Below are 72,089 nucleotides of genomic sequence, written 5' to 3'. Positions count from 1 at the left end.
GCTTGACCAGGAGTTTGCCAAGGAATTGACTAAGGCCACATGCTCCAGGTCCATGGTTGTCATGAGAGACTTCAACTACCCAGACATCTCATGGGAAGAGCACTCGGCTAAATCTGAGTAGTTGCAAAGCTTCCTCTCCTGCGTGGATGACCTCTATCTGGCACAAGAGGTGTACAGGCCAACAAGAGGTAAAGCACTGCTCGACCTGGTACTGGCAACTGCGTATGACCTAATTAGTGACCTTATGATCAAAGGGAAGCTGGGTGACAGCGACCATGACCTGATCACCTTCACCATCTGCCGTAAAGCTGGCAAGTCAGTCAGCAATACAGAAGTCCTTGACTTCAGGAAAGCTGACTTTGACAAGATCAGGACGCTTGGCAGTGAGGCCCTAAGGGACCACAACCCCAAGGGGAGGGGATCTCAGGAAGAGTGGTTGCTCCTCTAGGGAGCAATCGTCGATGCACAAGCTAATGCTATTCCGTCTCAGAGGAAAGGCACCAAAAGGGCACAGCAACTTGGCTCTCCAGGGAGCTAGCGGACCGCCTGTGGCTAAAAAGAAAGGCCTACAAAGGATGGAGGATGGGATCCACCTCCAAGGAGGATTATTCCACACTGGTCCGGTCCTGCAGGGAGTGAACCAGGAAAGCCAAGGCTGCGACGGAACTCCAACTAGCTACAAGTATCAAGGGCAATAAAAAGTCCTTTTTTAGATATGTGGGGAGCCAGAGGAAAAGCAAGGGCAACATTGGACTCTTGCTAAACCAAATGGGAAAAAGCCAACCTATTAAATGGTACTTTGCATTGGTCTTTCATCAGTCCCATGGGATGCCCCTGCCCACTACGGGACAGGGGGGCCTGGGTGAGGGAGGCCTGGGTGAGGGAGATTCCCTGCCCTCCATCAACGCTTACCTTGTGAAGGAACACCTTGAGAGGCTGGACACCTTCAAGTCAGCTGGCCCTGACAATCTACACCCCAGGGTACTCAAGGAGCTGACTATCATCATAGCCCAGCCACTGGCATGGATCTTTGAGAACACCTGGTGCTCTGGTGAAGTGCCTGAAGATTAGAAGAAGGCCAATGTGGTGCCTATCTTCAAGAAAGGGAGGAAAGTGGATCTGGCAAACTACAGACCCATCAGCCTGACCTCTATCCTGGGGAAGGTCTTAGAAAAAAATTATTAAAGAGGCCATTCTCCACAGACTGGCCAATTGCAACTTCCTAAGGGATAGCTAGCACAGGTTTGTTGTGGGTAGGTCTTGCTTGACCAATCTTATCTCATTTTATGATCAGGTGACCTATCACCTGGACAAGGCAGAGAAGATTGATGTCATATATCTTGACTTCAAAAAAATCCTTTCATCTGGTATTCCATGATCACCTCTTGGTAAAACTGGCCAACTGAGGCCTTGGGTCCACCATGATCTGCTGGCTGGGGAATTGGCTCCATGGCTGGACCCAGAAGGTGGTGGTTGAAGGAAATCAATTGTCATGATGCCCTGTGACCAGTGGGGTCCCCCAAGGCTCTCTCCTTGGACCTATATTGTTCAACATCTTCATTAATGATGTGGACATTGGAGTCAGAAGTGGACTGGCCAAGTTCACCAATGATACCAAACTCTGGGGTAAAGCATCCATACCTGAGGACAGGAGAGCAATCCAGGCTGACCTTGAGAGGCTCAAGAAATGGGCAGATGAGACCCTTATGGTGTTTAACAGTGAAAAATGCAAGGTTCTCCACTTTGGGAGGAAAAACCTGCAGCATCCTTATAGGCTCGGCAGTGATACACTGCTTAGCACTTCGGATGAAAGGGACTTGGGGGTCATGATTGACCACAAGGTGAATATGAGCCTTCAGTGTGATGCTGCAGTCAGTAAAGCAAGCAAAATACTGGCTTGAATCCATAGATGCTTCTCAAGCAAACCCCAGAATGTCTTTCTCCCATTATACTTGGCCTTGGTGAGGCCACAGCTGGAGGACTGCATCCAGTTTTGGGCTTCTCAATTCAAAAAGGATGTGGAGAAGCTTGAGAGAGTCCAGAGCAGAGCCACACACATGATCAGAGGTCATGAAAACAGACCTTACGATGACAGGCTGAGAGCTATGGGACTCTTTAGCCTGGAAAAATGCAGGCTTAGGGGCCATCTGATGGTCACCTATAAGTTTATCAGGGGTGTTCACCAGTATCTGGGGGAATGATTGTTCACCAGAGCTCCCCAAGGGATGACAAGGTCAAACAGTTATAAACTCCAGCAAGACTGTTTCTGGCTGGACATAAGGAAGAATTTCTTCACTGTCCAAGCCCCCAGTAGGGGGTGGAATAGCCTGCCACCGAAGGTGGTTCATGGACCTACATTGAACACCCTTAAGAGAAATTTGGATGCTTATCTTTCTGGGATCCTATGACCCCAGCTGACTTCCTGCCCCTTGGGCAGGGGGCTGGACTTGATGATCTTCCAAGGTCCCTTCCAGCCCTAATGTCTATGAAATCTATGAAGGAAGGGTTAAACTGCCTGCCTGGCCCCAGCCGCTGCTCCTGTTCTCTGGGCCAGAGGAGCAGCAGCTCAGCAGCAGTATTGGCCCAGGAAGCCCCAGGGGCAGAGAGCAAGGGGGGGACCTGGAATGAAGTGGGGTGGGGATTCTTACCTTTCAGTCCTCCAGGCCTCTCATAGTTTCATAGTTGATAGGGTCAGAAGGGACCTGAGCAGATCATCAAGTCCGACCCCCATCAAGTCTGGCCTGAAATGTGACTGCTCCAAACTGGAGCTAGCACTAATAGCTATTACCATTTGTGTGGTTCACAATGTAACGTGGACCAAGGCTCTAATATTATATATTATAATATAATATATAATATTATATAGATGGTTTTAACACTGAGGGTGACTAACAATTAGAATAAATTACTATAGGAAATGGTAAATTCTTCATCTTGATGTTTTCAGATAAAGACTGGGTACATTTTTAGACAACACAAGACATGCTTTAGTCAAAGGAAGATTATTTGATTCAGTACAAAGATAACTGACCTTTGATATGAAGGTTACAAACTAAATGTTCTAATGGTAATTTTTTGTTTTATATTCTAGGCAGAAGCTACTTGTGTGGACAAAAGTTAGTATATTATATTATGAGTGCTACAATATCTGATTGATCTAATCTAAGGGTAGGTTTGAACTCTTTCTTAAATATAAAAGTTATCATACCCTTTCTCACTGACCAGGGAATATAGTAAATTAAGAACACACCTATGGTTCAGACCCATAAAAAAGGACAAATAGCATCTGTATGTGAATCTTATGTGAGAAAAATAATCTAGAAATACTTTCATCCTTGGTTGTTTTGGAATGAACATATTATCACCAGAATAATGAAAAGGTCAGACTTAGATTTTAATACATTAAAGAAGTCTCAGCCAATTCTCAGCATCACAATTGCATGCATTTTATAATTACCACCCTTTTTTTTTTAAGTAATCCTGTGACATTCATAGTCCAATTAAGCTCAGTGAAAGTACCAAGTTGGTTTCATCTTTATCAGATGATAGAATTAAACAGTGCTGGGTGTGGGAAATGACAACAACATATCTTTGCCTCAAAGTATCCAAAACAAATATCAAGAAAAGCAAACAGAAAAAGGAAAGAATCATCTTTATAAAGGAAGCCTGAAGCAGTCCACTGATAACAATAAATAAAATGAAGGTCAGATTTATGCTGCCTGGTCTCCTTTCCTTGGGCTGACATAAAAGCGCTACCCTTTTTGAATCTTCGGACAAGAAATAAAGTAAGTAATAACTTTATAAGTAAATATTAAATATTAAATTTAAAAAGTTAAATATGTTGTTTCAATACTTTCCCTTTGAAATATCATTGAAATTTGCATAGTCCCACATTGAAATTTCAATTTTGATGAAACTGTATTTTCCAACAGAAAACTATTCACTGATTCTCCCCTCCCAGGCCACCCCCAATAATAATCAGCTCTACATTTAAACCTTCGAATGAGCTAGAGTTATGATAGCAAAACAAAATCTCAAGCTCAGGTACATTTCTTTGAAAAAAGCCTTCAATAAAAAGGTTAATTTCAAGAAAATATTTCTCTTGCAAAAATACTTTTCAGTCTCTTAAATAGGAAAGAATGCTTTTTTGGTGAAGGAGCTCAGTTAAAAAGAAAAAACCCCAGGACATACCAAGAAAATGTAAACAATTTCTAGACACTTCGATACAGCAACTAATCAATTCCATAGGATGAAAACAGTGAACAGGACTTAATCAGATAGTTTGGCTGGGTAGGACAATCACTCACAGGTAATATAAGGAAAGAAGAGCCAAATAAGTATTTATTTAACAGAAACCATATTCTGGATTAAAATCAAGTATAATAAAATAAAAACAAACATTTTGGATGGATTAAAATCAGAGTTTAAAATCTCTGCTTTTGGCAAGCAGTTGTTAGGGACGTATGGTTCTTTCATGAGAGAGAGAAACCTGGGACTTGGAGGGCATTTCTACGTGAGATGTTTACTGCCTAATTAGTTCCATAGTAAAGCCTCCACATCTACATGCCCAGCCCTGGTAGGCTGCAGTAAATGAATAAACATGGCTGTAGATTAGTATTTATAAATACAAGTACTATCCTGCAGTGGTATTATTTACTGTGCAGCAGCAATGCGTGCGTAGACACTGATAGGCCTGGCTGGGGCATGAGGGTGCTTCAGTGCAGGGCTGCCTGCCAGCTACCCCTTCACTGAAGCATCCTCATGTCCCAACCAGCCCCACTGCTGCACAATGAGCTGGCAGGGAGCAGCCCTGGGCTGGCAGGCTGACACGTTGGGCCCTCTGCCAGGTGGGGCTGCTTCAACCCAGGTCAACATGCTTTGGCCCCAGGCACATATGTAAATGCAGTGCCCAGGAGCAATAAACTCTGGTGCAATATGCTCTAGAGTTTATTGCATCACATTTATTTCATGTGTAGACATGCTGGAAAAAGGTGATCTTCTCTCTGTACCTCCAACCTGTGATCAGGGCTATGGAAGCCTATTTAAACTCAAAATGCTTTATGCCTCTTATAACTTGTACTCTGGACATATCAGAAATTGGTCACTCTTTTCTATCAACTTGCATGTCATTCACATAATGATGTCATGATATTTCACAATTACTAGACAAATTGCAAAGCACCCAGATATAATTAAGTGAAAGAATCCTAGGTGGCCTGTTGGTTGGAATCCTTCAGGTAATTTGGGATTAGATAACCAGAAGGAATGGCAGCTAGGATTTAAAGTGCCAGGTAAAATTAGATGGAACACAAGAGTTTTTCTTTTTAATGACATATTTCAAGATTTCAGTTAATTTTCATTCTACTCGGTGATAAAACTGCAAAAAATCAATATGAATAAGAGCACCCTAGACTGGTCAGTATCACTGGTGAGAACCCTCTGGTGGGATATGGAAGAGGCCAAGATTCAAATCTCTTCTTTGCCTGATTTAGTCTTCCCATGTGTCACCTGAGTACCCTAACCACTGGAGTATTGAATATTCTGGAGTCTCTTCCATTCTAACCAAAAAAAATCCAGAGCAAGCCTAAGGAACTTTTTGTTGAAGCAGATACATTCTGCCAAAAAGTCTTAGTTTTGTCATTGCAATTTTCAATGGAAATGCAAAGAATCAATCATTAGCACATTTTTTTCATTAGTGTATATGCCTGAATATTACATGTTAGTTGCCCACTGCTGTTACTGTTGTTATTCTGCTGTTCCAAGTAGTTACAATTTCATTTTAAAGAAGAGGTGAAAAATCAACCTGGTTTAATGTGAACCATTTTTCAAAACTGAAAGGGTTCACTAGAATTCTTGAGAAATGTATTCCACACATAACATTTTACCATTACAATTATTTTAATAGCTAAATTCCTTGAGTTGTATACTGTGATTCATTACCAGGAACAATGAAATTGTGCCCTGTAACAGGGAACCCTAGCCCTGTCACCAAAAGACAGGTCAGCCCCTTTAGGGCCAGAACTTTCTGGGCACAGAGGGCCAGTAAGGAGGGGGTTAAATGCTGAGCCTGGCTAGCTATTCAGCTGACTGGAAGGGGCAGGCCAGGACTATAAAATCCCTGGGCAGAGTGGCAGTAGGGGCCAGCAGCCAAAGGGGGAAGGAGTGTGTCCTAGAGCTCCATGGAGAGGCTTGGTGAGTGGTCCAAAGGCAGGAGAAGGGAAACTATGAAGGACCCTGGAGGGACAGCAGCAACCCCAGAAGAAAGACTGTAGCTGATGGTGGGGAGCTGAAGCATGAACCCTGCGTAAATATAAGCTGGCATGCTGCCTTCTCTAATCACCTTTTTTGGGTGGCAGTTATTGTATGTGTACAGGACTGTTCATATCCCCCTCCCCCTTTTTTTTTTTAACTGAATAACACTGGTGGTTTGGGTGAGGCTGTTAGAGAAAGGAGGAGGCCTCATTTTGGGGTCCACTACAGAGTGGGGACCCTGGTGCCAGTGGGGGTGTGGCTTTTAGGGAGGCATAGACTCTGCTACCTGAAAGTGCAATCTTAAAAGACCAGGGAGCTCTGGTGCACCTAAGGTGCAATTTTATTTACCTTTTTCTTTGGACTGAGAGAACACCAGTTCAAAGCTGTTTCCTTGGCTTTAAACTGGTGACCCCCTGGCTGTGGAACTGGTGGTCAGGCCTCTGGGCCAGGGGGGCTGGGCTCCAGATTAAAGCAGGAAAGGGGGCCATGAGCCTCAAGACACTGGAAAAGGCTAGAACCTTGGAGTCAAACCTCATTTGGTGGGTTTAGATGGGGAGGCCTAGCTAGAGAATGACTGGGGTCAAGGCCCATGGAGGCGAAAGGCCCCAGCATACGAAATACAATAGGCAGTCTCCAGCTTACAAGAACATCAACATAATAGTTTCCATCAAGACATGCCAGACAAGTGGAGAGCGGGACATAAGAAGCTTAAAGAGGACTTCAAGAGGCCCCACGTAAGGCGCAGATTAACAGGGAAGATGGCTGGGGAGGGCAACCTGTTTACATTCCCATTTCTTGCTGACCATAACACCCAAGAAAAGCAGACACATGATTTGAAAAAAAATTTATGAAAGGTGAGAAACAGTTTTAGCTCATGAGAGATTCATCAAAGATGCCTAAATCAGCAGGGTACAATGCAGCTCTGGTAATAAAGTTAAACAAATCTCAGAGAATTTAGTGAAGCACTCTAGTGCATAGGGCTAATGCCAGGTAAACATGAATGGTAACATTCACAAACCAACAGAAATTAGGAAATTGAAGCCTGCAGAGCTACCAAAGTATCAAAACCCTCAGATTTATCTTTAAGGTAAATCCTTCCTTTATTTTATTTTTTGCTCAAGTGTTTCTTCGGGAAGAAGTTCTGCCATTGTTTCATGTACCAGGTTAAAAGCTGTAGCACACAAGTAAACAACACTGTTGGAATGAAGATGGAAGGATAATATGGGTGCAAATCTTCATGAACTAACTCTACAGATTGCCTGAATATTACTATGCTGAGCACTACAACATTACATTTTAGGAGCCAGGCCATCTAGCAAACTCCATAAGCCTGAAATAGGCAGCTAGATTCTAAAGCTATATAAAGGTTTGAGTGCTGATTCAATTTGGAGGAGATTCAGCCCAATTCAGTAGCCAAATCTCCAAGTCCAAATCAAATTAGGAGACCAATAAAAAGGTCCAAATAGATCTGAACCTTCCAAATTGATTCAGAGAGCACTGGAGATTTGGGGAGTCCCCGCCTGCTGCCACCGGGAGCTGGACCCAGATTCTGTGCTGGTAAGTAGAGGGTGGGAGAGGAGGAGCTGAAGTGGGAACCATGGGGGGACCCTTGCCAGGCCTGTTCCCTGACTGGTCCCCCTGCCCCCCTCTTCCCAGGTCTGCCCCACCCGGCCCCAGCTCCTGGCTCCCAAAAATAAAATAAAGCCCCACTCGCCAGCTGTTGTAGTGGACTCGGGTCTTTTAGGGGCTCATGGCAGAGCCTCCCCCCCCCCCCACAGCATGGGGCAGCAGGGTGCAGCAGGGATTGCCCCCTCCCCACTTGGCAGGAGCTGGTGACCCCAGGGCTTCTCAAAAACCCCAACAGAATAAAAAAAAAGCGAGACAGGCAACTGGAGGCTGGGTCCTAACAGATGCACTCTGGCTGCCAGAGTGCATCTTATGTTTATCCCTCACCCTGGTGCTGAAGCTTGCCAGCAGCAGGGAGTTGGACCCAAGCTCCACTGCCAAAAAGTAAGGGGTCAGGGTGCTGGAGAATTCATAGATTCATAGATGTTAGGGTTGGAAGGGACCTCAATAGATCATCGAGTCCGACCCCCTGCATAAGCAGGAAAGAGTGCTGGGTCTAGATGACCCCAGCTAGATACTCATCTAACCTCCTCTTGAAGACCCCCAGGGTAGGGGAGAGCACCACCTCCCTTGGGAGCCCGTTCCAGACCTTGGCCACTCGAACTGTAAAGAAGTTCTTCCTAATGTCCAATCTAAATCTGCTCTCTGCTAGCTTGTGGCCATTATTTCTTGTAACCCCCGGGGGCGCCTTGGTGAATAAATACTCACCAATTCCCTTCTGTGCCCCCGTGATGAACTTAAAGGCAGCCACAAGGTCGCCTCTCAACCTTCTCTTGCGGAGGCTGAAAAGATCCAGTTTCTCTAGTCTCTCCTCGTAGGGCTTGGTCTGCAGGCCCTTGACCATACGAGTTGCCCTTCTCTGGACCCTCTCCAGGTTATCCGCATCCTTCTTGAAGTGTGGCGCCCAGAATTGCACGCAGTACTCCAACTGCGGTCTGACCAGCGCCCGATAGAGGGGAAGTATCACCTCCTTAGACCTATTCGTCATGCATCTGCTGATGCACGATAAAGTGCCATTGGCTTTTCTGATGGCTTCATCACACTGCCGGCTCATGTTCATCTTGGAGTCCACTAGGACTCCAAGATCCCTTTCCACCTCTGTGCCACCCAGCAGGTCATTCCCTAGGCTGTAGGTGTGCTGGACATTTTTCCTCCTTAGATGCAGCACTTTGCATTTCTCCTTGTTGAACTGCATCCTGTTGTTTTCTGCCCACTTGTCCAACCTATCCAGGTCTGCCTGCAGCTGTTCTCTGCCCTCCGGCGTGTCCACTTCTCCCCATAGCTTTGTGTCATCTGCAAACTTGGACAGAGTATATTTGACTCCCTCGTCCAAGTCACTGATGAAGACATTAAAGAGTATCGGTCCAAGGACCGAGCCCTGCGGGACCCCACTGCCCATACCCTTCCAGGTCGAGACCGACCCATCCACCACGACTCTCTGGGTGCGGCCCTCTAGCCAATTCGCCATCCACCGGACTGTGTAGTCATCCACGTCACAGCCTCTTAACTTGTTCAGCAGTATGGGGTGGGATACCGTATCGAAGGCCTTCCTGAAGTCTAAGTATACGACATCCACCCCTCCTCCTGTGTCCAGGCGTTTCGTAACCTGGTCATAGAAAGAGACTAGATTGGTCAGGCATGATCTGCCCTCCACAAACCTGTGCTGGTTTCCCCTCAGCATAACTTGCCCAGCCGGGCTCTCGCAAATGTGAGCCTTGATAATTTTTTCAAAGACTTTACCAAGGATGGAGGTGAGACTGACTGGCCTATAGTTGCCTGGGTCCTCCTTCCTCCCCTTCTTGAAAATGGGGACCATGTTAGCCCTTTTCCAATCCTTTGGGACTTAGCCCGTGCGCCACGAGCGTTCGAATATTCCTGCCAGTGGCTCTGCAGTGATGTCGGCCAGTGCCTTCAGCACCCTCGGATGGAGCTCATCCGGGCCTGCCGACTTAAAGGCATCCAGTTCTTCCAAGTGACTCTGCACCATCTCAGGGTCTACACATGGTAGTCTGGCACCTTGCTGCTGCCTCTCTACAACCCCAGTGAGAGACATGTCATGCCCCTCGCTTAGGAATACTGAGGCAAAGAACTCGTTGAGGAGTTCAGCCTTGTCCCCCCTGTCCGTCACCAATTGTTTCTGCCCATTTAGCAGGGGTCCTATTCCTCCCTGGGCCTTCCTTTTACTCCCAATATATCTAAAAAACAATTTCTTGTTGTCTTTTACTTGGGTTGCCATCCTCAGCTCCATGGTAGCTTTGGCCCATCTAACTGCCTCCCTACAAGCATGAGCAGAGGAGGTATATTCATCTTTAGTGATCTCACCTTGTTTCCACTTTTTATGTGCTCCTCTTTTGGCCCTTAGGCTGCCCTGGATTTCTCTGGTCAGCCATGGAAGCCTCCTGGCCCCTTTCCCTCTTTTGCCTTGCTCGGGGATCATCTTGCTTTGTGCCTGAAGGATCGTTTCCTTAAGGCACAGCCACCCTTCTTGGGCTCCCATCCCTTCAAAAGAGGGAAAAGGAGAAGGGGGCAGGGGACCATGGGGTGGACCCCTGCTGACCCTGCCTGCTCTCCCAGCCCCCCCGATCCCTGCCCCACCTGGCCCCACATCCTGCCTGCCTCCTGAAGCCCCCCCCAATCCCTTTCCCACCCAGCCCCAGCCCCCACATCAACCCAAGCTCCCCCGATCCCTGCCCCCTAGCATCTGGGGGGGAACCCCCCAAACCCTGGCACTTACTGGCAGTTCTATCTGCTGTCTGGGTCACTGGGTCCCTGCCCCCACAGTGCAGGGCTGGGTAATATCCCCAGCAGCCCCAGCCCTATGGCCCCCCACTGCCCTGTGCTGCCTTGGGGAGGGCTCTGCCAGGATGCCCCGGAGCCCCCAGAGGTCATGCTTGGTAAGTAAAGGCTTATTTTTTTATTATTTTTTTTTTATGTGCCAGAAGTTGGGGTTGGGGGGGGGGGTGAGGCAGCCATCAGGGCTGTGAGTGCAAGTGAGGAATGGTGTTGGGTGGGGCAGCCATTGCAGGGGCTGCAGGAGCCAGTGGATGGGGCCAGGTGGGGAAGCAATCCAGGGGGCTTGGAGAGCAAGAGGGGTGAGGCAGGGCATGTGGGCCCTGCAGAGAGGGTAGCCCTGTGGGGGGCCTGTATCCCGTAGGGGAAGCCATGGACCTGAGGAGGGCCATAGCTCCTGTAAGGGACAGCAAAACATATTCATGTATTAATGAATTCATGAGACATGTATTCACTCTATTATTATGATAGACATACTGGTAGTTTTCCAAATTGCTTTAACAGTGGAGATATATCAATAAAACATTGCTTAAATGATCGCTGTCTCTCTCTCTAGTGGTCTTTTGTTTTAATTGTGGAGGAATATAGATTTCAGGGTATTTTACATAGTAACTTTGGGATTTTTTTATCAGGGATTTTTTTTTTTTTCAGTTTTCCAATAGCAGGAATTCTGGTGTTCCCTAGCGGGGCCAGTGGAAGGACCCTGCTTGCTCAGAGCTTGCACCTTGGACACAGCTGGCTATGGCTAACCTTCTGGCCAGTTGGGGCCAGGAGGACATGCTTTGACAGTTCAAAGCAGGCCACCACACCCAGAACATCTTCCAGGTTATAGCTGCCCAGATGGCAGGGCATGGGCACACATGGTAGTAGTGTGCACAAAGGCCTAGTCTGCAGCCACAGCCCACTGGCAGCTGGCCCACAGGGGCAGCTGCCTCACCTGGGTCTGGCAGGTGTGCAACAGGTCACAGCCAGGCAGGAACCCCCACTGCCAAACTGCTGTTGTGGGTGCAGGGAACTCTCAGGGCTGCTTCAGCAGTCGGGCTGACATAAGGGGTAGTGTCACCAGCTATGAATCTGCTGAGCCTGAGGAGCTCCTGAGAGTGAGTAGCCCTGAGCTACTTGACAGGGCAGCTTTTTGTACTGATGGGTCCAGGACAGGGCAGATTTTTATACTGAAAGGGACAGCACGGGTGCTGGTCCTGAGCTCTAGCTCCCCCTGGCTGCAGATCTGAGAGGACCCAGGCAGGGTTATTTTGCCCCAAGTGGCACAGAGTGCATGTCCTAGCACATGTGCTGAGGCAAAAAGCCCTGGCTCAAATTTGCACCACTTCTATTTGAGCTGCTGCAAGCGCACATGCTGCATTTGTGGACGTGCGCTGCTGGTTAAACACTTCAGCTCAACTTTACTTTAAGCTACTTCAAACTAAACTAGGAGTGATATGTTCAAGTGTTCACCACTGCTGAGCTCAGTGGAAGTGGGAGGAAGGGTGTCTGCAGGAGTGACTGTCTGGTCCAGGGAACTTGGTAATCAGAGGACTAAAAATTGCCTGGTCAGAGTCCAGGGGTGTGGGTAGGAACAACACAGCCTCAGGGCTAGAGTGAATGGCTGGGCTTCTCCAGCCCCCGGGGTGTGTTGTAAATGCATGCAGTCATTCACTAGACCAAGTTAACCCAGGTCAATCTAAAGTTAGCTCACCTCTGAGTTGATGTGAACCTTGTGAACACCTGCATGCCTAGCCATCTAGATCCAACTCGCCTTGCTTAGGTTGATCTAAATTTAAGGCTTATGCATACCCTTAGAGTCCTCCAAAACCATAGCTCACCTCAACTAATCTTTTCAGAGTCTACTTTAATATGTCTGGGAATGGCATTCTCTTTATAAAAAAGCCTTTAAAAGCTAGTCTCCAAATGTTGTTGAAACAGGTATATTTTCATGGTGAGTTTTGGTTTCAATACATCAGGGTTTTCCAAAGATTGTATTTTACTAAGAATACCAATTCACTTTCATATTAGCATCTATGTTAAGGAGCAGTATACATCTTCCACCATTAAGGTGGGGGTGGAGGAGGGGAGCACCGAGGCATTGTGGGTCAGGATCCAGGGGGGGGGCAGTGGAAAAGGACTTGGTTGTGGGGGTCTACTATAGGCCTCCTCATCAGCATCAAGAGCTAGACAATGTATTCTCCGGGCAGTTAGCAGATGCCACATAGGAGAGGGAGGTGGTGGTCATGGGTGATCTGAACTACCTAGATATCTGCTGGGAGGAGCAGATAGCCAAAACAAGCTGCTCATGGAGGTTCTTACACTGTGTGCAGGACCTTCACCTAACCCAGGTGGTGTCTAGTCCCACCAGGGGTAGCACCTTGCTTGACCTGGTCTTAGCAACAGAGGATGATCTCGTGGGGAACATGTGAGTACATGGTAGCCTGGGAGATGGTGACCATCACTTGGTTGAGTTCACTATCCAGCGAAGGGTGGGTAAAGTAACTAGTGGGGCTAAGGTCTTGGACTTCAGAAGGGCCAACTTTAGCAAACTTAGAAGACTATTTAGTGAGGGGATGCAACTCAAGAACATAGAGCAAAGGGGGGTCCAGGAGGGTTGGAGGTATCTCAAGGGAGTGATCCTTGGGGCTCAAAAGGAGTCTATCCCATTACGTAGGAAGGGAGTAAGGGGGCAAAAAAGCCCCCTTGGCTGAACAGGAAACTCCAGGAGAGTATGGGGGCAAAGAAAGAGATGTATAGGCAATGGAAACAGGGAGCAGCCACCAAGGAGGAATATATCTCCCTGGCACGATATTGCAGAGAATCAGTTAGACAGTTAGACAGCAGGGCTTGAACTCAAGCTGGCTTCAACAATCAAGAACAATAAAAAGTCCTTCTTCAGGTATATAGCAAGCAAACGAAAAGCTCAGAGCAACATAGGGCCCCTGCAGGACAAATCAGGACAGTTGGTGGTTGACACGGGGGGGGGGGGGGGAGAAGGAGAGCTCTTCAGCGAGTTCTTTGCTTCAGTATTTCTATGTACCGACCAAGCCAATTCCCCCACCTTGATCACTGACGAATGTCCACATGGCACCGGTCTGCCTACGGTTAGATCTGAAATAGTTAAGGAGCTCCTAGAAGAGCTGGATGGGTACAAGTCAGCAGGCCCGGATGACCTCCATCCATGGCTGCTGAAAGAATTAGCCTGTGTCATAGCTGAGCCGCTGGCATAGCTGTTCAAGCACTCATGGTGCTCCAGCCAGGTCCCTGAGGACTGGAGAAGGGCCAATGTGGTGCCCATTTTCAAGAAAGGGACAAGGGATGAGCTGGGTAACTTCAGGCCAGTCAGTCTTACCTCTATCCCTGGGAAAATGCTAGAGAAAATAATCAAAGAACACATTTGTGCAGGCCCAGCAGGGCAAACGATGCTATGGGGAAACCAGCACGGGTCTGTCACAAGTAGATCCTGCCTGACAAACCTTGCAGCCTTCTATGACCAGGTCACACACTGCCTGGATGCGGGAGCGGAGGCTGATGTCATCTTCCTGGACTTTAGGAAGGCCTTCAACACAGTCTCACACCCTATCCTCATTGGGAAGCTAGCAGACTGGAGTGGATGCCTACAAGGTCAGGTGGGTGGCCAACTGGCTTAGAGACCGCACCCAGAGAGTGGTGGTGGATGGTGCCTTCTCGGCCTGGAGGGAGGTGGGCAGTGGGGTCCCACAGGATTCAGTCCTCGGACCGATATTCAATATCTTCTTCAGTGATTTGGATGAGGGCGTGGAGAGCACCCTCTCCAAGTTAGCTGATGATACCAAGTTATGGAGCAAAGCTAGCACACTGGAGGGCAGGGAGCAGATTTAGTCTGACTTGGCCAGGTTGGATCAATGGGCAGAGAGAAATGGGATGCAATTTAATAAAGATAAATGTAAGGTACTCCAACTGGGAAGGAGGAACCCTCAGCACACCTATAGGTTGGGAAGTGTCCTTCTCAGCAGCTTGGAGGCAGAGGGGGATCTTGGAGTCATAACTGACTCCAAGATGAACATGAGCCGGCAGTGTAATGAGGCCATCAACAAGGCCAATCACACCTTGTCGTGCATTAGCAGATGCATGACTAATAGATCAAAGGAGGTGATGCTCCCCCTCTATGCGGCACTGGTCAGGCCGCAGTTGAAGTACTGTCCAGTTTTGGGTGCCACACTTCAAGAGGGACGCGGGGAATATCGAGAGGGTCCAGAGGAGGGCCACTCGCATGATTAGTGGCCTTCAGGAAAGACCCTACGGGGGGAGGTTGAGAGAGCTGAATCTCTTTAGCCTTCACAAGAGACAGCTGAGGGGAGATCTTGTGGCCGCCTATAAATTTATTAGGGGAGGTCAATGGGGAATAGGGGAAGCACTGTTTACTAGGGCGCCCCAGGGAGTGACTAGGAATAACAGGTGTAAACTAGTTGAGAGTGGATCTAGGTTAGATATTAAGAAGAAATTTTTCACTGTAAGGGTGGCCAGGATCTGGAATGGGCTTCCAAGAGAGGCGGTGCTTTCACCTAGCTTGGAGGTCTTCAAGAAGAGGCTAGATAGTCACCTGGCTGGACTCATCTGATCTCGGTACTCTTTCCTGCCAGGGGCAGGGAGTCGGACACGATGATCCATTGTGGTCCCTTCTGACTCTACAATCTATGAATCTTACAGGGTACTGTTTACATTGTTTATGTTGCACCTTGTTAGTACAGGGCTGTTAAGATAAACCAGTGGCGCCTAGATCAGAAATTGTTTTAAGGGCACAATAGATGAGCTTTTAGTGGTGAGCAGTATAGATTTAAGTCTGAAATCTATTTAGTTCCTGAGTAGATGGAACTAAGGAGCCAATTTTGCCAACATGGGACACCAAAAAACAGAAGTTATACAAACTCTTTGCTGTAGTGCTGCTTTTCTTCCTTCCATCTCTGCCTCATGGTGAAAAGCTCCACAAAGAAAGCCTTTCCTAGAATTGCCTCCTTAAAGCTCTAGAGTTTACTTTTTCTGGGTTAGGTTTCACTCCACTGTATTTCCAAAATACCCTGAACTTGAACTTCATTTTTAGTAGCAATTGCCTACTTAAACAACACTGTTCCAGAAAATGATTCTTTGAAAAAGCACCTTTTGAAGGATTCTGCCAAGCAGATGAAGCTTCTGAGAGAGAGAGAGAGAGAGAGAGAGTAAACTCAGGGACCAAATGATGCACGTTATAAATGATCAATCAGAATTCAAAACCAAGCACAGGAGATGGATACATGAAAATAAAAGGAGATGAATGCATCTAGGAAGCTGTGTTAACATTCATTACTTGATTTTAAATCCCCTTCATTTTTTTTTTAATAGTTGTATAATTTTTCTAAAATGAAAGATGAGTTTGGAAAGGCAGGTCCCTCATTTTCAAATTCCCCTCAATTAAAAGCAGCAGAGAGATTAAATCCACTAATTTTAATTAGGAGAGACTATGTCCTAAAGTAGGAAAGGCCAGCCGACTTCTCTTAAAGCTGTTATATCTTTCACCAGTAGCTTTGTTTAATGGTTAACAGAGTGATTTCCTGTTGAGGGTGTGTACATTTAAATCTCCTTTCATGTGAAGCTCCCACATGAATTGCATCCCATAAGTCTAATCATTTTCACCACCCTTTCCTGAACTGTTAATGTTGTCAGAGTTCTCATTCATTGTCAGGTGATCAGATTTCTATTATGAGATGTATTCTGCAAGTTTGAAATATTAAACTGCCTTTATTACAGCCACAAATAGATACAAGAGCTCATTTATCATCCCTCCTAGTTCTTTCCAGTTTAAATTACACTAGATAAAATAGAAATATGTTTACGATCATTATTCCAATAGGAGGATTTTATATTTTGTGTTGTGAGTAAACAGTAGAAGACCCCTTAAAATTTTAAATACATAAGACATGCACTTTTACAATTGTGAACACATTTTGCTGTGAAACTAAAACATTTAATTCACCTGCTGGTATATACAACAGAAACTTAAACATGGGGCTTTGTGTCAAAGCTTACAGCTGGCTTTATACTTTGTTGGTTTCAACTTTATTAATTTTCCTTCTTAATTAGTCATACAAACCATAAATGGTATCTATTAGGTCATTTTGTATAAAAAGCAAATGGTTATTGAGGTAGTAAAATAATAAATTGTAAAAATTGCTTTTTTTGAAAGTGTTTCCTTTATTGTGCCTGTACAGATCATTTTCAAGAAAAATCTAGCAATTAAACAATCCTCACTAGTTAACTGGAACCATTAAGATATATATTTTAAGAGAAAATGAATTTAGTAAGGTAATTAAGTGCATCTTACACATTTTCCAGTTCAAACCATGCCCAGTGTTGGTTTCTAATGGTCCTGTCCAAAAAAATAAAAAATGAAGGATCACATAAAAACAGGGAAGGCTTATTGTCCTTTCAGAAAAGGACAGTATTTCTATTTTTATTGTGCTTTTTTCTGTAGCAGTCATCTGACATTTTCCATTATGCCTTATTCAAAATATTGGAATTTTTACACCTTGAAATACATTGGTGTGATAGTCAAGGAAAGATAAAGCCTGTGAACATAGGTGGCTTACTTTTTGGGGACAGATGGTCACGCTGCAGTGCTTTCATCCCTTATGCCCTGATTTTTCTCTTATGTGACATTACCATGCTGAGGTGAGTGGATAATTTGTTACCCAGTCACTGATTTCAACTCTTTAAGACCATGCATTTGAAATGTCTACTTAGCATGCCATAACAAAACTTTCAGATACATAAAAAAGCAATAATGAAAAAACCCTCTAAACTTTGGTGTCTAAAATACAAACCAGGATCAGAACTAGGTTCTTTGCAATAGTTGTTCATTTTACAATTAATCAAACCAAAATTCAGTAAGTGATTACTACCTGCACGGCTTTTCTTGGGATGCATGTCTAAAGTTTGAGGTTAAAGCCCAGGAACACTGTTGGCTCATACACATTACGTACTCCTATACACATTCAACCCTACTAGGTTTAGAACTTTTTGGTAATTCACATCTCTGAAACCCCACTTTACATTATTATAGTTACAAATCAAATGATTATTTTACACCTTTCCTTCTCCTATGTGCTACACAAGAAAGAAGGAAATGTAAATTTCCCAGATTTCAAGTACTGATACTCTATAATATATACATGTAGCCCCAAGGAAAACAATTCTAATTAGATACAGTACTTTTCTGTAATGTCTCTGTGCCTAATTTATCCATCCTTAAAAAGGGAATAATAATCTCCTACTTTGTCATGAGTATTAATAGCCATGGAGGAGGGGGCTTTGCTTCTGGAACAGATAGGGCTCTGCTGCTGCCACTGTGGCGACAGAAGGGCTCTAGTGTAGAGGGAGGGCTTTGACCACAGTGATCCCAAGGCTCTGGCCATGGAAAGCCAAGAGGATCCCACCACAGTTTGAGGATCTGAAGCCCTGCTGAGGGGAGTATCTTCCCCCTGTGCAGAACTTAAAGCCAACACCAGCAGCCCCATACATAGCCCACATATTGCTGAAGGCACAGGGCTCTGAGGTGGGCAGGGAGCGGGAGGTGTGTGGCCAGACATTACCCCGTGTGGCATTTCAAACCAGCCCCCGCAGCTTGCACATGGAGCTGCAGAAACAGGGTTCTGAAGTGCTGCGGGGGAGAGGGTAGATTTGCCCTTCTGTGGCACTTGAAAGCGCTGTGCCTGCAGCCCCATCCAGGTGCCAGCTTTGATGTGCCCCATGGTAGGTCAGGGTGGGGGGGATGCTGATGGAGTACTGGTGAGTGGTTTTTCCCTGTCTGCTCAAGATCAAAAGAGCAAACAGTTGGAGAGCCCTGGAGCTCTGGAGAGGGAATGGGCTTTCCAAACTGGCAGGGGGAGGGGGTTGGTCTGCCAATCAGCCAGAGCAGTGGAGTCTGGCCAAATCAGAGTCACTCTCTGGGAGGGGTGGGAAGCGGTGAACACTGGGATGCCTGGTGGACAGTGCAGCAAACAGCTCTCACTTCTTAAGTGAACAAGTGTTCGTTAAACCTAACTAATCCCTATTATCAGTCTAGACTTGGACCTTTTCATGCAAGGTATAACTTTTTGCACCGGTACACCATTCTCAGACCAGATTAAGCATTGTGAATGCTTGCATACTGAGCATTTCCACTGGACTAAACTGGATTTTGTAGATCTAAATGTTATGTTTGTACACGCCCTCTGTCACTAAAGGAAAATTGTAGCAGGAAATTTACATCAAGCACATCCTATTGATTTCAGATAAGCTAATGATGGTATACAGCATTAGCCAATGTAAGGTTATCGTCATCTGGCCCTGATAGTTGATATTTACACATTATTTTATTCAAGGATATGAAAGAATTAGAATTTTTCCCTAATTTCTTAGAGATGTTCTTCAATGACTGGCTTGAGTAAAAATGATGTAGAGACTTTTTTCTAGTTCCACTGTCCTTCTGTTGAAATTCTGTCAGCAAAATGCATCTACAAAGCTATTTCAGTCAGAGCAGCCAGGTTATTACTTAGCCAGGTTCACAGAGTGACTAGTATTTCCCCTGTTGTAGCACCATTTTTTCTTCCATTGAACTTTCTTCATATTATTTGAAAAAAGGATACTGAATCTTCGTTTTAGAAGATAACTGTGCTTTTTTGCTTCTAGCTCCTGCAATGAATAAAATGAGCCTTTCCATTAACGGGCACCAAAATGATTCTGTTTCCAGTTACACTGGTAGAAAGTCAGATCAACTTCACTGACTACATTTGGTTTACTTTGGATTTACCATGCTGTAACTGATAGGAGAATTTGGCCCGGACTTTTAAATACCAGACATCAGAAATTATTGAAAATCTGCAACTGAAGCTTGATTATTAGAAAATATATATTGAATTTCTGTATGCCTGATCCCACTACTTAATCCCAGCAATAACTATGGTGACCACTGTACAGTAATGCACACAGAGGTCAAATTTAATAAAACCTGTGGTGGCATAAATCCCTGACTAATTTAACTTTTCTCAAACTGCTTGCTGCTGTTTCCCATGAATTAAACATAGAATGGGTACAGGTATTTATACCCCATTCTATTATGTCTCATACAGTGCACAAATGAGTTTGAAATATTCTGTATGAACCTGAAATTGTTTTTTATGATAGCATAGATCTTCATACCACTTATCCAGCATATATTATGCATGCTGTGTCCCCATACAGTATGCATTACCAGCTAAAGGGGTTTGGTATGGTTTAATCCCCAATAAAATTATTTACCAATGTCTCCTGTCCTATTAATCCAAGCTATTCACATTCAACTCGGATGTCTCTTCACAAAGCAGCAGAGTCTGCCTGTCTAAAGGGTTTAAGCTTATGTGCAATAAAATGATATTATGTTTCCCTCTGATTGGAAAGCTGTGCTATCTAGGGGATTATGGTGGTATTGCAAGTGGCACCAATCATATTGTAAGGCCCTGAGGGGGCAGGGAGAGATCTGTCAAATTTAAAATGACTTCTTTTTGTATGAATATAAAGTTTAAAAAAAAACAAAACAAAACCCTGCTCCTCCCCCCAACTTTGTCTTTCACAAGCTCTAATCCTCTCTTGGGTTTTTTCCAACTGCTTTATGGGCCACTGTATGAAACATGCTGTCATACTGATCATTGCAAGATGACACTTAAAAAAAATAAATCCAGAGAGAGCTTGATAACCTTCATTGTCAAATGGAAGGCAAAAAGGTGGCAAATGCACTTGAGTGATGATTTTATTTTGGTTTCTTTCTTTCTTTCTTTTTTTTTTTTTTAAACTAAGTAGGAAGGTGATAGAAAGACAGAAGAGCTTGTCAAGTCTGGGCTATGTTTGGTAGCTGCTCTGAGTAAAAGAACAAGATTGTTGATAATAGTTTTATCAATTCTTCTCAGAATTTAAAATACTGCCATTGAAAAGAATGTTGCCTCAAAAGGAAATCCATAGATTTTCAATAAAAATGTTTTTGTTTTTTAGCAAACAATAACCAAGGGAGAATAAATTAAACCAGGTTAGGCTATTATTATCCACCATCACCATTTTGGGAGTACAGCTTGAGCTATGGCAGCAAATCTCAGGCTGTTAATGAATCCTGCTCAATGAGGGACACAATATGAAAATTCATTAACACTTGTGGAGGGGGAAAAGCATACGAGTGCACCATATTCTCTTTTTGTGCATACTGGCCTAAAGCAAAAGTTACATTGTCATTGTTGAAACATAAAGGAAGAACTGGCTCATAATTTATAAACATCAAACCATGTTTATGTGTGCTGCAAAAATGCCAAAAACTAATGGAAAGTACACATCAGTCTTCATGAAACTAATCCAATTTACTTAATTTTCTCAGAGGTTTGTTTTGTTTCCTTTCTTCTTTTCGTCAGTTTGGACCCTCTAGGCCAGTTATATATAATATTTAATGGGATCTTTGTTAATGCTAATTGTTTTCAAACCAACTGTGATCTTTAAAGTGATTTGCTTTCTATTGCCTGTTTTATTAGTTTAGTATGAATTAATTCTACTTTTGGGTGTTCCTCATAAACTACATAATCCTCAGATGAATGAAACAATGTTTTTCAGAGTTGAAAATCCACCCCCGAGGAGAGAAGGGAACTAATTTTTAATTGCAGTTGTGTAGGTGATTTTTGTCCCAGCTCATGCATGGAGGTGTGTGCAAGTGTACTCATGTGTGTGCATGTAAGAGAGGAGGTCTGAAGATCAAGCAGTCTAAAACCTAAAACAACTTCCAATAATTTACCCCTCATCTTGAACAGCCAAACTGAAGTATCCTTATGTTGTATACTGTGGTTAAAAGAGCTATGCTTTTGGTATCTCTGAGCATAGATTCTTAAAGATTAACATGATAAGATCTCTCTTCCAGCAAGAGGCAATTAGCACTGACATGAACTAAATGTATCATAAGGTGATCCTAAGCTGCTTCCTCCAGCAATACAGCTCTGCCACTGTAGGTGAAACTTGGTTGTGAGTTCCTAGACAAGCAGACAGCCACAGGTCATGCTGCTGGGGTCCCTGAGTTGTTTTTTTTTTCATCCTTCTCTTTGGCAAGGATCACCTGTTAGAATCACCAGGGCCTAATCAAATCCCTGCCCCTGCAGATGTTCCAGGCACTGGTACCATCCTGGTCCTCCCTCTTCTCTGCCTGTGGCATACAATGGCTTAGTGCCCTGAAATATTTTTATTCTAACCCCAATTATTCTGCTCATAGCTGGGGTAACCAGCTGAAAAGTAATGGCCAGCAAGACAAGGGTTCTAGAGGCCCCTTCTGGCCTTAAACTCTGCACAAGTATTAAACTGTGAAACACAAAGAGACAGAAATGAAATGCCAAATTATGACCAAAATCATGTTGGAAACCACCACTTATAGTCTCATTGCTGCATGCTTCCTCTTGTATTTTGAAATGGTAAGTGTTGTGTTAAGGCTATTATAAACCCCCTATCTTTAAAATCGTATCAATTAGCTTTTTAGAACTTCTCAGCTTTAACTAACCCTGGAAGGATCTTGATAATTTCTTCCACACACACTACCAATCAAATTAATTACAGAATGGTGTGGTGAGGTACTGAAATTAAATCTGAAGACTGAAATTTCCAGTTTACTTTGCAAGACTGAAGCAAAAAAACTACTAAGGAAATGATACACATAAAATAATTTGTAAAACTGCGGGGGTAAATAGCTCTTCTCACTATTACTGATTCAGTATCTCATCTACAAATTGCTGCCCTATAGCTTAACAATTCATCTTCACCGATTCAGTTCTGCACTGTAAGAATACCTGACACTTAAAAGAAGTGAATAATGAAAGCAGGGGTTTTTCATGTCAGAGCTAGTTTTACCATGAGCTGTAGCTCTGCAAATAAAACAATAATATAATATATGCTTTTGATTTATTTCTTTTTAAATATGTATTCTTTTTTTCTGAAAGAAATCTAATCCTTTTGTAGAGTAGAAAATGTACATAGCTCACACCAGCTGAAGAGTAGATCTGTCCCTAGGGTCTGAAATATCAGCACTTAATATGGGTTGAATTCTTAACAGAGTAGTGTCCCTAATGCAGGGGTGGGTGAAGTCCAGCCCACAGGCCAAAGTCAGCTCCAGCACCCCTGCCCACATCACTGCAGTTGGTTTCCATGAAGACCCCAGGAAAGGTGGGGTCCTGAGAGTGCACGGCCAGGGTTTCCATAGAGACTAGCCCCAGCAGTGCTGGCAGGGTGCATGGCTGGGTGAGGAACTTCTCTGGAGCTGGGGCTAGGATTTTGCAGAGGTGACAGCATGGTCCAGAGCTTGGGCAGAGCCACAATCCGCTGCCTGCACACCCTTGTCATTCACTGCCTCAAAATCCCGGTCCCCGCCCTGGAGCAGCTCCCTGCCCAGCTGCACACCCTGCCAGTGATGCTGGAGCCAGTCTTTATGGAAACCCTGGCTCCCCACAGTCAGGACCCTGCCCCTCCTAGGGTCTCTATGGAAACTGGATGCAGAAAAATGGGCAGGGGCTGCTGGGAAATGGAGTCTAGCTGCATCTGCCATTTTGCCCACCCCTGTGCCCTAATGCCATTCAACTAAGGCAAGAAGGGCTGGGCTGAAGGTTGTTTCTGAATGCTGATCAAAATGAGCAGTAGTGTCCTGCCACTAGATCCAGGTAAAATGCTTTAAAAATGCCCAGACACCTGATAATCTGAACCCTTATTGATGAGAGTTCAGATGAAAATGGTGCAAAGTGGAGTGACTTTATTAATGTCTGTCAGCACAGCCAGGAGCAGGGCAGGGCTGTATGCTGTCTTTAGGATGGGAGGAGGGGAAAGCAGAGGAGAGCTGTGGATTCCCCAAACAGTGCTAGCAGGTGGGGCAGGTGGATTGGAACCTCCTCTGAGGTGGGGGGCTCCAATCCACCTCCCCACACTCCAGCATGGCTGGGGAAACTCCAGACCAAACTCACTCACCTGCCTTTAACCTTTCCCATCCTGAGACAGCAGGGGAGCTTGGAGAGGGGACAGATACTGCAGACATGCAGCCTCCCAAAGGGGAACTGGATCACACAACCTCTCAATCCAACAGCAAATGTCTGCTGGATTGGGAGGGTCAGTCTAACTCATGGCACTTTCTGTGAAGCATCATGAGTTAGACCCGGGAGCTATATGTCTGTCAGTACCCAGTATTTTAGTCTGTAGATATTTTACCAGCAGTAAACATAACATAGTACATTGCATTTTTAAACATTGTAAAACATTTTCTTTAATCAAAACATTGTAAATATCTCATATAAACATGTGACTATAGTATTCCTCTGTTCTGAAAAGGCAGATCTGCCCTGTTTAGTTTCATATGGTGACACATGAAATAAAGACCTAGTTTTTTATGCATTTTGTGAAGAAAGTCTCTTTTTTTATTTTTGGGGTGATGTAAAAACAATGATGATGATATTTAAAAGCAGTTAATATGCTTTACAATATACACCAGTGCAGCAGATGGGAAAGATTCAAAATGACTTTTTACATGTCAAGGGAATGATCTTGGATGTCCACTGATTGCTGAAAATGCGTGCAGAACAAGTTTGTGGTTGTTGCTAATCAATGTCTGCAAACCTCACAGGCAAGCTGAGAAATGATCTGAGAATGCAATGATCAAGAAACTTATGGCAACAAAGTTTTCACAGATTGAACTCCCATTAAACAGTTTAAGCTGTAAGAGGATTTAAGAAGCAACTAAATCTATTGTCTCAAAAGAAGACCTTCAAATACCTAATTAATTTTTCGTTTGTTTTATAGCTGTAACAGATGTTGCATTTTTGCAGATTAGCTCATTGCTGAGGCGCTTGATAAAAAGAGAGAAGAAATGTCTTTTGCTACATTTCAAAATGTACTTTCCCACACTGACACACATCTCTACAATACATGGTATTTCATGTTTGCATTTTCAAAATGTTACTGGAAGTTCAGTAGTGACCACTAAAGAAAGAGTACCTAACACTTCCCATTATATTTGTTGTTGATTATTTTTAAACACCCTAATGCCTTTACATTTTGTAGTGGGTCTCTGAACTCAAGGAGATATACCCCAGGGTACAAAAGTTTTCTTTTGCTTATCTCACTAGAATCTATTCACATTTGGTCAAATTATAAACCAGTGAGGGCCAACCTTTTTGGCAGGCATGCAACGAACAAGGAAGCCTCTCACCTTCCACTCCAACCTCCATAACCTACATAATCTCCTGCTCTGCTTTCTGCTTCCTTCCCTGTGCTCTCTGCCTTCTTCTTCCTATCCTATCTGCTGCAGTGCTGCCTGTCCCCTTCCTGATCTATCATATGCCACATACAGAGGCTGCATGGTTCACTTGTGACACATACCACAGGTTGGCCACCTTTGTTATAAACAGTCAAATATCATCGTTTGAAGTATGTACTTAGAGTTCAGGGAGGCCTTCAAGAAAACTGTGGCTAATACTGTTCAACACTGAGCATGCTCCCAATATCTTGCTTCAGAATGTCATATCAGACAGAACTCCCAATCAAGATATAGACAAAATGGCATTAACTCCAGTCACCACCATTCTTGGCATAGGGAAAAAGTTCACCTAGTTGTGAACAGAAGATTATGTTTTCTAGACACCTGGGAGTGATTTCTTTTATCATAAGCCACTGGACAAGTACCACCAGTGCTGCCTGTGGAAGATCCTTTGAATCCATTGGAAGACAGACACACCAACGTTAGTATCCTCTCACAAGCAAACACCATGAGCATCAAGGTGCTGATCATCTGAAATCAAGTTCTTTAGGATGACCAGGGCTTATGGTCACCCTATATATAATAGACAACATTTAACTATGTTGCCTTTTAGAAAGAATCTACAAAATTCATGTACTTGATTAGTGTGCCTTTAAAACTGGTGGATACATATGCACAAGTAACACACTTTATATCTGGCATTTCCTAACTTTTGATTGTGTGACAAATTTAGTAATATGTTGGAAGACTTTAAATAGCACACTTAAATAATGGCAAGAGTTACAAACGTTCTAATTATTGCATGTTCACCAGCTCCCTGCCTGCATTTTATATCAAATATGTGACTATTCTTCCTCTATATCTTATAGAAGAAAAGGGACATCTCTGACTCAAAATGTGCAAGGGATATTAGTTGACCTACTCCAGTTCTGTGACTATATGCATGCTTCCTTAGGCGCTTGCTAAATCTTTGAAGATACGTTCTGAAATTTAAAGTTTCTCCTACATGCTGCTTCTTTATAGAATGATTTTAAGGAAAAAGGGAAGTTTATTTGTTCAGCAGTTCAGTTGAAAAGTGCTACTGAAAGTCTGTACATGACATGGTATTTCCAGTTCACTCAAAGGAAATTTATTAAAGAGCTTACAGGTAAGACAGTCCATTTCTAAAAAAATATATAGTTTTCCCCAGATTCAGCCATGAATATGCATTGGTTGGCAATCAGTTGTGAGACTTAACTTCACTAAACTTGAAAGGTCAAGAAGGAGAAGGACGGAAGAATGAGAATAATTTGAATGTGAAATTTAGTCTTTGTACAAATTCTTCCTTCCTCCCCCTTGTTCTTTTTAACTGATCATCTTTGTCTAGTCAGAGAGAAAACACAGATGAAGAGAGAACACTGGGCCATCAGAGATGACTGCTCAAAACTTTGAAGCAGGGATTAAGGTGGGGACAGCGGAAGCAGACTTCTGACTCCATAACCAGCGATACAGGAATGTTTACTTAGCATTACTGAATGAAGTCTACCATGCAACCACCACTAAATGAATAGGGAATGTCAAGGTGTCACTGGCAGCAGATGTTGGTTCCATGTGGTTTTTAATTTGATAGCAGGCACACTTATATGCAGGTGACACTGAGACAGATTTTGCAAAGGTTATGTTTAATGTACACATAGTAGAAATTGGAGATACTATATACCAGTGAGTTGCCTCTGAAAGTCATCAAATGATCTGTATCATGACATAATTGAATGTACAGTCAGCTGTGGCTGAAACTCTTTGGTTAGATTCAACAGAAAGCACATGGAAATGTTTGAAAAAGACAACATAAAGAAAATTATTTAAATGCTGAAATTAATATTTGTGAACATTGCCAGATTGATGGTTCCTCCTTTCCCCTTTCTCTCCTGGAGAATTTTAATTTTTCCTTTTATTTAAGAGAGTTTCATCTTTTATCTTATTTTAGTTTTCATGACTCCCATCACCACAGAATCTGATCTTCTCAGGGTCTCAAATGTATTAATCCTTACACCATAAGGAGAAGGACGTACTATCCCGGCAAAATGAAACTACGGCTTAGATCTTCAAAAAGTATTTAGAGATCAAACTCCCAATGATTTCATTAGCCATTAAAGGCCTAAATACTAGGCCTATACAAAGTGGCTAGTATTTACATCAGATTCAGATTCGACTGATTTGGGGGACTGTGATTCGATTCAGTGATTCAAATCACTGTCCCAACTTGATTCAGCCGAATTTGATTCAGAGATTCAGCCGCCGCCGAATCACCAAATCAAACAGGCCCCAACCCTCACCCACTCTTCCAGTCCTGTCAATGGCTGCCCCACCTGGCCCCAGTGTCCCAGTACTTAAAAAAAAAAAAAAATTAAAAAGCTCTGCACTCCCTAGCTCCTGCCAGGTGGGGGGTGATCCCCGCTGCCTGGAACTGCATGGGGGGCTCTGTCACGAGCCTCCATTCCCCACCTGCTTTCCTGCCCCAGTGTCCCAGCTCTTTCAAAACAAACAAACAAAAAAAGCCCCGCACTCACCGGCTGCTGCCAGGTGGTGGGGCAATCCCCAGTGCCCTCCACTGCCCTGCACAGCATGTGGGGGGGCTCTGCCATGAGCCGCCAGAAGCCCTTATGGCCACTGCAGCATCTGGTGAGTGTGGAACTTTTTTTCATTTGTTTGTTTCTAAAGAACCAGGAGATGGGGCCGGGCAGGGAAGCCATTGATGAGATGGGAGACAGGGCATGGGATGGGTGCTTGTGGCAGAGCCCCCCACACAGCATGGGGCAGTGGGGAGCAGCGGGGATCACTCCTCCTTCTGGCAGTAGCCAGTGTATGTGTGTGGGGGCATTACTTATTTTTAAAATGCCAGGACCCTGGGGCTGGGCAGGGCAGCCATTGATGGGACTGGGAGAGCGGGCACAGGTTGGGGGGTGCTCAGTGGGGTGTAGGAGCAGGCAGGGAATGGGGCCTGGCGGGGATCCCCCCATGGTCCCTTCCAGCCCCTCTACCCCCCACCCCCTACTTACCGGGTCCAGCTCCCTCCAGTGGCAAGTGGAGACTGCCTGAATCTCCAAAGCCATTCAGAGGCTTTGAATTGATTTGGACCTTTTTAATTGGTCTCTCGATTCAATTCGGATTTGGAGATTTGGCCGCCAAATCAGGCCAAATCTCCTCTGAATCAAATCAGCACCCGAAGCTTTGCACAGCCCTACTAAATACCATTGAGGTTTTGGGCCTAAGTGACTTCCCAAAGGTTACAGAGGAAGTCTGTATAGAAGCAGGGACTGAACCCAATCTCTGGTTTGCATCCAAACAACTGAACCATTAATTTTTATCCCCAAAATACATTCAGATTGGTTCGTTTCACTGACCTAGCAATGAATTTCATGGTTGGCCGCTGTCAATAAATAATTTAAGTCATCTCAAGGAGTCAAAATGTTTGATTTAATTCAGCCTGACATCTCTGAAAGTAACCTTTACAGTTTCCATTTTTGAACTATAATATTACACCTGATTTCAGTACCTCGGTTTAGCAAATATTTTCAATTGATAAATCCCATTCCTGGGTGGTTGGTTTCTCACTGGACTCTAAATTATAGACCTTGCTGGAGTACTGATTAATATAAGCATATATAGTACAACTGCATATAAAGCTCACATAAATGCTCTGTTAGAACATAACCCAAAGCAGGACTCACTAAAGACTGACGTAGCATCCACTGGGCACATCTACACATGTGTTTTAATGCACAGTAGCCTATTTTAGTGTGCATTATTACATCAAGTCAAAAGCTGTGCTAAGACGCTAATAAACAGTAAAATTAGGCTACTGTATATTAAGCATCAGTAAAAAAAGTGTGTGTTTTCACTACTGTGTATTAGGGCCGCCTAATGTGCATTTAGTCAATACCTCACATTCAGGGTTTGAATTACATTCTAACTTTTGCTGGGGGTGGAGGGGTCTGTGTCAGTGGTAGCCAGGAGCCAGAAGGAGCCACTGTTCTTGCTGCCATTGCTGCCCGAGGCATGGGGCGGGCCAGGGGGGCTCTCGTTTCTTATGGGGAGGGCTCAGCCCCCCAAACTCCCCTATAATTCGAACCCTTATTATATTAGTTGTATTTAATGCACAGTAGCAAAAGCACATTAATAAAGTTGTAGATGTAACCACTACCATTGTTAGGTCAGAAGGGACCTCAATAGATCATCAAATCCGACCCCTTGCCTGAGCAGGAAATAGTGCTGGGGTCATATGACCCCAGCCAGATGCTTGTCCAGTCTCCTCTTAAAGACCCCAAGATAGGGGAGAGCACCACCTCCCTTGGATTCTCTCCAGATTTTGGCAACCCTTACCATAAACAAGTTCTTCCTGATGTCCAACCTAAATCTGCTCTTTGTCAGTTTGTGGCTGTTGTTCCTGGTTATTCCAAGGGGTGCCTTGGTAAACAGAGCATCTCCAATGTCTTGCTGCTGCCCCCCCCCCCCCCCCGCCAATGAATTTGTAAATGGCCACAAGATCCTTTATCAGTCTTCTCTTGTGGAGGCTGAAGAGATCCAGGTCCCTCAGTCTCTCCTCCTAGGTCCTTACCCGACTATGACTTAGATCAGAAACTATCTGCAAAATTAAGTTTTACAAATCCGTGCTAAAGCTGACTGATCAGGCTGATTGTTGGGACTGGTGCCAGAGTCTAGAACGCACATGATTAGAGTAATTTGTTAAAGATGTTGATGTTTGTTATATAAATGTATGGCATAAGCAGACTTCTTTGGGACTTTTTATTTGGCCTAGGAGACACAATATGCGACTTGAGCCTGTGTCTTACCACAAACATCCAAAGCTAGAACCTGGAAACCCACTGGACATACATGTTAATGAGTAAGTACTTTGTAGTTAATAATCCTGGCTGAGTCTTTGCTACTAAATCAAGCCTGTGGTCATTTTTTGTATAACACTGAGGTCTTTAAAGAAACACACACTGCTTGCTGAGTGTTCCTTTCTTTCCTAGGAGTGGACAGCTTCCAGTTGGCAGTTTGACCACTTAGGCTACCTACCAGTCTTTGAGATCAATAAAATCCATGGTACCTTTTACATTTTTAAATCTCTGGACCTCCCATTCCCATCTCGAGTCATGACAGCTTGGCTTTATGGGCTGGGTTAAATAAAACAGATGGAAAAAGATGCAGAGGCTGTTGGCATTTATCCTTCTCATGTAGTGGCAGATTGATTAGAAGGGGACATTTTGTATCCTTTTTTAAAGATCCAGGGGTCCCACTCTAAGCAAGGTCTCTGGGAACAACCCTCTTATCCAAAGCCTTATCCAAAGGAAGCCAGAATAGATTCTACATTTTACACTGCTGGGCAGTTTTCTTCCCTATGAATTACTTGTGCCCAAAATAACACCAAGACTATTTGCCTCATATGGATTTTACCATATGCCTTAGAGATCAAACTGTTTCACAGCAAAATTATACAATGCAAACTAGCCTCTTATGGGAGCAATCCTGTATAGTTATATATGTGACTGGTAAGGATTATTCCCACTAGAGATATTATACCTATCCAATAATACTAAGACTGAAAATGTAACAAATAACAAAGAACAATGCAACTTGAGTCAGTAGGATTTAGGAATTTTTTGTATGTGATTCAGCCAATAAATGGAAAATGCAGTTTAATGTAGAGAAGTGTAAAATTATAAGCCTATGGGGCAACAAACCAAAATTGAGAGAACATATTAAATGGAACAGCCATCCTGTACCACATGTGGATCAGAAAAGGGATTTAGGAGGTTTTGTAGATAAATTGTTGAAACCCTAGTGTATTACTGCAGTGGGGGAAATCAAAAGAATAGAGTACAGAAGTAAAACTGTTACAAAGCACTGGTCTGATTTCATCCAGTGTACATCAGTCAGTACTGATCATCTGAAAAGCTAGTTTGTTTGTGGTTAAACTAGGATTATTCAGTTCTGTTTTCAATGCTGCCTCAGACATGTTGTGTGAACTTTGGCAAGTCACTAAATCTCTATCTAAGCCTCAGTTTCCCCATCTGGAAAAAAAGTATATAATAATATTCCCTTACCCCTTTCTTCTCAAAGCAAGAGATAGTGAGGTAGTAATGAAGTGAAGAAACGATATCTGTATATGAAGATTTGCTGAAGGCAGTGATCTTTACTGTCCTATAAATATATATTCAGTAAATAGGGTTTATTCAGTATTTTTCTAGGTGAACATCCAAGAAATGTGTAGATACTACAAGAAATGGTGATGGTCACCCAGGGTCAATACAAGCGTTACATTTAGAGTGACCCAATTTTGGTGTGCAGACATTCACAGGGCTTAAAATGCCCTAAAAATGGCACATGTGATTTAAAGTTAGTTCACCTCAAAGTAAACCTAATTTAAGATTGACCTGGGATAACGCAATCTAAAATGGATTAACCCAACCTGCACATATTCAGAGCACAGCCCCTGGGCTGGGAAAGACCAGCTACTTGCTGTAACCCTGGAGCTGTGCTGTTCCTCCCCCCACCCCACCTAACTGGGCTATTTTAAGCCCCCCCCTAACTATCCCTCCATGCCTGGGAAACTCCCCATAAGACCCTTCCCTCCACAGACCTCCCAGTCCCTGCAATCTGCCAGCCCCTCCCCTACCCTGAGTTACTTACCTTGGGCTACCCACACCACTCCTAGCAGCAGCAGCAAATGCTTGCATACACTTCTCCCAATTTAGGTTTAGGTGACTTAAAGTAAGCTGGCTAAAACTAAATGAGGTCTGTAAATGCTTATTTGCACCCTCAATTTGCAGCATTCTTCCCTTACCAGTGTGACTATGTCTCTCTCTCATTTTTCCTGGACAATCCTAGCATCCAATGAACAATTCAGGGCACACAAAATGTCATGTTTCTTTCTTTTAATGAATCAAATGTTTATAACTGCAACGTGTTTGTTTAAAATGTACTGCTACACTGAGTGAATTCATTGTCCATTTATGAGTGCAAAACCACCCAGGAGAATGAGAGTTCAATGACATGAACAGTTTTTGGAGTTTAACATAGACCCAGTCAAATGACCAAAGCTGTTCCTTTGCTCAAAGTGATTGTTAATGACAATGGTTCAGTGTTTCAAGATAAACTCATTCAGAATGCCAAGTTACTGGAAAAAGCCTGTACTCTTGACAAATTTCACTTAGGTTAATCACATTCTGCATCCTTAAATTCACCCCACAGTTTCAGGAGGAGACAGCTTCCTTACTTTCCTGTCCTAACCCATTTCTTGTCCTCATCCATGTGTTGGTAAATAGCTGCTATATTCCGCCAACATGTGGTTAAACTAATCCTTTTTTCTTCAGTAGTTGCAATGTCTGAATATTGATTTATGATATCAGGAAAGCATTGTGGGATTCTTTTCTGTACAATTATAAAAGGCCAGAAACTCACTTATATGAAGGGCTCTCTGCATGGCACGTCCAGGTTACAATAAGGGAACCTTAGTATAAATAAGAAACTGACCCAAAATATCTTAGTTTTTGTCCCCTGCCACATCCTCATCTGATCCTTGATGAAGTCAGATGGCTTCTTTTGCATAAAGAAGAATTAAAAGGAGGCTGGACTGGCCTAAGTTTAGAAAGAGAGGAGCAAGGTCAATCAAAAGCTTTGGCACATACTCTTCAGTTTTACCTTTCCCTGAAATTCTGTGTGCAAGTCTTTTGCTCACAAATGGGAATTAAAACTTCACCAGAGTTACAGAATGATATGTGAAGTACAATGGAAAAACTTCACATTGCTCTCTTCAGTTCCTCAAATCTCAATCATACAAGCTGACTGAGCCCTGACATCTCTCTCACTCTCTCTCTCTTCTAACCTAAGGCAATGTTAAGGGGACCTGAATCCTAATATAGAAAAAAATATATAAGTATCAGTGCATTAATCACCACAACAAAACCACATGCCAGCCATTCTGTACTACCTATTGTGTGTTTTGGTCCTGTCTACACTTTATATAAATTGCCTCCTCCTCTCCTGCCACCACTCTCTGTTGGTGGTTTGAAATTAATTGTTCCTAGACTTAGATATGCTGAAATAAGATGACAATGTACTTAAATGCACTCATTGTTATACTGTGCTTTGAAGGTAGGGACAGAGAGGCCCAGACAGCAGTTCATGGTTTGGTTTTGTTTCTAGAAATACCATAATAACACTCTGATTTAGGATAACCCTTATAGGATTATACCTGATGGGAAATTAAGAGACTTTAATAGATTAAGAAAACTGAGCTACTCCGACAATGTCTTCATCCTTATTGTAAAAATGATTAAAGTGGTATGCACACATTCTTATCTGTGCTCCCAGACTCCTTTAAATCTAAGTATGTAGTGGAGATATAGGAAATTAAACACCCCAAATGCATTATAGTTTAAAGGGTCTAACATCCATTTCAACTTGGAAAACATGGGTTGGGCGCATAGGGGATCAGCAGGGCTCCTGGTTTTCCCTGATAAGAAAAAAAAAAAAAAAAAGCAAATGCTCTCATAACCCACCCCCCAAAATCCATGATTACACTTAAATGCCACTAGATATATACATATCAGTTGAACACAATGTTTTCCTGATAAATTTACAATTTTAAAGCAATTTGGAAGCCTACTATACTATAATAAAATAAATTCTCAATACCTATACATTTTGGTATTTGATTTTGGGTTGTTTATCATGGAAAATCAGAGGTCTCCCTGCCCCCTTAGCTCACAGAACACAGGTCCAGGCCCCTCACTCCCAAGTCACAGCCCCCCAACCCTGCTGGTGTCCCTCACTTCCCCACCCACACTCCCCTGGCCTTGCTGGTGCCCCTCACCCTCCACCCACAGCTCCCAGCACCCCCAGCCCTGCTGGAGGTGTTGTCCCCAAAGGACAGTGAGTTCGTGCCCAGTGCGCTTGTGCCAATAAACACACAGGGGTGAAGGATCCAACTTAATCTTTATTTCTGCGCAGAAAGTGGTGCTTGGCAATCGTTCGCAAAGCAAGCACACCCACCCCAGTGGGCGTCTGCCTTATATAGCTACGTAACAGGTTAAACTTGCTGATGTGATGAAATGTATAGCAAGCCCAGCAAGTAACGCCCCCTCCAGCTCCCCCCCAAGTAACCCCACTGCCACCAGCAAAAGCGCCACCTTCTCTTTGGGGCTGCCTCAAGAGGATAAGGCACCTGAAGCGGCTCGTCTTTCCACGTCCGGACCAGCACTTTGTCTCTGATCTGGAACTTGTGGACTGGTGTATCTAGAGGGAGTGGAAGTCGTTCCTGGACATACCTGTGGAGAGAAGACAATACGGCAGACAAAGAATACAAATAATCTTTTACCCAACCTTCCCCTTTTACATGCATTTGACTCCCATGCGTCACCACTGGATTCTTAGGATATGGCTTGCCATACATTAATTCAAATGGACTAACTCCCAATTTAGCTCTAGGGGCTATGCACACTCTAAGCAAGGCAAGAGGCAGATCTTCGGGCCATTTCAGCTGAGTCTCTTGGCAGAGTTTAGCCAGCTGTCTTTTTAGAGTCTGATTCATTCGTTCCACCTGTCCACTTGACTGCGGTCTTCATGCTGTGTGAAGGTCCCATTGTATCCCCAGAGCCCGGGAAACTGCCTGGGTCACTTCTGACACAAAGTGTGGCCCTCGATCGGAGGCTAATCCCTCTGGGATTCCGAATCGTGGAATCATTTCTTTTAGCATCACCCAGACCACTTTTGCTTGGTTGGTTCGGCACGGGAAGGCCTCAGTCCATCCAGTCAGAGTGTCCACGAGCACTAACAGGTATTTGTCGTGTCCCTTACTGGGAACTTCAGAGAAATCTATCTGCCAACATTCTCCTGCTAATAGTCCTTGCCTTCCTGCTCCTGGCGGAGGTTTGGGGGAAATCTTAGGATTGTTGGCACAACAGACAGGGTATCTACGCACTATTTGTTCTGCTGTTTTTCTCATCTTAGGCCCCACTACAATTCTTTGGAGACCTTGGGTCATGGCATCAGCTCCCATATGGGTGCTCTGGTGCTACTCTTGGAGCACTTTGCTAAGAATCAGTTTTGGCATCAGGACTTGTCCCTCAGGCAAAACCCACCATCCATCTTGTTGTTCTTTGCTTCCCAATTTCTCTGCGAGTTGGTTCTCTTTTTCAGTATATTTGGGAGGTTCCTCAGGTAACACTACCTGAGGCATCAATGCCAACATTTGAGTCTCCTGAACTTGTCCTCTAGCTGCCTTCTTCGCCGCAGCATCTGCTTGTCGATTTCCTTTAATAACGTCAGCATCTCCCTTTTGGTGGGCCTTACAGTGCACCACAGCTACCTCTAGTGGTTCAATCACGGCTTCAAGTAATTTCAGGATCTCTGTTCCATGCTTTACTGGGCTTTTACTTGCCGTTAAGAGTCCTCTCTCTTTCCATATTCTCCGTGGGCGTGTAAGACTCCAAAGGCGTACTTCGAATCCGTGTATATAGTGGCTATCTTTCCTTTTGCCAAATGGAGAGCTCGGGTCAGCGCAATAAGCTCAGCTCTCTGTGCAGAGGTATTTGGAGGCAAGGCGTTTGCTTCCACGGTATCCCATGATGTAACCACGGTGTATCCCACCTTTCGGGTTCCATTGTCCATGAAGCTGCTTCCATCTGTGTAGAATTCAAGGTCTGCATTAGGTAGTGGGGCATCTTTAAGATCCGGCCGGCTAGCATACACGCTTTCAATAGTTTCAATGCAATCATGCTGTAATCCTTCGTCCTGTTCCAATGGCATCAACGTAGCTGGGTTCAGGGTACTAGAGGTTTGCAACTGGATGTCTCCTTGATCCAGGAGAGTCGCCTGGTACTTAGCCATTTGTCCAGGGGAAAGCCAGGTTCCCCCCTTTGCATTCATCACCGTCAGCACTGAATGTGGGGTATACACGGTCATTGGCTGTCCTAAAGTAAGTTTCTTAGATTCCTTTACCAGCATAGCTGTAGCTGCCACTGCTCACAGGCAGGCCGGCCATCCCAAACTAGTGGGATCCAATTGTTTGGAGAAGTAGGCCACTGCTCTTTTCCAGCTACCTAAGTACTGGGTCAGCACTCCTGATGCTACTTCTTGGCGTTCATGTACATAAAGTTGAAATGGTTTACTCAGATCGGGTAGGCCCAGGGCCGGCGCTGTCATAAGGGCCTGTTTGATAGTGTCAAAGCTCTTTTGGCATTCTGCCGTCCATTGCAAATCTCCCTCACTACCAGTAGTGGCCTCATAAAAAGCCTTGGCTATTAGTCCAAAATTGGGGATCCAGATCCCGTAGAATCCTGCCATACCTAAAAAGCCTCGCAACTGTCTCTTGGTCTTTGGGACTGCCATCCAACAGATGGCCTCTTTTCTTTCAGTGCCCAACATCCTCTGGCCTTGTGAGATGTCAAATCCCAAATATCGTACCCTTTTTTCTGTTATCTGGGCTTTCTTTCGAGATACTCGGTATCCAACCTGTCCCAGGAAGTTTAGTAAACTTACGGTCAGCAGGTGGCACTCTTCCCTCATTTTTGCTGCAATTAACAAATCGTCCACATACTGTAACAGGGTTCCTGATGTCCCTTTGTCCCACGTCTGAAGGTCGGTACTTAAGGCAGTGCTGAAAATAGTGGGACTGTTCTTAAAACCCTGAGGCAAAACTGTCCAGCACAATTGGGTTTTTCTCCTAGTATTCGGGTCTTCCCACTCGAATGCAAAAATCTCTTGGCTGTCTCTTTCAAGTGGGATGCAAAAGAAGGCATCTTTTAGGTCCAGGACTGTAAACCACTGTTCCTCTGCAGACAAAGTAGTCAGCAAAGTATAAGGGGTCCTTTACCACCGGATGAAGGGTCACCGTGACCTTGTTCACAGCTCTGAGGTCCTGCACAAAATGATACTCATTACTGTGGGGTTTTTTTACAGGCAAAATGGGGGAATTGAAAGATGATTGACACTCCCGAAGTAAACCATATTTAAGGAATCTCTTTATCAATGGTTCCAGGCCTTTCAAAGCTTCTATTTTCAATCGATACTGTGGCACCCTGGGCAGGGTAATTCCCAGCTTTAAATCAATGCTTACAGGGGTGGCCAGTTTGGCTCTTCCTGGCTTCTCTCCTGCCCATACCCATGGTACTACAGCATCTTCTACTTCTGGGGGAATTCTCCCTTCCTCCCCCTCCTGCAATAGGAGACACACCTGAGACTTACAGGCTTCCTCAGTTGGTATCTTTATAGTAATTTTCCCCTCCAAAAAGATCAATTGGGCCTGCAATTTGCACAGCAAATCCCTCCCAAACAAAGGTATGGGGCACTCAGGCATATACAGGAACTGATGAGACACTTTCTTTCCTCCCAATTTGCATTTCATGGGTGGCACAAAAGGACGATATGTCCACTGGCCGGTGGCTCCAATTATGGAGATCTTGTTTTTGGTAAGGGTCCTTTAAAATTGGTTACAACTGAATGCGTGGCTCCACTATCTACTAGAAAGTCAATAAGTTCTCCCCCTCCTTGCATTTTAACCAGGGGCTCGTCGGGGGAGACAGAGATTACTGCAGTGTTAGCCCTCGGTCCCCGTCACTCCTGGTCAGAACGATCCAACATCAACAATCTTTCTTCCTCCTACAGTCCCTTCTACCACCAGATTGCTACCACCCACATCCACCAGACCAGGGGACGGCAACCCAAGACTGTCAGGGGAGGTGTGGGACGACGGACTGGACGAGCCAGCCGGGAGTCCCTGACGAGCCGTTACAGGTGCAGTGAAAGTCCCCTGTGGTGACGCATGGCTCACAGGATGAGACGGGGGAGCCATGGGAGCAATTAGCAACTGCACGTCTTCCTCCTTCAGCTCCTTTGGACATACTGTGGTGACCCCCTGTAAAGCCATTACCCCACTTCCCCTAAATATCCCACACAACTTCTGTGTAACCTCATCCCTATACAAAGTCATATATGCCTCTACATAAAGCATCGCATCCCACTTCCCTTGGCACCTACAAAACAACTGTAACTGCAAGATTGTGTTATAATCCAAAGACCCGTTCTCCGGCCAGACTGCACCATCCGCACGTTGGTACTGTGGCCAACATGTATTGCAATACCGAATCATCTGTTGTTTTGTCATAGGGTCACTTCCAAACTTTGGCCAATTTTTCAAAATGCATCCTAAGGGACTGCAGGGTGGAATCTTAGACTGGTTACTTCCCATTATCCAACTACCAGATGGCGACTGCCGCTCAGCCTCAGAACCAAACTGATTAAAGGGAGTTCACGGGGCTGCCACCCAATCTCACTCGCCTAGGGCGTCTACACGGTCGGAACTTTCAAAGCCGTCTCTTTCCCAACCTGCCCAAAATATGGAAAAAAGTACTCACCAGTCCATTGAAACCTCCCTCACCCCACCTGATTAAGTTGGTCCTTTGAGCGTTGCACCATTGTGCCTCTCCCCAACTCCGTCAGGCAACCAGGAGACGGTCAGACCTCCAACAAATAAGGTCAGTGGTGCCTGGCCCTCGCGCCGTCCACAGTTGTTGCTGGAGTCGAAGAGGTGGACCGGGCAAGGCAGTCAGCTAGAGTCCCATCTGGGTCGCCAGAAATTGTTGTCCCCAAAGGACAGTGAGTTCGTGCCCGGTGCGCTTGTGCCAATAAACACACAGATGTGAAGGATCCAACTTAATCTTTATTTCTGCACAGAAAGTGGTGCTTGGCAATCATTCGCAAAGCAAGCACACCCACCCCAGTGGGCGTCTGCCTTATATAGCTACGTAACAGGTTAAATTTGCTGATGTGATGAAATATATAGCAAGCCCAGCAAGTAACCTCCCCCCCCCCCCAGCTCCCCCCCAAGTAACCCCCCTTCCAGCTCCGGAACTTTGTTGATTCAGCTTTTCCTTCTAGCGAGGCCAGCAATCAGCAACTACGCAACAAGCAATCTCCACCAGCCTAAACAACCTACTCTATACCCTTGGTTAGATAAAATACTTTTTCAAAACATACAAAGCTGTTCCCTGGTTAAAATGCAGTGAAAGTCCAGGGGTGCTTCATCAGAGGGGGCTCCCAGCTGTTAGGGCTATGGGCCCAGGGGCCCAGGTCCACAGCCCCCTGCCCCCTGCAGCAGTGACTGAGCCTCAGCTACTGCTTGTGGGAGGTGGCAGCTGCTGCAGCGGAGTGGAGCGCAGAGCCTGGCTCCCCCCTCCCTGCTGCCTGCCTGCTATGTGCTTGCATGTGGGGGTGAGCCGGCTTCCCTGCCACTGTGCACACTTGGGGGGGGGCAGGGAGGACCCATGACCCCCAAATCTGTGTGTGGGGTGGGGACTCGGGCTCCCCACCATGCTTCCCTACCCTGGGGCCTCCGTAGTCCAGTGGGTGTGATCCAGTGCTTCAGGGCATAGCTGGGCTGCATGGGGAAGCTGCCTGTTGCCCTGAGCTCCATGATGCCCTGGCAATGTGCCCCCTGCCTGCTGTGTAGTAGCAATGGACACAAACCCGTGCCACTGCCCCTGCTGCTGCTGCACAGGTAGTGGACACCTTGCCAGGGCAGCATGGAGCTCATAGTAGCAAAGAGTTTCCCTGCAGGGCCCTGCTCTGCCCTGCCATGCCAGGTTGTATCCACTGGGCTGCAGAGGCCCCAGGGGAGGGCAGCAGGGTAGGGAGCCTGAGTCCACAGAGAGCAGCCCACTCCCAGCCCCACCCCACACACAGATCGGGGGAGGGGGGCACAGGTCCCTCTTCCCCCCTGAGAGTATGAGCAGTGGAGGTGAGCCAGCCCATCCACACCCCCCCCCCCAGACAAGCCACCTACAGCCCTGTCCCACTCCCCACCAGGGCCCTGCAGCAGCACATTCCAGACCCAGGCCCCAAACCCCATGCACCCCCTGGGTGGACAGCAGCCTCAGCCCCAGCCCTGCCCAACTCCCTCCCTCCCTCCCTCCCTATGGAGGTCTCAACCTCCCTGCCCCCCCCCCCCCAAGCTTACCTGTGGGAGCTTCTGTCCAGGCTGACTGGCAGCTATGTGCATATACATGCACATGGCACCCCCTGCCTGACCACCCTCCTCCCACTCCCCCAAGCCCCTTGCAGCTAGAACAATGCCAACTTGCAGAGAGCTCTTTGCAGAAGTGCAAAATCTGTGGGTTTCTCTGTTAAAATGAGAAATTAGCATTTTCCTTGGGTAAAGGGGGAAATCCACATTTGTCTCTGTTTTTCCATGGGAAACAGAAAACCCGGATCCCTGGTGATCAGTAATACACCTCTTGTTGAGGGGCTCAACATTTATGGTAGGATCAGAAAGTGCTGGTGTTTCAGGGTCTCTTCTTTTCCTGGTTAAACTGTTATTTCCTAAGCAATTGCACAGGATTCTAGTGATATATGAAAGCATTAGCATCTTCTGGTAAATTTAGATGTTCAGATTTCAGTTCAGAAAGTATACCACAAGTCAGACCAGCCACACACTTTATTTTGACTTGATGGCATTTGCATTACAATTGTCATAATATTTTATTGCAGTGTTATGCCTGTGAAACTGATTCCCCAAAATATTAAGAGTGAGTCCAGTAGGCTAATACACAGCTGGTTCAGATTCCAGCTCAGGCAGTATTCTCAGCTATTAAAATATTGTGGAATAGTTACAGGTCCAGATGGCAAAAGATTAATGTTCCTTAATTCTTTCTTTTACACTTTAAAATGTACATGAATGATTTAACATCTGTACTGTATCTGTGCTTCATTTTCATTACAGATGATGACCTCATCTTTCACTTTTCCTGGTACCAACCATTGCTGATTATTAATAAAATGAAACTCACTGACTACTCACATCTGGACTGTTACATCTCAAGATCAATGGCAAGAGAAGAAGGGTCTGACATCAGCACTACAAATCACAAGTTACAGTATGTGAAAAAGTTCTGTGAGGGGGAAGTCCATATATTCCAGATGTCAAGCAAGTATACCTTTACTAGGTGGATCTGAATTCTATTAAGAATTAGATATTACACACAAGGTTAAAGAGAGAGAGAGAACTGAACTAGAGCTGTGAGTGGGGGAAACATGCTCATTTGAACCAGGATGGCACATTTTACTTGAAAATATGATTTCAGTCAAAGGAGCACAGGGAGCTGGATAACCTGCAAAGGAATAGTACACTTTTAATAGGATCTTTCTGGTATTGCAAAGAATGCCATTTACCCCTTCAAATGCCGCAAACTGTTCCACTTCCTGGTTTTGCTTTAATTTTATCCTAGAAAATAATGCATGCAATAGGTAGCAGTCACCAGACACCTTAAGATGCAGGCAGGAGAGGAAATATATATGGAAGAGGACACATTTTTAAGAGACAAAAAATTGGAAAAAAAGGTTTAAAAAAGTGTTTGTTACTCTTATTTCATTTTCCCTTTTTCTTTTACCCAATAAAGTTTTGGGGAAATGATCATTAATCAATTTTAACATTAGAGGGGGGAAATTATTAGAATGTATTAAATTCATCTAGCAATTACAGTCTGGGATTTTTCCTATGACTATCACACCTAGAGAACACTCGTTAAAACTTACATTTTTACAGTGCATAACAGGCCCCCATCCTGATTGTGTCCTCTAAGTTCTACTCCAACATGGATGTTGCATGAAAACAACAACAAACAACTAGTAAAATGCAACTGCTGATTTAATTCCTCTGTATATACAATCACACTCCTATACTCTTCCATTAGCTTGAAAATAAATTTGACTGGGTAAAGATTTTTAGGGTTGAAACCCTAGTCCAATGGGAGTTTTGCCATTGATATTGGTTGGGTCAAAATTCCACCTTAGGATTTAACCTTTGGTTATTAAAAACCTACCAATGATCTTTATTTTGCACCAAATCTAGAAAGGGCTTCCATTTTTTCATCATGACCTATTCCAAAGGTTACTTTTTGGAATTTAAAGAATATTTTCCTTTGTGTTATTTAGAAGCAACAAAGAACCACACTAGTGATTTATTTAAGTAAATAACCAGTTATTTAAGGGGGCTAGCAAAATGAAAAGGTTCAGGGCAGAGTTTTTGATTTTCAAAGACTTTGGCACCCATAACTATTCTCCAACTATTTGGGTTGGTCTAATAAAAGATATCAGATTCACCCAAGGAACCTTGTCTGCCTTGGCACCCATAAGTCACTTTTGAAAATGTTACCCACTATCTTTACAATGTTAGTTGTCATATTTAGTTTTACATATGAATATATTGTCTTAACTCTCCTATATTCTATCCTATTGCATATCTGATGCCCTCTCTATGACTAATGGCACAAGAACTTGGACTGTTAGCAAATCATTAAGCTTCCATTAAACTAAGAAGTCCTTCACATTTTAAAACAAATAACACTTTTGAAATAAAGAAATATTCCACGAGTAAAGTGGGAATAGCTTTTTTCTTTACAGTAAAAGCCCATTAAATTGAGCCTTTTTGTCATTGCTCTGAGAAAAAGGAGATCTTTGCATAATGAAGTGAAAAAAGCAAAATATGAGGCTTTTGCTTCATATGCAAATTGCAGAACACTGCTTGCAAATTAAGGCATGCAGAATTTCACAAATGTTCAAAGTTTGTTTGCAGGCCTAAGGATTTCATGAATCTCTGGGAAAGCTGTGCTTCACTTTTAGCTGAAGAGCCACTTCCTTAGGTGTCTGCTGTATTTATTTAGCGTATGAAAAAATGAAAAGTAAGAGTAAAATTATCTGCCTTCATATATACATATAACTTGGTGAAGAACATTCCTACAGCCACAGTTTGCAAGTAGAAACACACATGAAAAATATTGCCTATGCCTGCACAAGTGTTCAGTTTGCTACGACAAATATTACATGTTGTCTACACAATCTTGAATATGTCCAAACTTCATCACCAATAAAAATAAAGAAGACTTTGTTTTGTTGATGCATGTCTCATGCCATATAATTTATACTAATTTTTTATGCTCTGTGATAAAAATGAGTAGCCTTGACAGTATTAAATATACACATAAAAACAGTTGTATCAATTACCCCATGCTTAAATCAAATAACCCAGCAGCAATGTAATCACAACAAATTAATGAACCTCCCAGCATAATCTCTAGGATATTACCACCACTCTCCATCCCTGCCCCTGTGGCAATGGGAGTAAAGATAGATTTTTGCAACGTGTCCTGAATTTTGACTGTCACAGTTCAGAGAAGAAAGACCCAGAACTATTAATAGTTTGTTATGCATTTGGCGAGAGAAAGAGAAATCATTTTTATGTCACCAAAAACCACCAGGAAAATACTGTAGTCTAAAAGAATTGCACAGAAGTGTTTCTATTGAATTAGAGGATGTTAGGTTAAAAGGAAGAAACAGCTTTCAAACAACTTCTCTACAATTATCAAATTGTCTTGTCTAATTAAAGCAAGTGTGTCTAATATGAAACCAGAAGAAAGCTTCTTTTCTCCCCTCCCTTACTGGCTTTGGATAAGGTCATGTTAATGGTTGAACAAAGTACTCCTTTATTTTTCCTTCTTTCAAATTTATTTTCAGTCTTCCTCATAATTACTATCAACTCCATAAAGGAAATCATATTGTTATATTGATTAACAGTGGCTGCATTTTCCAATTATTTTTATAATGAGTTTAGTGGCAATGACCCAGAAAATGGACAAAGACCTCGCTTCAGATTAGTGTTAATTTGGTGTAAATTGTTTTTTTTCCCCCCTCTCTACCAAATGATAATGATAGATCCGTACTGTTAATTAATCAAAATGCCTCAAAATAGAGTTCACCAGGTGGAAATAATTAGCAGTTAATTGTCTCCTGTTTATTACTCTTCAGAGATGTAAACAACAAAGTCTGGATTCATTTGACAGTATTTACTAAAAAGCTTCCTAATAAATAAATTAGAGGCACAAATGTTGTTGTTATGGTACTAATTTTTGTGATTGTGCATTTGTTTAATGAGACAATGCCATAGACAAAGAATCAGTAATTTTCCCCTTAGAATTAAAATATCATTTCAGCAGGTGTGAATGTTTGCCTTTTCTTTCATCAGCATTCTTCTTTCCTTCCATTTATTGTTCCTAGTCTGGTTAATTGAATAACAGAAAAAAAAAAAGATGAATTGCATTTTTGCTGCATGGAATAATTTTTAATGATGAAATCTCACAAAAACAGCAGATTTATCTTGCATCGGCATTTTGTTGAGTACAAAAGCAATCCACATTTGGGGAAAACGTTTGTGTACAATCTGCATGTGACCTGCTGCACCAAAGAATATGCTGATTCTAACATTTCAGTATGTCATCATCTGTACTGACATCTGACAGCAGTACCTTCAAGAGAAGGTGTCAAAGGAAAAAGACTATACTCCATCCACTCAGCTGACCTCACCCAAGCAAAGGCCTTAGAGATGAATCCAGAAAATGTAGGCACCTTAACCCAAGGCACCTGGAATCCAAGAATTTAGGCACCTAAAGTGAGACTTAAATGGAATTTTGGCTGCTCACTTTAATAGCGCACTCCTCCAAGCCCTAGCCTAACAGGAAGTTTCAGCAGTAAAGTTAACTACATTACTACTTCTGTGTATGTTCAGAACTGCCTCAGTCTCATCAGTACTGGACAGTTGAGCACTCCTTTCACTCATAGTCCTGTTCAGAATCCTTAGCTGTATGTTCCCCAGCCTATTACTCCCAGCTCAATCTGGGAAGCATGCTCAGAACAGGGGAAGATACCACTTTGGTTCAAAAACACAGCTGGAGGAGCAGGAAATGGTGACACCCCCATGCGTCTTTTTGTACATCCATTTTGTCTTTTGTCTTTCAAGCCTCGTGGTTAGATCTCATATCAAACAGGTGAAATCTCTCACAGTCCTCACCAACTAGTCACTCTAACTAAGTACAGACATTCAAAATGCCGGAGGTGGAGGTGATCTATGATATGCAGTTTTCTATAAGTAGCATAGTTTAGATGGTTAGTGAACAGAACACATTTGCCCTTTGGGTTGGTGGGAATGACAAATCTTCAACCAGGTTCATTGAATTATAGGAAAACTTAGGGTTGGAGGGGACTTCAGGAGGTCACCTAGTCCTACTTCCTGCTCGAAAGCAAAATCAACCCCAACTAGATCATTCCAGCCAAGGCTTTGTCAACCCAGATCTGAAAACCTCCAAGGATGGAGATTCCATAGCCTCTATTGGTAACCTGTTCCAGTGCTTTACTACCCACATACTGAGAAAGTTTTTCCTAAACTTCCCTTGCTGCAGCTTTATACCACTGCTCCTTGTTCTGTTATCTGCCACCACAGAGAACAGCCTAGCTCCACCCCCCGTAAATATTCTCAAATTTTTCATATGCAAAATCATAAGTGTCCTCAGAATTGTCCCATGACAGGATTTAATTGTTTTGGAAGACATCATTCACTATTTTCATAATTGAAACTGCATTGCTGTGCATGCATGCTTATGCACACATGCAAATAAATAAATAAAAGCATTCAAATTAGCTTTTTTATTTTTTGTTTTTCCAGGATGGAGGAAGAAGACAAAACAACAACAAAGAAAAAATGAGGTGAAACATAAAAAAAAAAAAAAGAATTCTTGCTTAGGCAGAACTGTTATATTTCATTTAAAGACTATCAAAACTTGTTCCATTTGACCTAATTGCTTTCTGTAAAACTTGACACTGAAGAAAGCATTTGGTGCTGGCATCATTTTCTCTCCCAAGTCCACATTATGGAGCCATTAGACAAGGTTCATTGATTTACCCCCAGTGTGAAGAGTAAATATTTAATTTCATTTCTTAATATAACAAAAAATGGCATGAATTAAAAAAAAAAGTTTCCCTGTTTATAACACTGACAAAAAACACAGTAAGCACAGATAGAAGTTACATTTGTTTCACAATTGGCTCCTTGAAAGCGCTCTACAGGCATGCCCTGACAAAAGTGTATGGCTACAGAGCACTTTTAAAGTTCCCAATCATGGGACAAATTAACCCTCATTATATCAGGGTTCATATGAAGGTGCTCCAAAGTGGAGTTCCTTCATTAACTTCTTTCTCCTCAGGCAGGTGGGCCTATGCATCCCATCCCCCTCCCCCTCCCCATCCCCATCCCCGGTACTGTCTGCATGGTGGGGGGTGGGGGGTGGAGGGCAGGGAGCTCGGGCTGGGGTTTGTCCAGCCTGCATTAGAGGTGGGGAGGATAGATTGGAGGCCCCCCACCTCAGGGGCCTCTAATCCACCACCCCCACTGTAGTATAGGCTAGGCAAACCTCTGCCCAAGCTCCCTCCTCTCCCTTCCCCCCCCCCACCACCATCGTTCAGATAGCACCAGACCTGGGAAAGGGGTGGGGCTGGGGTAAGAAAGAGAGGTCCTTGGCTTCGAAGCGGAGCTTGCTTCCCTACCCTCCCGACCCAACAGTGAGCATGTGTTGGGTCAGGAGGGTTGCTCTAACTCATGGTGCTTTCTGTGAAGTGCCATGAGTTAGACCAGGGAGCTACATATCAGCACATGGTGAAGATAAACATAAGCTTACGATTTGAATGATATATCCTGACCTGTTGTTGAATTGTGCTCTGCAAACAAAAAGTGAAAGAAGATGAAGGAGACTGAAATCAACTTGTATATTCTCCTGGATCCTGTTAGCTCATATGTCATTTATGTGGTTATTCCAGCAGTTACGATTCACTGGGGCCTTAGCCCACCCAGACCATGTTTTTTTTCTTACAGGAGAACCCCAGGGTCTTTCCTGAGTTATTCTATAATTCCATTCACAGCTTTTAGAATTGACTGCTCTCTTCTCAGTACCACTGAAATGGAAGTGCTCCTGAAATCTTAATTCTTTGGACATTTTATTTTTCAGGTTTTTTTTATTAATAGCATTTATTTGATCCATTATCTTTTAATCTTTCTTGGCACCTGTTTCAAAGTTTATCAAACACAATTCCCTCAAATAAAAGCGAATCTTATACAATTTTTGCCCAGTGCCCCTCTTTTTTAATTTTAACAATGCTTGGAGATTTTTTTTTTAATCAGGTGGTTTTCATCTGTATGTCCATTTGTACCTTTAAATGGTCCCAGCCATGTGTTTGGGAAGCTGCTGGGACTGAAAGACTGACAATGGGAGAACTGGAATATAAAAATGCTGCTTAAAAATACAATTGTATTCGTGTTCTGTTATAGTTGTGTGTTTGGCAGTAGGGGGTGAGGGAAGAATAATGCATTTTATATGCATATATAAAAAAATAAAGTATACCCTGCTGGATTATTACAAAGACTGTAATTTCATCTGTAGGTTCATTCTCAAAATTTATGACATCAGACCCTGTATTGAAATTACAGTTTGAAGCCCACAAGGTGGTACATTTTATTCTCTATTCTAAAGCTAGTGTGGATAGCACTGAAATTAATAGCAGAACTGGCATTAAGGAATACTACCGACATCTAACTGATACAGGCATATATAATTCCCTGTCATGGCATTCTGTAGGAGAACTTAATAAGATTGTTCTAGTTTTATTGTTTTCTTCTTGATTCTTCTCTCTCTTGCTTTATGCTTTCACCAACATCAGCAAAAGAGTCTAAACAAAAAACCCAAGCTGATTTGCAAGTTTTGCTTTTTCGATTAAATAGAAACATGCAGCATTTGGATGGTCATTTTTTAAGTCTCTGAGACCCTGAAATTGGAACTGATTTTACACCTTCCTATAATAATATTTTTATGAGTGAAATTGGAAGAACAACCACTCAATGGGAGAGGAGGGAAAAATGAAGCTGGCTGCCTCTACAGAGAAATTTATGAGGAGTTTGACGTTTTGCTTGGAGTGAAACAGAGAACTTTTACTGCAAAAACTTACATAAGGATCTTTTTGTTCTGCAAAGTGTTTCCACCAAAACTTTTTTTTTTTTAAATCTAGGGATGGACTAGCCAGTGTCAAGAAGAAGCTGATGCTGCCTTTGGTCCAGCAAAGAGAAATTTCTAATTTTATTTTAGTAACCACAAAGTAATAGTGTTAATGGAGTTTAGGTTGTAGCCGTGTTGTTCTAAGGATATATTCTCCAACCATTTAGGTTGGTCTAATAAAAGATATCAAATTCACCCAAGGAACCTTGTCTGCCTATAGTGTTAATGGCACATTTCAGCTATACGTCTCAAAGCACTTTACAAAGGTGGTAAGTATCATTGTTGTCTTCTTACAGAGGAGGAAACTGACAAAAAGATAGATAATTATCCTACAGGACAGTGGAAAAGCCAAGAATACCACCCACTTCTTCTAAGGGCCCAAGCTTTCCATTAAGCCAGACTAGCCAGTTCTGAAGTACCGACTGGCTACGGGGTGGATTCTGTGGCCCATTCTGTGGAATACAGACTCTAGTGCATCCAGATTCTTTCACACAATTTCTATCTTACATAGTAATCATATCAAATAATAAACTTAACACCATAGAAACAGCAAAACCAAGAAACGTATGTGAACAGAAGAAAACGACTGACATTAAATCCTAACCCCCATTTAAATGAAACCGAGCTATTCCCTTGAGTTCAGTGTGTTCAAGATTTCACTCTATGTTTTTCAATGAGGTCTGAGAAGGGATGGTGAGAAAACCAATTGGGAGAAGTGAAGCAGGAGTTCTGTTCCTGATGGCAGGGGCTACAGGGGAAAAGGCATTCACAACACAGGTAATGCCGTGTGTGGAATAGGTGTAGGGAAGGGCAGGGATGTAGGCTATGGCAAATAGGCATGGATTTTGCATTGACTCTATGAGTTTCTTGCCAAAGGCAAGAATCCTACCATTAAAGCCTCATCAGCACAAAAAGGAAATGAAAGCCTTGCATGTATGGAGCAAACTGACTCTTGCATCTTCCAGTCCATCATATCCTGTTTGTACGTAAAAACACTCCCCATCTGTAGGACCTCAGGGACAATCCATCAAAGTAACAGTATTGACTTTACCTTGATAAAAGCAAGCTTTTGCATAATAAACACCTAACTAGCCCTCATCCCCAGCAAGTCAGGCTGCAATACCAGTCACGCGCTTACACAGGAAGACCAATTACCACCATACAGTATTTATGGTGAAAACTGAAACAATTGAAATAACTGATCCAAGACAGATGAAGACATGTAACAGTAAAACAAACACGATCCCTTTTTCCCTTTTCTATGGGCTCTCTCACTTGCAGCCTATCAAAGCTCATGCAGATTTGCAATAAAAATGAGGGCAGTGTTTGGCCCAGAACCTGTTTAGACAGTTTCTTACTCCTTCTATTTACTTACATTACAAACTTTCTGTGCTAAGGATTGTTTTTCTGCTGTATGGTTACAAGGTGCCTACTACAACGGGGTCCTGGTCTATAACTGAGGTGCTCCCATGATACAAATAATCCTAATACTCCCAGTAGAAGGCAGGCCAAGGATTATTCATTAAAATTAAGCTGCAAATAATTTCAAACACAAACATTCAAGAAAATTGTCTCTTCCAAAATATAAGTAAAGGCTAAATTCACCAGCTAAATTATTCATTCATCTCTACCTTCCCATAAAGTGCATTGGCAGAGATGCACAGTCTGGCAAAAACAGGAGGAAGGAGACTGACCAGAAGGAATAGTTCTGTGTCTGCCACACATTCATCCTGGGGTTCAGTTCAAGGTATAGGTTGTTCTTGCTTGCAATTTTAGATGTATTTATGTAAGAGAGTAGCACATCTTCCTCTCAAACATTATAACAGCAGAAGAGATAACAAGGGGCCGTTAAGGTGAACTGATATGAGTGCTGATAGGCTTAACTCATCAGCAGAGAGACTGTTAAGTACTGCAGGAGCTCTTTAAATAGACCAAGAGAACATTAAAAATAAAACCCTCTCTCTGGCCTTCTCGTCTAACCCATGAAAAGGGAACATCACATTTATCACATCCTTGGAAGCCCAAAGCACAAAAGAAAAAAAAACAAACCCTTCATCATAAATCTAGTATTAAAAGTCAGGAGAGAGAGAGAAAAAAAACCTGCCTTTCTTTCAGCTATGAGACAGAAGTAGGAAAAAAATGCTTTTATCAGATGAAATAAGACAAAAAGGAATATTAAGTATGCCTTTGTTTCTGGAACCTGCAGCTTGCTTATTGCAGTGAGTGAATCAGGCAAATTGCTAGACAGCTCCCAATGTAGGACACGGCAGGGCATGTTGAAATTGTGCAGCTCCACTGTGCCTGCTCCAGTTAGTATAGCCCCAAGCACATCCCATGCACCCAGTCAAAACCCACAAAATATACCAGAGATTGCTTTCCATGATGTCTCTCTGCAACCACTTATAAAACTTTGGTCTCTAGCATGCTTGAAAGCAGAAGCTGGGATTAAACCTAGAACAGCCTCACCAGAGTATTTCTAGGGTTGGAGCATGCATGGCAGGTGGTGTGGGGAGAGCGGGAGGGGAGAGAAGGAGAAGGGCAGTATAGGCTCATGGCCATCCCAGCTGGTGCAAGCTGTCAATCAGTGACCTTCCATGAGACATACATTTATTACCAAGTAGGAAAAGATCCAACACCCCAGTATAAAAAGACCAAAATTTAGCACTTTATTGGTTGTAATAGATCTTCAGAAGAAACCTAGAAGGAGGCCAAGAAAGCTCAAGCACCAATTAATTTTATGTGAAAAAAATTCTGAACAATAATCAAGAAAGAACATTGTACCATTAGCCTTCAAAATTTTATACACCGTCTTTTTGGATACAGTTCCTTCTGTAAGTCTCCCTTGCTTTTGTATATGGGTCGTGTGTTGCACGTTTAACTTGGTAAAACCCTGGAATACCCCTTTTATGATTTGTTTGCCTCAACAGAGTGTCAGCTCCTTCATTACACAGCCAGGGTTGGATGGTGCTATGGGAAAGGGCCAAAGTCAACAGGATAAAGGATCAACAGCTTCAGTGTACAAAATAGACTTATCCGTTAACAAAACAATTTTTAAAATGACTTAAATAGCCCAGTGTGTATTGTAGACCAGTTTCCGAGTAATTTTAACCTACACGCTGACAGGTTATGTGGGTTTTCACATGCTAATTTACCAGTTCAATAAAAAAACCCTGAATAGCCCAGTGTGTATCCTTGTCTAGTTCCCAAGCAACTTAACTTACACATTGACAAGTTATGTGGATTTTCACATGCTTATTTACCACTTCAAATCAAAATGCATCTACCATAGTAGCCTCTATATCAGATTACATGCAGAATGTTCTTCTTATAACACTCAATAAACTATCTCATGTGTGTACTATAAACTGTAGTTCTGTTTGCCAAACTCTGAAGAAACAGAGAAGAAATGTAGAAGCTGGTCTTTCAGACTAATTTTACACACACAGGGAGAATGGAGAAAGCAACTCTGTTTACCTTTGAGGGATAACTTGCACCAGTATGACTTAACTGTGACAACAAACCACATCCATTTGGGACCTTTTCAATCAAGAATATCAAAGTGTTTAGTTGAGGATTTTGTGGTACATCTCCAGTTTAATCTATGTAAGTAGAATGCCCATCTGTAAAATGGCTCAACCTGGGGGGGGAGGGTGGATAAAATCCACGTATTTGATTTCCCAGGTTTAGGATTACTAAAATCTCTCTCAGGTTGGCTGTACAGTAAGTCTTTTAAAATCAGCGGTCACTTTTGAAAATCGTATCCTACATGACTGGCCCAATAGTACAAAGCAGGTTAATATTACAGCACAAAATGGAGCACAAGAGCTCTTGCACCTAGTCTCTCCATTTGAACACTAGAGATCACTAGCAATCTTCCCCTAAAAATAGCTACTAGGTACACAAACAATCAGACGCACATACAAAAAAGGCATGTTTATTTCTGCAGGTTTGGGGGTTATAAATTAACTGTGTGCATTACTTAAATACAGGGTAACCTACAGGCATTTAAGAATGGACATAAGAAGTGGGTCAGACCAATGGTCCATCTAGCCTACTATCCTGTTCCTGACAGCCTCTCCTTGTATGAGGGGGGCAGGGCCTGGTCTGCACCTGCAGCCAGGTATACACCTTCTACCTTGAGGCTCTGAAGAGGCTCCTTTACAGTGCAAGTATAGCTAAGCAGCATGATGCCTGATGGGACACACCTTCCTCTGCTGCCTCTAAGGGTTCCAGTATGACCAGCAGCTCTTCTACCTGCAAAGCCTTCCCCTGCAAGATCTGGGAGGGCAGCCAGAGTTCTGCCATGACCTGGAAGCTGGTCACCACCTACTAGGGTTGCCAACACTGACTGAAGTTATTCCAGGATTCCCCCCCCCCCCCCCCACAACATGATATAGTGTCATTAATAAAGGCCCACCCCAAGTGCAGCCCCAGCCCAACCCCCCTGCTGGGAAAAGCCCGGTACCACCCCCAGCCCCAGCCTGCAGCGGCAGCCCAGCCTCACCCCTCATGTGGATCTGGAGGCACATCCCCTCCCATGGCATCCTGGGGTGCGTTCAATGGTGGGAGCTGTGACCCCCTACCAGCCCCCATGAACGAGCTGCTCACGGTTTCATCCCATGCCGTACCTCAGCTGTGCCGTTCCTGCCCCAGCCCCAGGCCCACTCCTTCCCTCACTGCTGAGGCCTCATTTTTTACCCCCCCATGCCTCTTCCCTCACAGCAGACTTACTTGCCAGACCCAGCTGCTCTCCATGCTGCCAGGCTGTGCTCCTGGCCACCTGCGTGCTGCGTTGTGGCTGCACACATGCAGGAGGCATTTATCAGCAATATTATCAGCCATATCAGCTAACAAAAGCCAATTGCTGATACAGTCAATTTTCCTTATATCAGTGCCAATCTGATATGGGTCCAATGTATCTGTGTGCCTCTAGTTATTAATTGTACTGTTCAACCTATTCACAATATCCATCTCCCAGAAAATTACTTTCAATAGTCACTGGGACATCAATGCTGATTCCAGTAGACTCCCAGCCAATCCAGTAGGGTTGGCAACCCTACCACCTACAGGTCCTCAAAAATGGTCTCCTAAGAGTCCCTGCTGAAAAACGTTCAGTGGTTGATGCTGGTGACAGTGGTGCCCTGGGTGTGCTGTAGGATGGTCCTGACCAACATCACCGATAGCAGGGGCTTCCTGGACTGTGCCAGGCAAGGGTGGGCAGATCCCTTGCCTGGCCCAGGGTATGGACTTGCTCACAATGTGGGCCCTGCCACTTACTCCAGGAGGTCAAGGCCACACTGCCAGACACTGCCCACAACCACATCCAACAGGTCCTGTGAAAGGGCAGTTCCCAATCCACCCTGAGCTCATTACAGACTCCCTGCCTCAGGGGGGTCCATGAGCACCAGGCTGTCGTCTTAAACCTAGGGCATTCTCCTGACTCTGAGGTCATCCTTCACTCCAACTCAACATGCTCTCCTTGGACTTTGGCTGCTTCTCCTGACCCTGAGGTAACCCCCAGACCAGGCTGTTTATGATCTGGCATGACAATGGGCACACGTCTGGTACATTTTATAGACACCCCTGACACCTACCTCTTCTGTCAGCAGAGGGAGACAATGGTACATATCTACCTTAGATGTGCCAGGCCGCAGCCTCTTCACCTCCTCCTCAAGAATCTCTCGTTGGGGTTCTGGCTACACTACTCCCTACACCTTTTCTGTTAAGCACTCATCATCCAAGGCCTCAAGACCCAGGACCTCTTGGTCAACCTCCTCTAGGTCCTAGCTAAGCTATCCATCTACTCAAGCAGGAAGGAGGCTCTGGGTGGGATGACCCCAAAGACATTTGGACTGCATTTCCATCTCTCATCCATTCATGCCTCTGCAGTTTTACTGGGCAGTATTCACTGGCTCCTCGGATTAGTTTAAGAGCCAATTGGGTGCTGGCCAGTGTGCCAGCTTGATGCCTGCCCCCCCCCCCCACCCTTCCACCCCCTTTGGAGCACTCATTAATAAACTTTGACCCACATTCCCATCCCTGTTTTCACTTTATCTGCCCCAAGTAGGCAGTTGTTGTTGATACCAGCCCCTTCTGTCAGCAGAGGAAAACCCTGGTACTTGCCTACCTCAATTATAGCAGGCTGGAGCCCTCCACCATTTCTTCAGGAACCTCCTCCTCAGGTTCTGCTGTACTGCTCCCTGCACTCTTTTTTTATGCACTCCCCATCCATGGTCTCTCCAAATCCAAGGACATCCTGGTCAACCTCCTCCTGGCTCTGGCCAAACATGCTCCCTATAAGATGAGGGAGGAGACTGACCAGAAAGAACCCTGGTGCCTGTGAAGCCATCTTGCAGTCACTGCTCTGCTCACATCTCCAAGCAGATATTCACTGAGCAGCAGCAATTGGCTCTCTGGTCTTATTTAAGGGGCAGTGGGCACTGGTCAGTGGGCTGTGCTTGTTGTCACCCCTTGGATCTCCTGTTATTAACCTGTGATCCACATTCCCATCCTGTATTTTTTTTTCATTTCTTGTCCCCCAGAATCTCTTGTTATGCTCCTAGTGGCCCTCCTGATTGAGGGAGGCTTATAGCTTTCTTGGTGAGCCTGGCCCACCACTCTTCTGGACTCATCTCTGACAGTGGCAGGTGTGGATGCTTTAGAAGGACAGCACCCAACTGGATATATCAAGAGTGATCTATCCCCATTACCCTCCCTGGCATCCACCATTTTTGGTTTAGAGATGCTAGAGGTAACAGCACTAAGTTTTATGTTCAACAGCTATTAATAAATCTGTCTTCTATAAATTTGTCTAGTTCCTTTTTTGAACCTGGCTATACCATCTGCCTCTACCAATTCCTGTAGCAATGAATTCCACAACTTAATTATGCATTGCATAAAAAAAGTTATTTCTTTTGTTAGTTTTAAACCTGTCTCTTAATTTCAGTGGTCACCTCCACATTCTAGTATTCTAGTACTGGGTGAACAACAGCTGCCTGTTCACTCGTTCCACACCCTCCATGATTTTATAGACCTCTATAATATCTCCTCTCAGCCTTCTCCTTTCCAAACTAAGAAGTTCTAGACTTTGTCTCTCCTGGTAGGACAACTGCTCCATACTTCTAACCATTTTGGTTACCCTTCTCCGTACCTTTTCTAATTCTACTACCTCCTTTTTGAGATGCAAAGACCAGACTTGTACACAATATTAAGGATGTGGGTGCACCATGGATTTGTCCTATGGCATGATGATATTCTCTGTTTTTTTTATTCCCTTCTTAATGATGCCCAACATATTGGCTTTTTTTGGTCACTGCTGCATATTGAAACAGTGTTTTTGGAGAACTATCTACAGTGACTGCAAGTATTCCTGAGTTGTAACAGCTAGTTCAGAACCTAGCAATATGTACACATAGTTGAGGGGTTTTCCCTCCCCCCTATCCCCACCATGTACATTACCTTGCTGTTGTTGACATTGAAGTTCATCTGCCATTTTTTGCCTACTCACTTAACTTGGTGAGGTCTTTCTGCAGCTCCTCTCCAACAGCTTGGGATTTGACTACCTGGAATAATTTGGTATCATTTGCAAACTTGGAGATTTCCCTGTGTACACTTATTTCTGAAGCATTGATGAAAAAGTTGAACAAAACTGGGCCTAGCAAATATACCTGCAGGATCCCACTTTTAACTTCCATCCATCCTGAAAAGTGACTTTTTAGCCCTACTCTTTGCTTCATGTTTTAACCAGCTCTCAATCTCTGAAAAAACTTACCCTTCAATCCTATAGCAACTCAGCTTTTCTTTTTAAGCCTTTGGTGAGGGACCTTGTCAAAAGCTTTTTGAAAGTCCAAATAAATTATGTCAACTTGAGCCCCCTTGTTCACATGCTTGTTAACAAGCCCAAGCAACTCCAGCAGATTGATGAGGTATGATTTCTCTTTAACATCTTTAAAAATCCCATTTTAGAGATTTAGAAAAACAGCTTTCAAGCTGCCTGCAGGCCTTTTATGTTTTTGACTGATCCTTTTAATTTCTTTCTAACTTCCTAATTTTTCTGTCATTTCCCTTCCTAAATGGGGTAGATTCTTTTGGCTTACTTCCCCCCACCTCCCACTAGAATGCTGAATGCGATTATGTTATGGTCACTATTACAGGGTGACTTGCCAACAGATACATCTTGAACCAGGTCCTGTGTGTTACTTAGGATAGGTCTAGAATTGCTTCTTCTTCTGTGGGTTCCAAGAGGAGTTGTTTTTTTATGACATCCAGAATTTTATCTCCACATCTCATACTGTTTGCAGTGTTCACCCATTCTACATGAAGGTAGTTGAACTCTCCCATTGTTATTGCTTGTCACATTTTAGCAGCTTCTATAATCTCCCTAAGCATCTTATAGTTTCCTTCACCTTCCTGATCAGGTGGTTAGTAGTACACCAGTAGTGCTATACTCTTTTTATTCAAATATGGAATTTCTATCCACAGGGATTCTATGGTAACTTTTCTTTCAGATAAGACTTTTATGCTGTTACTGTCTATGCTACCCTTAACATACAGTGCCACTCCTTTACCTGCACATCACTCCTATATAAATTGTAACCTGGCATAACAGTATCTCATTATCTGATTATAATCCTTTTGCCAGTTCTCTGAGATGCCTATGATGTCAAAGTCACCATTTAATTTCTGCTCACCCATCTTTTTTTAGGCTTGTATCATCTTTATAAAATCATGTATAAATGTGTCCTTGTTCATCTGTCTATTCCTGCTCATGCTATTTGATTAGGATTTTAGATGTTCCAACTTAACTTATTATCCACTGTTATACTTCTTTCTTCCTTACTATCCTCCTTAGGACCATATAGAATCTGAATGATGCCCCTTTTAGTTTTGCATCAACCCAACCTATATCCTCTTCCACAACTGTTAACTTTCCCCCACTTTTTAGTTAAAAAATTACCACTTTTTTCATTTTTAGTGTCAACAATCTGGTTCTATTCTGGTTCAGATGAAGCCCATCTTTTCTGTACTTTTCTGGTCCAACCCCAAAAGTTCCCCAGTTCCTGATAAACCTAAACCCATCCTCCTTGTACAATCATATCATCCATGCATTAAGACTGTGGAGCTCTGCCAGCCTCTCTCGCCCTTCACGTGAAACTGGAAGCAGTTCAGTGAATGCTACCAAGGTACTAGACTTGGATCTCCTGCCTAGCAGTCTAAATTTAGCTGCCAGGACCTCTCTCCTTAATCTATATCTTTGGTACCCACATGGATTATGACCACTAGCTTCCCCTCAGCATCTGCTAGAAGCCTATCTATACATCTCACAAGGTCTGCTATCTTTGCACTCAGCAGGCAAGTCACCATGCAGTCCTCCCAGATGTTACAAACCCAGATATCTATGTGCCCAATGATTGAATCCCCCACTACAACCACCTGTTTCTTTCTATTCTGTTGGGGTCCCCTCCCTTGGATGAGTATCCTTGGTGCAACAGGACACTAGGGCATCATCTGGAAGGTGGGTCCCATCTAAACGATAGTTTTTCTCCTTTCCAACTTAATGTCCTCCATCCCTAAGACTCTCCTCCTCTTCAGCAGCACAGAGGCTGCTACACTGAGGCAAGACTTCTCTGCAGTGTCCCTGAACACCTCATCTATGAGGCTCTTCGCTTCAGTTCAGTCACCCCAGCCTTGAGTGGATGTACCTGTTCTCTCAGAGCCAGGATCTCCTTGCGCCCTTGGGCACTTTCACTCTCCATCTTTCCAAAGAGTCTAACTTATGCATTGGGGTTGGTATGAGAGTAGGTACAATGTTTTGACAATAACAACTTGTTTATTCTCATAAATATTCAAGTCTCTTCCTAGAATATTGCACAGCACAAGCTAAAACAAAAAGACAATTTGTTCTGCTGTCAAAGGAATGCCATTAGCTGCTCTGAGATCTGCTTGCTATGAACAAAAAATGTTAATTGCTTTTAATTGAAACATTCTCAGTTGTATTCTGCTAGCCTATATGAGTGAAAATACTGGTAGGGAAAGTTAACAAGTTCAATTTTCCCATTCCAAACTCAGTGAGTTGTGTAAAGAAGTAAACACTGAGAACAACAAAAAAATCCAATATCACTGACTTATCAACAACAGAACTAAAAGCAATGTTAAAGAAGTTCTTAATGTGAATTTTATGAAACAATGTCCCATTAAAATACCACTGTGATACTAGGGCATGCTGGATATATTGATACTGGCATGGGAGGACCCTGGGAGGCACAGTAAGCCTCTGATGAAGGGTGGCAGTAAGCCCAGTAAGGGCAAGAGATGGATGTTACTCACCTGCAGGTGTGGAGCTGCTGACAATGGAGCAACGCTTACAACCGTGCCCCTGTTTTAGGAGCAGGTGATCCCTGCACGTTGATGCACACAGGGGCTGATGCAATAAGTCTGTTCCTGGAGCTGACAAATGAGGAGGAAGCAGGGCCAAGCAGAGGCAACTTCAGGAGCTCCACAGCTTCAAGGACCCAGCAAAATCCAAAGGAGGCAAGAGGTGCAGCCAGATCCACTGACTGAAAACCTGGAGGGGTTTTCAGCCACCTGGTGACTCTGGACACTAAGAAGCAAGACTCCACATATATATAATAATATAAATTAGACAGACCCAGAGAAGGGGCACATGAGTCAGGAAGTCTCGGTGACCTGGAGACCCGGGTGCTGTAACAACATTATTTTTCCTTTTGATTGTTTGAAGTAGCTGATGCTAATTTTGACAATTATGAATTAAGGACTATATTGATTTGAAAGCCTAGGAATTGACTGGCAGCTGGGGTTTGATTCGGATACATATGAATTAATTGGCAACTGGAATTTTGATTTGAAAGTCCATGAATTGAGGGCTGAGATTTGATTTGATGATACTGAATTAATTAAGGACTATGTTAATTTGAAAGTCCCCTGAAGTGATTGGCAGTGGGAATTTGATTTGGAATGTCCATTAATTCACTGAATCCTGTACTGAGTTTGAAGTCTATGAATTAAGTAAGGACTCTGTTGATTTGTGACTGCAATGGTTCAGAAGCCCATAAATTAAGTTAAGACCTTGGCCCCGTATATCTGGGACTCGGGGCTGTCATCACAACCCAACACTTGGTTGGTACGTGGATGGGGTGAAGGGGAAGAGGAGCCCTGAAAACATCCTCAATAGGGGCTTATTCACGAGGGTCATTGTTAACACTGTAGAACCCTCCCTATTATTACAAAAGATTAAGAAATGGCAGGCGAGTCAAGGGGCAGACCCTGTGAGCAGGATGCTCTGAGGGCAACGCTGTACAGCCTCAAATGACATTCACCCAGAGGGAAGTCTTCCTGAGCCATATGACACCACCTGTTTTGGCATAACTGTCCACAACCACAACCAAGATCTTTGACTTTGCTCTAGCTACTTTATGCTGTTACTGATATTCAAAACAGTCCTAAAACCTTAACTACTTCCTCTGCACTAGCAAAGTCTGGATGGGTCAAAACTGCTATAGTGCCTCTCTCACTTTTCTACCACTTCTTGAGAAACCAGAATACTTTCTATCCTGTACCAACCCCTGCAGGGATAGTCTGTTTCAGATTTATGCCTAACCTACTATCAGAGGTCTTCAAACCAAGTCTGAGTAGAGGCATACTGGACCGAGTATCTAGGAGCTCCAAAACTGATTAAGGCACATCTACCACTCTTTCCACATCTCATGCTTAGCACAGCTTAACTGGACCAGAGGATCTGTCCCTCTGTCTCCTATCTCTTCATATCATGCTAATATAAGGAAAAAATCCCTACAAACATCAACAATATAACCTTAGTGCCACATTCTGCCTTATGACGCTGCGAAGTGACTCTTAAATACAGCTAATGGAACTGTGAAACTATCTTGCGATTATAACAATAACAACAGCTACTGATTTGGATAATTTTTTACAGGATTTAGAAAGCACTTTTTGCAGTTATTAAAGATTGCCACATTCTTTCTAAGCAGTTACAGTGTTATTAATTTAGTCACATTTGTATAACCATAATAATTGCCAGTTAAGCCATCTTCAAACTTCAGGACTTCAGGTGCAGCACTTCTAAAAATCATATTGAAATCAGATTGAAGTGCAGGAAAGGCTGACTGTATTGGTCTTGAATTATCATTTGTATAAAGTACCACCTTAATAAGGAGTCCTTTGAAAGATGATGTTCCTGCATAATGGATTGGTAGTCACCAGGAAATATGCGTACTATGTCAATATAGTAAGTAGAGTACATTTCATGTGTCATTTTAACTTTATTTTGCAACAAAGATTTACAAACCCGTTTCTTCTTCCAGCTGCTTCAATGATACAATCAGTATGCTAAGCTAATAACTAAAAGGTGGGTAACTAAAGTTGGTATCTTTCTGGGGAAAAACAAAACAAAACAGATTTAAGATGGCCTTTGGGGGAAGCAGTGTGGCATACTGGACAACACACTAGACTGGGACTCAGAAGATGCTGGTTTTAGCTCTAACTCTCAATGACCTCTTAGACGCACACAGGTAAGAGACTTTCTCTTCTGTAAAATGGGTATAACAATAATGATATCAACCATGGAGTACTTTGAGATCTACTGACAAAAAGCTTGGTATAATTATTATATATGAGAAGATACTCTTTAGTCACAGATGCTGGCGTCCTAGAAGATGGATTAGCTTGCCTGTGCTGACATTTATTGTGGGATAATAAAGCCCACTGAATGTTTCCCCAGAGAAAATGTAGGCTCCCCACTTTGCTTTCAGGAATAATAAGAGTAACTAAAGCCAAGTTCCTCTGATGATAACTGCTCAGAAAGCAATCAAAATATAAACTCCATCAAAATATTTGTGGAAGCAATGCGTAGTTTTAACACTGCAGTATTCCCTGGGGCATCGTCTGTAATCTGATTATATTGCTACAATAGCAGATAATTTTGTAATGAATAATATACTCGAGATGAGCATGGAGTAGGAACGTGCTGTTTGATGTTACTGAGGTTAATAAGAATTATATGAATGTGCATTAAAGGATTTGAGAATGAGCAAATTGGATGTGTTAATACAGACTATTATGTCCTCTCTTAAAGGGATTCATAGTATATGTAGTATATGTAATCGTATATAATAAATATGTAATAGTATAGAACTATAATACTATATATTTTGGAGGACGTGGATGTATACTTTTATCAGCTAATGAAAATTCTCCATTAGCTCCAGTTTCTGGAGCTATTACTTTTGGGGAAGGAAAAAGCACTCACATTTACATTTGCAGTGAAACTTTAAATGACCGGTAGCAGTATGCAACAGAACTGACTGAATTTTTAATTATAAATAATATTAGTAAAGTATGTTAAGGTTTTTAATTGCAAAAAATGAGTGCATTCTATTTTATAAAATTATATTCATTATTTATGGAGTCATTTAAGTAAATAAATTTAAATCTATAGTGTGTATGAACTGTTCATGCCAATTATTCGCTATTCAGTGTTCATGTTGAGTGAATGGTCCACCTAACTGACACGATAGGACCACTCCTTTCTGATGGAAGTAACAGGACAATAACAAATGGTGGAGAACAATTTTAGCCAAAAATTTAGACTCTAAAGCAATTTACTTAATATTTAACCGCCATTCATATGATCTTTCCTTCTCATGAATGAACCTCACAAATAGTAAATCTATGTTTGGTAGCTAAAAAATGCAAGAATTGCCTTAAAAAATATTCAACTAGGTCTGTGGAGTAAAGGAGTGATAGAAATTTAGTCTTAAGTGGATTCAATGTTATTTTTTTTATATCCTCCTGACACTAAAACCTGTATGATATTTGAGGATCACTTGAATGCTACTGGTCTTTCCTCCCCCTTTTCATCCATGGAGAAAACTAAAAGATTATTCTTGTTGCATGTAGAAGCTGGAAGCGCTGGAAATCTCATTCTGTTGAAATTTCCTACCCAAATTTAAAGTCTGGAGAACTGAATAAAGTTTGAGATCTTATTGAAGTATTTAGATGCGTACATGAACTAATCAAACGTTCAGCCACTTCTAACAGACACCACATTGCTCATTTTTTTAGGGGCAGAAAGCAATATATTACTTTATATTTAGAAGGGACTTATTAATAGTTTCAGTGAAATCAAGGTTTTACTTAAGACAAATTTTCTAAAACCCCAAAATGTGTTCATAGCATGTACTACTGTGCACTCAATAAGAGAAAACTATAGGCAAGATTCAGTTTAACATACCATTTAATAAAACAAATAGTTTTGCTGATTCTGGAAGGAATTAACACTAACTCCTTTGTAAACTCAGCCTTGATAGAAATTATGCCAGCTGCCACATGAATTAAATGGAAATGGAAAACAATGGAAATGGAAATCTGGAAAAATAAAAGTGTCTTCAGTCTTAAACATGCTCTTTGGGAAATGATCAATACATGGGGGCTATATTATATGCATAGCTGATTAATACTTTGCATTTGCTTGTTTATTAGAGGAGTAACCGCAGCCTCTTATCACTCTTATCACTGTAGAGATAAAGGATCATTCCACGATAATATGAAACAACCACAATTACTCATAGAATCACAGAAAACCAAGGATGGAAGGGACCTCAGGAGGTCATTTAGTCCAATGCCCTGTTCAAAGCAGGACCATTCCCAGATAGATCTTTCTAGCCAAGGCTTTGTCTGCCTGGGTCTTAAAAACCTCCAAGGATGGAGATTCCACAACCTCACTGGGTAACCTGTTCCAGTGCATTACTGCCCTCCTTGTGAGAGAGTTTTCCTATTACCTAACCTCAAATTCCCTTGCTGCAACTTGAGATCATTGCTCCCAGTCCTGTCATCTGTCACCACTGAGAACAGTCTAGCTTTATCCTCTTTGGAACCTCCCTTCAGGTAGTTGAAGGCTGCTATTAAACACCCTCTCAGTCTTGTCTTCTGCAGAATAAATAAGCCCAGTTCCCTCAGCCTCTCTTCAGAAGTCATGTGCTCCAGCACCTTAATCGTTTTCATTGCCCTCCACTGGATTATCTTCAATTTGTCCACATCCTTTCTGTAGTGGAGGCTGGGCAAGGTGGGGTGGGGGGTGCAAAACGTGATCCAGTAGTCCAGATGTGGCCTTACCAGTGCTGAATAAAAAGGAAGAATCATTTCCCTCAATCTGCTGGCAACACTCCTACCAATGCAGCCTAGGCTGTTGTTAGCCTTCTTCACAACAAGGGCACACTGTTGGCACATCTTCAGCTTATTGTCCATTGTAACCCCACATCCTTTTCTGCAGAGCTTCTACTTAGCCCAAGTTTTTACCAGTGCATAAGATTGTTCTGTCCTAAGTGCAGGACTTTGCATTTGTTCTTATTGAACCTCATGATATTTCTTTTGGCCCAATCCTACAGTTTGTCTAGGTCTCTCTGAATTGTAGGCTTACATTCCAGCATGACTACTACTCTCCCCAGCTTGGTATCATCTGCAAACTTGCTGAGGGTGCACTTCATCCCATCTTCCAGGTTGTTTATAAATATATTGAACAAAAACAGCCCCAGGACTGACCCCTGGGACACTCCACTTGAATGGCTGCCAACTAGATATCAAGCCACTGATTACCAACCTTTTAGCACAACAATCCTACCAGTTTCTATCCACCTTACAGTCCTTTCACCAAACTCATACTTCCTTAGCTTGCTTGCAAGAATGATGTGAGAAACTGTATCAAAATTTTCAACAAGAATTTTCATAGTGATGTCTTTAACTGCTTTATATTCAAGGCTATGAGAACAGCACTATATTGCTCCACAGTTTTGATATGTGGTCCATGGTTTTGTGCTACTTAAGCAAGAACACTGGAGAGGAAATGGATCCAGCTATCTGAGAACTACTGACACACAGAAGAGGTATACTGAATACTGAAAAGAATACTGAAAAGGCACACACTAAGCCTTTCGTTGTCCCCAGTCTACTGTGAAATGTGCTGAAGGCAAAGAGAGAGCACAGCTGAAGTGACATGAAGTGAAGTGTCCTAGGGACTCTTGGCAGCTGATGGTGCTAGAGCAGCCTTTTTGCTGTTCTAACGTATGATAACCTAGGATACCTTTCCATATAAGCAGAGAGTTGCAATTGGTTCTTCAATGCTTTTGACTTTTCCCCATTCTGCTGCCCTGAGTAGAAGTCCTATACAGCAGAGAATATGGGTTTGAAGAAATACACTAATGTGATTTATACTGTGAGCCATTAGTGTAATTTTTTTCATAGAAGTCACCAATAATATTTTTTTAACATGTAAATTGTGGGGGAGGTACTATGTTTACCTTTGCACTGATATACTGCTTACCAAAGAAGATCCCTCTCTAGCCCTGCTTAGGGACTTCTAGGAACCATTTAAATACTATTCTATGTAGCTTATGCCTATCCTCCTGCCAAATAATTAAAAAAGAAATCATGGAGCTAATCTGAGGTGTGCAACACAATGGCAGCAAACATACCTTGTGTGTTATATCCTTTTCCCTATCATTCCCCTTTTAGCTATTTAATTTGCAAACTTTCGAAAAGCAAGGAATGTCTGCTTTCTGTTTCACTATTTTTTCAGCACCCAGCACCATAGATTGTTCCTCATGTACCACTGTAATAAACATTGGTAAAGATGGTCTGAAACTCAATAAAGATGGGTGTAATGTTCTGCCCTGAGGACAGAACAGTCAAATGCACAAATAGAAAATTGAAATGCACTGTAGAAAAAAACTGGGAGCTATAGTGGATTACAAGCTGAACATGAGTCAACAGTGTAATATCATTGTAAAAAAGTTAATAGTTTGCTAGTATGTATTAACAGAAGAGTCTTATTTAAGTCACAGGAAGCGATTCTTCCATTGCATCACTGATGAGGGCTCACAAGGAATACTGCCTCCACTGTTGGAAGCTGCACTTCAACAGAGACATGGTCAAATCGGAAAGAATCTAAAGGAGAGCAAGATGTTTGTCTGGAACAGTACAGGGAGGTATAATCCTACCTTGAACAGAGGATTGAAGTAGATGAATTCCTATTTTTCAGTTTAAGATGAACACAAAAACAAATATAAACTTGTGGTCCTGGGTGCATATGTAAACTAAATTAAAATGAGTTGTATTAAATTCATGTGTAGTAGGGCTGTGCAAAGCTTTGGGTGGTGATTTGATTTGAAGGAGATTCAGCAAATTAATGCACATTTGAATAAATACTCCTCCATAGGATAGTATTTGTATCTGGCAGTACTATCCTGCAGCAAAGCTAATTAGTTTATTCCATCCTAACAGCAGCACATGTATAGACAATAACATTTTACTGCAGAGCTAATTAGTGAACTGCAATAAATGTCTTGTGTTAGACACACCCGTTAGAATTAAAAATACATCTCTTTCAGAGTCATAAAACAAAATCAGTCTTTCTTGAGCATCTTGAGAGTGAATCCAATGCTTAGCTGAAAGTTATTTTCATGCCCACATTCATGTTTTTAGCTAGTGTTAAGAGCAGTCTGCAGGACTATGAAATAGGAGCTACATTACCTGGAACCACTAACAGAGAGGAGAAATGCAGAACAAAGAACTGCTTAATTAATGGAATATCAAGACTATTAAAAAAGAGAGGGGGTTGTTAACACCAGTGGAAAGAAGAGTTTAGAAGGAATTAGGCCCTGAAGTTAAGTGACTCTGTCACTGATGCCTGAATAAAAATGCTGCTGCCATGCCTATAGGCAGACAAGGTTCTTTGGCTAGATACGATATATTTTATGCCCAGAAAGTTGGTTTTAATATTTGGATGCAGCAGAAATCCAAGTTGGGTGCAACTATACTAGTGCACCTCCCACACCTGGATCTGCCCCTGTCTATAGGTTTTACTTTCCAATTCATATAATGGGCATAATTAAACTTATTTCTGAAAAGCATTAAAAATGCAGAAGTTTAATAAACATCTTGCTCTTGCTGGCAATACATCCAGATCACTGATGTTTCACAATGTGAACAGCAGAACAGGGGTTTCAGTTGATTTTACTCATGATATTTGTCTTTCTTTTTCTACTAGGGCAAGAAGTAGAACAAGTCTTACGTATTCAGAGACTAATGCCTTAGGACCTAAACACAGAACTCATTGATGCCACTTTCATTTACATTAATTTCATTCTGGAGTCCACAGCAGAGTGATGAAGCCGCTATGCCAGGGTAGCTGTTTGCTTTTGACCTTATTATTGACATTTTCCACAAGGTGGTGGCAGGAGCAAGTAAAAGGTTATTTGTCTATAGATCTTTACAGCGGTGTGACAATGGGGTAGCTTTATCCCTGAGTTTTCTTGGGGGTAATTCTACTCAAGATTCAAGTAAATTAAATCAGTATATGTTATATATCTTCTCCTTGTTTGTTCTGATTACACCATTGTAAATGGACTGTATATTCTGCCCCCTAGAAATGTATTGCTTAATACTGTACTTAGCAATGTCAACATGAAGGGCTTTCTTCCTGTTCAGTGCTTTTAAAGCCAGTTTAAAACGCAAAGTAGATCAATGCATGTTTAATTTTCCTTTGGCATTTATGACCCCATTCAGTGTAATTTGAAATTTTCACAAAGGAAAATAGCACCCCAAAGTGCCTAAAGTAGGTAAAATTGTATCTATTTGAACTGCAGTTGCACTAATTAAGCAATTTTATAGGCTAAAAGGTACAAATAGTTTATAAGTTAATAAAAATAAATTTGAAAAGATTACCTGACCAGCATGATTATAGTGATTTTCTGGAATTCCACAGCTAATACTTGTGTATCCCCTGGGATTTATTGCATTTTACTGCCAAATATAAACAGTTAGTTCCATCTCTGTGCTACACAATAGATGTCTAGTATATCTTAGGTAATTGGAGGCTTGGAGTACCAAACAACAAAAGAATCATAGCCTATGGCTATGCTGTAGCAACTTGAAAATAATGCGTCTCATGATGCATTTCCCTGATTCTCATAACAATATAACTTAAATTGATATATATCACTTCTACTAGAAATATGCCAAACCATACAAACTATGGTCAATTCAAGCAATTGCAAGGTGAGGTCTAAGCACAACTGTTATTGTTTCTACATGATTTGTTAGAACATTGACTCTTTCTAGTTGAAGACTAAAGAGCCAGAAAAATCACAATGATATGCCTTTCAAAATTTCACAGGCATAGATCCATGAATTCTAAGGCCACATAAGACAACTATGATCATCTAATCTGATTGCCTGAATATGCATAAAGTAGTATTTCTCCCAAAAGAATAGGTGGAGTCAATCAGAGCGCAAATGTAGCATTATGGCCAGACAGACAAACAGACTTTGGCTTGCATAATATTAGAATTTTAAAGTTGTTTTTGTGGACAATTGAAGATTTCACATATTCCACGAAAACACAAATTAAGTAGGTCCCTAGATATAGTATAAGCCATCATAAACATGCTAGGTACAAAGGCAAGATATATTCCTACTTAATATTCTTCCTCTTAACATTCATGAATCCTAAAAGTTTTTGGCTATAGCATGCCATGAAGAGTTCATGAGGCAGTTATCTATGATAGTTCCTAAGTCTTTCCATGAGTCACTGCTGTCCTGCTGTCCCAGACATTCCTCCATGCTGTAGGTATAAGCTTATGTTCTTTGCCCCATCTGTATTTGGCTATATTAAAATGCACTTCGTGACCATTTAACCCTTTTATTCCAATTACTCTGAAATGACATTCTCTCCTCATTTACTATCCCACCAAACCATGTATCATGCTCAAACTTTACCAGCAAAGATTTTATATCATTGTCAAGATTATGGATAAAATATTGACTAGTGCTGGGCCAAGAATTGATCTTAGAAAGCTCCATTTACCAATTTCTCCCCATTAACTACATTTTGAGAACTGCCAGTGAGTCAGTTTTTAATCCATCTAATGCATGCCCTGTTAATTCGATACAATGTACGTTTTTAAATCAAGATGTCATGTGGTATTAAATCAAATGACCGGGACAAATACAAATACACTCCATCAACTAAGCTGCCTTTATCAGCCATACTTGTAATAGTGTCAAAGGACAAAGAGAAAGAGTTATTTGACAAGCCTTACTTAATGTAAATATTTTTTCAAATAATCTGCTGCGCACAGTTCTTCATTTTTTCCCTTTAAAGATATCCTTAAATAGATTATTTTCCTCTAATTTATTCACCTCCCTAATTTATTCATTGACAAGACTTCTAACTTTTGTTTACTTTGGGATTCACTGCAAATAGCTGAAATGCAAGTCATGCTACAGAGCTGTGGTTGTCCAAACAAGTGACATGCTACTATTTCTATACCCTGATTGTATGCAAATGGAAGTAAAATTAAGACCATCAAATGTTTCTTTAGAACATCTGTCCTAAGCTATAGCTCATTGGAAACAATACCCCCCAACGGTGTTGAAGCCAGAGGAAACTGTAAAGGTAAAACTGAAATTGAAAGGCAGAATGTTGTTTTTTCTGTATTGCTGCTCATGGTCCAAAGCTGGGGACTACTGCTATAGAACAAATAAACAGAAACATACACATAAACATAGTTCTTTTAAGAATATGAAAGAGCAGCCACAAATTTGTCTCTCTCTCTTTTTGAGATATCTTTATAAGATGACAAATGTGTTTATATGGTGTGTGATTGTAACAGAAGAGCTGGACTCACTAACCCAGAAGCTTCCTGGACCAGGTTACCGGACCCAAAAGCTCAGAAGAAACTTCTGTGTTACTTGGAGAAATGTCAGTGCTTTAAATGATATATAGTGGTATATATTTTCAGTGTGGAAACAACCACTCTCTTTAAGAGGTGTCCCTCTTAAGGTAATGGCTGACTAAATCCCAACCAATAGGCCTACTTTGAGGTACAGGTCTGTGACGTGTCCTTTGGAAATAGCAGGCATCTCTGTGGATGGACCATAATTGGTACTTATGAATCATAGGAAAGTACGGTTGGAAGGGACATCATAAGGTCAACTAGTCTACCCCCTATTCAAGCCAGGATCACCCCTGAACTAAACCATCCCAGCCAAGTGCCTGTACAACCTGCTCTTGAAAATTTCCAAGGATGGAGATTCCACAACTTCTCTAGATAATCTGTACCAATGCTTGACCACCCTCATAGTCAAAAAGTTCCTCCTAATCTACAATCTAAATGTCCTCTGCTATAGTCTGAGGTCCCTGTTCCTAGTCTTGTTTCCTATAGCTACATAGAAAAGCCAGTTTTCTTTCTCTCTACAACTAACCCTCAGGTATTAGAGGACTACTATCAACTCCCCCTGCCATCCTTCTCTTCTCTAGACTAAATAACTCTAGTCCATTTCTAATGAGTCATGCTTTCCAGGCCCTTAATTATTTTGTCACCCTGTGCTGTACTCTTTCCAATCGGTCCACTTCCTTCATAGAATCATAGAAGTAGGGTCAGAAGGGACCTTGTAGATCTTCAAGTCCGACCCCCTGCCTGGGCAGGAGGAAAACTGGGCTCAAATGACCCCAGCCAGGTAGGCATCAAGCCGCTTCTTAAAACCCCCCAGGGTAGGAGCCAGCACCACTTCCCTAGGAAGTTGGTTCCAGATCCTAGCCGCCCTAACTGTGAAGTAGTTCTTACGGATGTCTAATCTAAACCTACTCTCCAACAACTTGTGGCCGTTATTCCTTGTTATCCCGGGGGGCGCTAGGGGAAACAAGGTCTCCCCCAACCCCTTCTGGTCCCCCCTAGTGAGTTTATAGACGGTCACCAGGTCCCCCCTCAGCCTTCTCTTGTGAAGGCTCAACAGGTTCATGTCCCGTAGCCTCTCATTGTAGGGTCTGCCCTGCTGTCCCCAGATCATGCGGGTGGCCATCCTCTGGACCCTCTCAATGTTGTCCACATCCCTCTTGAAGTGGGGTGCCCAGAACTGGACACAGTACTCCAGATGTGGCCTGACCAGTGTCTCATAGAGGAGGAGGATCACCTCCTTGGCCCTACTTGAGATGCACCTGTGGATGCACGATAAGGTCCAGTTAGCCCTGCCGACCGTGACCTCGCATTGTTGGCCCATGTTCATCTTGGAGTCAGTGATGACTCCAAGATCTCTTTCTGCCTCCGTGCTCTCAAGAAGGGAGTTTCCCATCTTATAAGTGTGCTGCTGGTTACTACTGCCCAAGTGCAGCACCCTGCACTTATCAGTATTGAAACGCATCCTGTTTTTGTTAGCCCACCCTTGCAACCTATCCAGGTCTTTCTGAAGTGTTTCCCTCCCTACTAATGTGCCCACCTCACCCCAAATTTTGGTATCATCAGCAAATTTGAACAGGTTGCTTTTCACCCCATCGTCCAAATCACTGATAAAGAAATTGAACAGTGCGGGCCCAAGGACCGAGCCCTGGGGGACTCCGCTGCCCACTTCCCCCCGGGTCGAATATGACCCATCCACCACCACCCTCTGAGTACGACCCTTCAGCCAATTTGCAATCCATCTGACTGTGTAGGCATCAATGCCACAGTCGCCTAGCTTTTTAATGAGGATGGGGTGGGAGACAGTGTCAAAGGCCTTGCTGAAGTCCAGAAAGACTACATCCACGGTGACACCTGCATCCAATGCTTTTGTGACCTGATCGTAAAAGGCAATCAGGTTGGTCTGACATGACCTGCCCCTAATGAAACTGTGCTGGTTGCCCCTGAGCATCATCCCCGATGCCGGCCCATCACAGATGTGCTTCTTGATGATCTTCTCAAAAAGTTTCCCCAGGAGTGAGGTAAGACTGACGGGCCTATAGTTGCCCGGGTCCTCCCTCATCCCTTTTTTAAAGACAGGAACCACATTGGCTATCTTCCAATCATCTGGCACCTGGCCCGAGCATCAGAATCGCTCGTAAAGCTGTGCCAAGGGCCCTGCAATAAGGCCTGCTAGCTCCCTCAACACCCTGGGGTGGAGAGCATCTGGACCTGCTGATTTGAACACGTTCAGCCCCTCCAGAAGCACTCTAACCCTGTCCTCATCAACCTTAGGTCTTGAGGCGTTCCCCTCGCGTCCGTTTTTGAATCATGGTGGGAGAGTCCCGGTCCCTGCACAAGAAAATGGAGGTGAAGAATTTGTTAAAGAGGTTTGCCTTCTCCTCTGGTGCAACCACCAGATTGCCCAGCATATCTTGCAGGGACCCCACATTTCCTAGTGCCTTCTTCATCCTCCCTATATATTTGAAAAAGGACTTTTTATTATCTTTGATCTTGGATGCTAGTCCTAGCTCTATGTCCACCTTAGCTTTCCTAACAGGCCCCCTACAGGCCCAAGCAGTGGTGATTCTTAAAGTCCTTCTTAAAGTGTGGGGCCAAAATCTGGGCACAACACTCCAGGTGAGGCCTCATCAGTGCTGAAGAGAGTGAAAATATCACTTCCCTTGATTTGCAAATGGCACACCTGTTAATACAACCCAGTATGCTGTTGGCTTTTTTTTTTGGTAACAAGAGCACACTGTTGGCCCATATTCATCTTCTGCCCCACTGTAACTCCCAGGTCCTATACCCTAGTCAGTTGTTTTCCAATCTGTATTTGTGCATGAAATTACTCCAACCCCAGCAGGACTTTCCAGTGTTCCTTCCTGATTCTCACATGATCCTAACCCTCCCCTCAAGAATGTCAACAACTCCAACCACCTTGGCGTCATCTGAAAATTTGCTAAGCATGCACTCAATCCCATGATCCAAATTATTAATTAAGTTAAACAATATCAGAACTAGGACAGGCCCCTCTGGCAACCCTCTTGATGATACCTCCTTCAAAATAGATGTTGATCCATTGATAGCTGCTCATTGAGCATAATGACCCAACCAGTTATACTGGATCCAACCAAGGTATACCACACTGATTGCTCCCACACCCCCCATCCAAAAATCTTGTGACATTATCATAGAAATAAATCAAGTTGGTCAGGCATGACTTGTTCTTGGTGAACCCATGCTGGCTATTTGTCATCACCTTGTTCTCTTCTAGGGGCTTCATAATAGACTGCTTGAGGACCTGCTTCATGATCTTTCCAGATAGCAAGGTCATGCTAACTGATCTATAATTACCCAGAACCTCTTTCTTTCCCTTCTTAAAGATGGATGCTATATTTGCCTTTTTTCCAATCGTGTGGGTTCTTACCCAACCTCCATGAGTTCTCAAAAAGGATCACTAATGGCTCTGAAATTATCTTGGCCAACTCCTTGAAT

The sequence above is a fragment of the Alligator mississippiensis genome, chromosome 2 (genome assembly GCF_030867095.1).
Source record: "Alligator mississippiensis isolate rAllMis1 chromosome 2, rAllMis1, whole genome shotgun sequence".
NCBI classification, from domain to species: domain Eukaryota; kingdom Metazoa; phylum Chordata; order Crocodylia; family Alligatoridae; genus Alligator; species Alligator mississippiensis.
The sequence above is the reverse complement of the archived record's forward strand: the minus strand, read 5'-3'. Positions refer to the sequence as shown.